The sequence below is a fragment of the Dromiciops gliroides genome, chromosome 1 (genome assembly GCF_019393635.1).
Source record: "Dromiciops gliroides isolate mDroGli1 chromosome 1, mDroGli1.pri, whole genome shotgun sequence".
NCBI classification, from domain to species: Eukaryota; Metazoa; Chordata; class Mammalia; order Microbiotheria; family Microbiotheriidae; genus Dromiciops; species Dromiciops gliroides.
Genome location: NC_057861.1, coordinates 301,636,487 through 301,708,575, shown reverse-complemented (window position 1 = coordinate 301,708,575; position 72,089 = coordinate 301,636,487). Strand labels below are relative to the sequence as shown.

General features: G+C 38.4%; 1 protein-coding gene and 1 non-coding gene across 2 annotated transcripts; both read right to left on the bottom strand.

Annotated features, from left to right (window-relative positions):
* Nucleotides 1–41,140: 41,140 nt before the first annotated feature.
* Nucleotides 41,141–66,342, bottom strand: LOC122736627 (carbonic anhydrase 2-like). Its single transcript, XM_043978967.1, has 7 exons — nt 66,147–66,342; nt 64,753–64,950; nt 52,436–52,554; nt 49,490–49,582; nt 46,033–46,095; nt 45,097–45,252; nt 41,141–41,945 (listed from the first exon to the last, which is right to left on the bottom strand). Exons 1-7 carry the CDS (start codon nt 66,184–66,186, stop codon nt 41,823–41,825), a joined length of 792 nt encoding a protein of 263 aa, XP_043834902.1. The 5' UTR covers nt 66,187–66,342; the 3' UTR covers nt 41,141–41,822.
* On the bottom strand, nt 52,721–52,831 carry LOC122737685. Its single transcript, XR_006354491.1, has one exon. It is a non-coding gene; the product is annotated as a U6 spliceosomal RNA (small nuclear RNA).
* Nucleotides 66,343–72,089: the final 5,747 nt, after the last annotated feature.

Here is a 72,089-nt window from a genome sequence, read left to right as displayed (position 1 = left end):
GAGAGGGCGGAACTCTAGTGGTGACCCACTGTATCCTCTGATTCCATCCTCATCTTCTACCAACAAACTCTGGGGCTCTTGGTTCTATAACACTCTCAACAACAACAACAACAACAACAACAACAACAACAACAAAACAAAAAAATGCCACTCTCTTCTAGTTTTCCATAGCTACCACTTTACCAGATTAGTTTTTGCCATTCATTAATACCTTCCCCTCAAAAAGTACCTTTGTATCTACTTACACATGTACAGGTCATCTTCCCTGATAGAAAGTAAGATCTTTGAAAATAGGGACTGTTTTATTTCTTTCTTTTTAATTTAATTAATTTTATTCCGAACTTAAGAAGTAAAACAATCATTCCATAACATAGTAGAATAGAAAAAAGATAGTACATGAAACTACAAAGCTATTATGTACAACCTGCTATTCCTTTTAAATATAAAATAAAGTTATCATGTAACTTTCTTTTTTTTTTCTCTCCCTCCTCCCTTCTGTAGAGATGGCTACCATTAGACACAAATATTTGTGTATGTATGTATGAAAAACTATTCTATACATACTTCTATTTATCACTTCTTTCCCTATATAGAGATAGCATCTTCCTTCAAAAGTTCTTTGTAGTTAATTCAGTTATTTACAATAGTCAAAATGACTTAGTCACTCAAAGTTGTTCTTAAAACAACATTGCCGTTATTGTACATATTCTGAGCAAGACTGTTTTGATTCTATCCCCAAATCCCCCATGCCCAGAACAATGCCTGGCCCATATCAGGTGCTTAATAAATGCTTATTGATTGATTGATTGATCCAGCTTTGCTTTGGAAAAGGATTCCCCCGCCTTCTTTTAATGTCCTGTTCGCATTCAGGCTGTACTCCCAATTCTTCAGATTTTCCCTATGATGACAGAGAAATCTTTTCACCTGGGAAATTCACTCCATTTCTTGGACTTCTCATATTGGAAGTGCCCTCCATCCTGTAGCCTCTCCCTCTGACTGCCTGGCTTCTCCCAGAATCTCCATTTTAAGGAAAACTTCTAGGCCAGTCTTAGTTGTTTTTTTGTTTGTTTGTTTGGTTGGTTGGTTTTTATCGTTTGGTTGGTTGGTTTTGTGGGGCAGTGAGGTTTAAGTGACTTGCCCAGAGTCACACAGGTAGTAAGTGTCAAGTGTCTGAGGTTGTATTTGAACTCAGGTCCTCCTGAATCCAAGGCCGGTGCTTTATCTACTGTGCCACCCAGCTGCCCCTGAATTGTTTTTGACATATAAGAGGTTTAAGTAACTACCACAGGAACAATGGACAGATGTAAAGGTTAATTTACAAGTTTAAACCAGACCACTTTGGTCCTACACGCATCCACCTTGGGAGTCAGGAAGCCCTTGCCTTCTAGAAGATGGGAACAGAATCTGTAATCCCTGCCTCTTCTCCTCACCCCCTCAGTCACACAAGAATATTTCAAATTCTACAATCTACTGGAAAGGAGATTTCAATGGAGTCTCTTCAGACTCAAGCAAAAATCTTTGTAATTCAGAGACTTTCAGTCAGACTGTCAAATTCGATATTAAGCCTTCCGGTCTTAAGGTCATTTTGAATCATTTCTCCAAAGCCCATTTCTATAAGCAAAATGGGGTGGGGGAAGGGGGTAGAGAAGCGGGCAAAAGCAACTTTCCCACCTTCACAGTTTTGCTCCCGGCCAGCCTGCCTGGTACTGCATATAACAATATAGAAATCCTACAACTCTTTATTCCCCCGACAGTTACATTTCTCCTGAGGCTATCACCTATCTTTTCTGTCTAAATTTTTGTCTTCCCTATATGTCAGGTCCAGTTAAAGTGCAAGTACTATACTATACCAAATGGACAAGTACTATACCCAATTGTACCAAATGTATAAAATGTGACACATTGTTAGGAGTCAATTAGGGTTATGTTTTACAGCTATGATAATTATAGATTCCCTGATGTTCCTGCAAGCCTGATCAGGTCATCATGGCTGCTGGTTTACTCTGCTAACCATACTAGAAAACACTTATTTTGGAGTTCTGGAACAGAACAGTTAAAACAAAATGGGGGGAAAAAATGCAAACATTTTTCTCCAAGGAATATTAAAGTCCTGGGTGATTTAATATAGAAAACATTGAAATGTAAGCTTTGAGCTGAAAATAATTATTTGAAAAGATGAATTCTCAGCTTTGGAGTGAGGTGAAGTGGGAGGGAAAAGGATTGGCATTACAGATTCATGCTTCAGGCTACTTTGGGAGGCCTTGAAGATTAGAAATTACATCACAGTGGGTTTGTTTGGTTTTTCCCCCAAGCCAATAGCCTAGCTCATATATGTGAAAACTGCAAAGCCAATGACATAAATAAAATTACTCTAATACACAAAAGAAATTACCTTTATGAAAACAGTATTTGTCATAACAATTCTTTTTTTTTCTTCCTTTCTTTGGCTTTTAAAATTGGTCAATTGATTAATTAGTATGTTGGGCCTCTCCAGACAAATGAATTGTTTATTTAACTATTAGTTAATGACTGCTATTTTTGTTTAGGGCTCTTAGCCTCTCATAAAGGTTATTTTAAAAGGCATCCTTTAGCCTTTCAAATAGTGTAAACTCAAGCACTTAAAAGACTCAGTAAATACTCCTGATGTGTGCCTAAGGATAGTAGCCACCATCTATTAGACAAGTACACCATCCAGTGAAGAACCGGATTTTCACTGAAGGCAAAATGAATTAATTTTCTAATTATGGTTGGAGGTTAGTTGGTTTATGTTCTTTAGCAAGCGGTATGGGTAGTGGGGCACTGTCAGTACCTTGACCTCTGACAAAGCATCATTCATGTATTTGCCTTTCAGATGGTTGGGAGATGGAAGACAGCACAAAAGGCTGGTGGGGACTTTTGAAGGTACTGAGAAGGGGGGAAATGGCAATGGCTATGCTAATCTCCCTGGCACCAGACTGGAGACTTCACTGTCCATTGGATTGTTTAGACTTGGAACATCTGCAAGAATAGATAAGTGCTCAGCACAAGGTAGGCACTTGAATGTTTGTTGAAGCAAAATTTTATAATTAGAGAAGGGCAATGAGTAGACCTCTCTCCTAGCAGAGTAAGCCTTCAGAGGCAAGTATCCCAAACAAATACTAGTAAGAGTTTAAAAGAGTCTACCAGACTTCTGGTCACTAAGCCTATTGTGACCTTAAATAATGTCTCCTATGGCCTAGACTTCATACCGGTAGGAGCTGGGATATTTATGACCAAAAATTGATATTCCTATATACTTGTGACCCAGACCTCAGCTAAGGGGCTGAGGCTGGTGTATGATGCCAATCTAAACAGAGTTTTCATGCCTATGAGGTTGGACCTGGGATCAAATGGGATGCAGAATCAATGTTAAATTTGTGGAATGATTTTACATTTTAATCTGAATGCAAGCATTTGATTAATATGAAAGAAAGACTCCATACTGATAAGGACCTAGCTTTTAAATGTGATTCACTTATAAGAGTCGGACATGACTGAAACAACTGAGCACCTTCTGAGAGCATGTAAGAAGGAAGAAAAGAGATTTTCCCCAGGGAGTAGAAAGGTCCTTTCCAGTTCTATATTCCATGACCTTATTCCATTAACAACTATGACAATACTTCCCCAAGCTGATGCAGTGTCCTCTGGGAACCAAGCAACATCTGCCAAGGTGGTGATTTGTGGCATCTGAAAGAATAGTCATATACATGACAAATGAGTGCCAGTCATTCCAGTGCCCCGACTACAACTTCTTTCATGTCATTCAACACGAAACTCTCAATTCTCATTCCTAAATCCTGTTGCTTCCTTCATTTAAAATGTTCTTCTTTAAATGGACTAAGAAAAACACATCCTTTTTCTCTAAGCATTTTTATTGTCCCCAACCATGCAGTGCATAGCAATCAGTTAACTTTTCCAGCTCATGATCATTTCTTTGACTACTTCTTACTGTAGCAGCCACTTAGGAGTATTTTCCCTAACTCCCACTCACATTGCCCAGCCAGGTATTTAGAAGTAATCCTGGGAGTCTAGGGTTTCTGGTACTGTCACTCATGAACCTCCATTTAGGGTATTTCCCAAGCATTATAAGCTAGGCTTAATTAGATTTTATAAAGGGTATTTATTAAGCAGGTATAGCAAGGATAGCTACAGAAACATCTATCCATGATGAGAGCACATTCTTCTTCCATTGTACAAGGTCCCTAATGATAGTGGCCTCAAATTCTGAGAGCACATGTGGCCAAAGAATAAATTCACAACTACTTTTTTTTTTTTACCCTTTTAGAAAATCCTTATGTACTACCTCAGAGTTGTTTTAATTTGTCTCTCAGATTATTAGTCTGAATAATTTTTCAAATAATTAACTATATGTGTATATGCACACACATATTTACTTATTTTTAAAATACCCTTCATTTCTTTTGGCCATTTGTCTGTTGAAGAATGGTTATCACTCATAAATTTGTCTCAGTTCCTCATGATATATTTATTTTTACAATAAACACAAATTAATATTAATTGTTTTGACAGTCTTCCTGTATTCCTTAATATAATTATAGATAAAAGAAGACTGTCAAAAAATGAAAGTTTTGAATCAGTGCTAAGTATTACCATACACGTAAAGACAATATGGTGTAATAGACTGCTGGACTTGGAGGCTGGAAGGACCTGTGTATGACTCTACACAACTGCTCTGAGACGTACGACCCATAGTACCTGCCTCATAAAAGGCAGCATGGTATCATGAATAGAAAAGACATCGGTTTAAGTTCATCTTCCAGTACTAGCTGCCTGACCGTGATGTAGGCAGGTCTGTCCATACCCCCAGGTAGCTTTCTCAAAGGAATTCCCATTGAAGAATCTGTGTGGAGAAACTGTCCCACAGGAAAATACCTGTACTCATGAAATGTACCTCAGAATTACTGTGAGAAGCAAACAAGGTAATAAATAATGTGTGTAAAGCTTTTTGTAGACCTTAAAGTGCTATTTAAATGTTAACTATTATAATTTTGAAGAAAGGAACCTACTGAAGTGCAGAATGTAAGTTCTTTGAGGGCAAGAAACTTTTAGTTTTTTATATTGCCAGAGCATGTAGAACAGTGATTAGTGCAGAAAAGGTTCTTAATAAATGCCTATTGAATTGAAAAAAAAAAAAGAAAATCTTTATGAATTTTCCCTTAGACATAGCTCTCTGCTGATCTCCAACAATCAATGACCTTGTAGAATTCTGAAGTTTCCTTTCTGTACTCTGTCAAGTTTGTCCTTGGTGCATATCTTAGATCCATCGCTGCCACTCAGGGACAGCACTGCCAAACACTAGCTTGCATTTCTGTGTTTCCTGTACAAGCCCAGTCCCATCTACGTAAGGATAGGCATTCAATAAATATTTTTAATTAGTTGACAACCTAGACTCTAGGTCTAGACCATTGTATATATACAAAGATTGTTAAAATGAATTTCAGGTGAATTTCATAAAGCATTTGTCCCCATATAATAACACTGTGAAGTAGGAAGTAGAAGTGTTATTATATCATTTTTACATATGAAGTTTTTGTAGTGGGAATTGCAACCCCAAGAAACCCAAAGACCTGACCCCCAAGGAATCCTTAAACTTTCCCAAGGGAAGAACAGCTCTGCCTCCACCCCAGGAACGTGATGTGACTGAGCACAAAGACCCTTGTCTGCAAGAAACAAAGATGATATATTGATATGAATGGGTGCTATTCAAATTTCAGGTACTCCTTCCCAGTTGTTTTTATTTTTTTCTGTGTGTTGTTTGTTTGTTTTTTTATTTGTGGGGCAATGAGGGTTAAGTGACTTCCCCAGGGTCACACAGCTAGTAAGTGGCAAGTGTCTGAAGCCAGATTTGAACTCAGGACCTTCTGAATCCAGGGCCAGTGCTTTATCCACTCTGCCACCAAGCTGCTCCCCTCCCAGTTGTTTTGACAACTATTATGTAAACATATAAAAAGACCAGCTCTTCTCATTCTCATCTAGACAGTCTCCATAGTGACTGTCTTCTGGCCATATATCCCCCTCTCCTAATAAATCTTTTTTGTTTTACAAGATTCACTATGATCCTCCAATTCTTTGGGTGAGTTAGCTCTCCCAAGCCAATTCGGAAGTTCTTCCCAACAACAGTTTTGATCTCAGGTCTACTGACTCTGTTCTTTCCACTATACCATGCTGTCTGTCACTTAATATCTTACTAAAGACAATGTGAGAAAGTCTAGAAAAGAGAAATGTGAAATTTTAAAAAAGGTAGGCTTAAAGAAAGGCTCTAGAATGCAAAGTCACAGCTAATGCTGAAAATAGTTATATGACAGGTTTTCTTTCTTTAAAAGAGATTCTTATATATTCCCAAAATAATCATGGAAGCACTTTTTTGTGGTATCAGAGAACTTGAGACATGTGTATTGCCAATCGATTGGAGAATAGCTAAATAAATTGTAATACTTGAATATAATGAAATGTTACTTGCTCATGAGAAATGATAAATATGAAGAATTTCAAGCAGCTGTAGAAGGTAAACATGGATTAATGCAGAGTGAGGTAAACAGAACAAGGAAACAATACTCACAAGGTCTATAGGGACTCACATCAACAACAACAACAATGAATTGAAACTGACTGTGATGTAATTAAAAGTGAACAAATCTGGCCCCAGAGAAGAGATAAGATATATTTCCCTTCTTGTCAGAGATAGGCAACAATGGATATGGAACATTGTAATTACTGTCATTGGTTGGATTTGTGGAATTTTCTTTATTCTTTGTTACAGGGGATAGCTTGCTATTTAAGGTCAGAATCAAACAACCACTCACAACCAATGTTTATGTGGGGGGTGGGGGGGCGGCAATTGGGGTTAAGTGACTTGCCCAGGGTCACACAGCTAGTAAGTGTTAAGTGTCTGAGGCTGGATTTGAACCCAGGTACTCCTGACTCCAGGGCCAGTGCTCTATCCACTGTGCCACCTAGCTGCCCCAATCATTTTTTTTTTTTTAGTGAGGCAATTGGGGCCAAGTGACTTGCCCAGGGTCACACAGCTAGTAAGTGTCAAGTGTCTGAGGCTGGATCTGAACCCAAGTACTCCCAACTCCAGGGCCGGCACTCCATCCACTGTACCACCCAGCTGCCCCGCGCCCCAATCATTTTTAAACAACAAATAAATACTGTGCACCAGGCACTTCCTTAAATAGTAGAGATTCAAAAAGAGTAAAATCAAAAATGAAATGTGAAGATGATATAAAAACAAAAGGCATTACTTTTTTTAGTGAGGGCCAAATACTGAATCTTTGTACTTGCATAGTATTTGTTGACTAAAATACAAAGTATAAATGCAAAGAAGCTATGGGAATAGATCCATAGTTAAAATGGTTGATTTACACCAAGATGAGATCTACACAGTCATAGACCATGTTCTTTCAATAATCATTCAATAAATATTGACTATCCATCCATCTAGCCCATTTTACAAACTAGGGCCAGCAAGAAATTAAATGACTTGACAAAGGTCATAATGTAGCAGAAGTTGTACCCAAGTCTAATGGTTCTACTTTTCCTATGTGTTCCCCAAAGTTCTTTTCACCATCTCAAGCTGTAACCGTGAACTCTGTGCAATGAACTCTAATAGGCACTAATTATTAAAAGGCCCTGTTATTGATTTAGGCCTGCCAAAGGACTTAGCAGATGTGAAAAGGAAATTTAAATGGCAAATAAATTGCATCAAAATTTTCATTGTCAAGCCCAAAGTGAGTAGAAATATAATCCATCAACTGTGTGAAGACAGAAGGGAGCTTGCAGGCAGGAAGGCCTAGGACCCTACCAATATAGAAGTTTCAAGTTCATTTCATTGGTTTATTATTTAAGCCACACCTTAAATAATGATATTCTTATTGAGAATTGTATAGCCTAGCATTCAGCAATGGTTTTTTAAAAAAGAATTCTTTAAAAAAGCAACAAATTGAATTCCTCAGTTGGTTAATCCTACTAGTCCAAGATGTAGTTCTTTTGTTCCAAAGAAGCCCCAGATCTGAGATGCTAGAAGAATGTCACTCAACAGCTCACCTTGACCAAACAAACATTGAAGCCATGAGAGATAGGGTTACAAACACCATCCCCAGCATTCAGTAGCTGTGTCACCACATAACCGAATTACATAACTTCTCAGGGTTAATCTCTTCATCTGCAAATGGGGACAATGATACCTCTAGAATCTAATTCACCAAACGATAGTATACTTAAAGCTTTTTGCAAACATGAGAACTATATAAAACTAATTATTGTTACTATGTGCTGGACTCTGGGGTTACAAAGACAAAACAAAACAGTCCATGGTTTTGACAAACACAATTTACCAAGAACCAGTCAGGTTCTTGCCTATTCTCCATTCCCATGCCAATGAATTGGGGCTGACCAAATTTTGTCAATTCTAGCTTCTGATTATTTGGTAGATATGCTAAACTCTTCCCTCCAGAAATTCCCAAGTTTTCTTTTTTGGGGGAGGTGGGGGGGTTGTGGGGCAATGGGGGTTAAGTGACTTGCCCAGGGTCACACAGCTAGTAAGTGTCAAGTGTCTGAGGCGAAATTTGAACTCAGGTCCTCCTGAATCCAGGGCCAGTGCTTTATCCACTGAACCACCTAGCTGCCCCCAAGCTTTCTTTATGTACTTTTACTTGTTATATAAAAAAACTTACCATGTGGAACTGTGAAAAATTTAACTCTTCCCAAGGGCAGCCTCTTAGCTCTCTCTATTACCCCATATAAACCCTGCCCCCAGTCTCCATCTTTGGGTATTCCTAGCAACTACTTTGTGATACTCTGAGTTACTGTTCTTCTGTCCCCATTGAAGACCTTAATTCTGTTATATTAATTGTTTCATTAATTTTTAGGTTGTTTCAAAGAATTTATAGTCGGGGCGGGGGGAGAGGTTGAAATAAAATATGCAGACAAGTAAATATAATGTAATTTGAAGAGAGACCATTTGTTTAATTTAAGTTCTGGCAGAACCCTATATTATAAGACAAGTAGAAATGTTATAAAAGGTTCACTATTACCCAAACATTACCCAACTTTTCCACTGGATTTGGACATAAGGCCATTTAGTTACCTCCATTCGATCTTTATAACTGCTAAATACTGGCCGGAAATAAGGATAAGCCTTTCTGAAAGAAAATATATCACTTCAGACATGTTTATGTTAGTATCATAATTAAATAAAGAGCTAAAATGTAACACCCAGAGTTTATATCATCACTGGTATGCTTGAGCAAAATTGTGTCTAAATATTATATAGCCACATGGAGGTATTGTTCATAAAATGAAACCAGTTCTCCAGTCTGGGGAATGGAATAATTACACAGAATCTTAGAGTTGGAATAGACTTCAGAAACCTCCTAATTCAACTTGAATAAGAATTCCTCTCTAGCATGTTCAACAATTGACCATCCAAGATTCAATCTTTACTTGAAGATTTTTAGTGAAAGGGAACTCACCACCTGCTAAAGGATCATCATTCTACTTTGGAAGAGCTCCAAATGTTAGGAAGTTTTTCCAAAATCCAAATTTGGGAGTCACCCCTTTGGTGTAATTTTCTAGACTGAGGAAACAATTGGTGTATCTCTCTGTCTTTTATAATCTTAAATAAGAACAATGGGACAAATTTTCTAAGCTTTCCTATTAATATTAAGTCAGCTTCGTATAGTGAATAGAGCACTGGATTTGGATCCAGGAAGACATGAATTCAATTTACCTCAGATACTTCCTTGTTGCACAATCCTGGGTAAATCACCTAATTTCTTTAAGTGTCAGTTTTTTCATCTATAAAATGGAGATAATAATAGCACCTACTATTGTGGGGACTTGTGACCTGGATGGGGGAGGAGGGCTCGTTCACCCAAAGAATTGGAGGTACTTCATGGATCTTGTAAAATAAAAAGATTTATTAGGAGAGAGGAATATATGGCCAGGGGACAGAATCACTATGAAACTGTCTCCCTGAGTAAGAGAAGAGTAGTCCTTTTGTATGTTTATAAAACAAAGAAAGCGAAACAACTGGGAATTACAAACCAACTCAGAGGGGATTTTTGAATAATGGGGCATCAGTAAGATAGGTAGCACCCATCCATATCTTTCATATCATCTTGCAAACTTTGGTATTGCTTATCAGTGTACATGGCTCATTCTCAATCACACCTTATTCCTGAGGTGGGAGGCAGAGCTGTTTTTCCCTTGGAAAAGTTTAAGGGTTCCTTGGGGGTTGCAATCTTCAGATTTCTTGGGTTCCCACTATACTATTTCAAGACAGGGTTGTTGTGAAGATCAAAAGATAAATTATTAGATAAAACGCTGTCAAAGGTAGTCAAAATTATTAATAGCTGACATTTGTATTGCACCTGACAGTTTGTAAAATGTACTTCTTACCACTACCCTGTAAACACATAGATGGTCCCATGCAGTTGTCTAGCCACTGCCTCTTGCTCTCCTATTTTTATTGGTCAGTCATTTTTATTCATGTCCAACTCTTTGTGACCCCGTTTGGGGATTTCTTAGTAAAAATATTGGAGTGGTTTGCCATTTCTTTCTCCAACTCATTTTGCAAATGAGAAAACTGAGGCAAACAAAGTCAAGTGACTTGCCCAGGGTCACACAGCTAGTAAGTGTCTGAGGCCAGATTTGAACTCAGGAAGATGAGTCTTCCTGACTTAAGTCCCAGCATTCTATCCATTATGATCTTCTAACTTCAATACAATTTTGCAGAGAAATCAATCATAATAAGCCCTCTAGCTGCCAGGTCCCTTTGCTTTGCTACCTGAGGATTATTGAGGCTGTTTTGCAGCACTAGTCTGTCAGGTCTTGGTGTTCTTTTACAGTTTTGACCACACTTTTCCTTTATATTTCTACACAATTGTTCCTGTTTCATTGTGGTCTTGAATTATCCTTGAAATGCCCGAGTTCCCCATACTAACAGCTACTCAAATATTAAGGGACCTTAGAGGGCATCTAGTCCAACCTACCAAATTGTGAGGAAACTGAGGCCCGGAAGGGAGAAATGATTTGTCCAAGGCCACACAGGTAGTAACTGGCAAAGCCAGAATTTGGACACCAGGCTTCTGACTCCAAATTTAGCACTCTTTCCATCGAGCTGGTGCTGTTCTGAAAGCTCTTTTAAATGTCACATAATGTTTTTTGGTTTTTTTTGCATGAGGCAATTGGGGTTAAGTGACTTGCCCAAGGTCACACAGCTAGTAAGTGTTAAGTGTCTGAGGCTGGATTTGAACTCAGGTACTACTGAATCCAGGGCCAGTGCTCTATCCACTGCGCAATCTAGCTGCCCCAAATGCCACACAATCTTGATGCCTTATTCTTCTGAGATTTTTAACTCCTAAGGGCTACAGATGGTTAAGGGGAGAAGAGCTGGCCTTCAAAAACAGACAGACAAGCCAGAAGGAGAGGATCATGAATTTTCTGCTCCATTCAACTAAACAAATGTTGACAGTTATTGAAGCTATGGGAGGCATAGAATAGAAACAGACTAGTTAAGGAGAACATATATATGGGGGAGGTGGGGAGCGGAGAGCACTAAAGAAAGCCTACTTACCTAAACACTCCAGTGGTTCCCTATGCCCTAGGATGAAATATTAAGTTCTTTCTTAGGTTGGCATGTAACACTCTTCCCAATGGATCCTATCATTTTAGGGTTTTTTTTACACAATCAATCCCCAACATTTGTATTGATTCATGTGATTTTATTAGTGACCTCATTTACACTTGCACGTTGGCAACCTCACATTCACAGATACGAAAAATGAGAGCCATGATGGGAGCAGATTTGTGGAGTGGCCAGCATCCTACTGTCTGTTTCACTCGTCTTGTACTCCCACCTTTGTAAAGAGCTCCCTGTGAATTTGTTGCATATTTTCATTTCCCTTAAAATTCAAGTTTGTGATGCAATTATGCCCCCTAAGCATAAGGCAAATCCTTTGGACTCTAAGTCTGAGTATGCCAAAGTCAGTGATGTGGGTTAGTGAGAAAATAAAGGCCTTAGATAAACTCTGTGCTAAAATGTCTGCAGCCACAGTCAGCCTAATTGACCAGCTGACTAGAGACATCCAGGATGCTGATCCCCGTCATTTATCACAACCTAAAGGTTAACTGTTAACTCCCCTGCTAAGCTCCCATGCTCCAGGAGCCGTAAGTATCTCAAACGGCACGGGAAGCCGCTGTGGCTGATGGATTATTTCAAGCTGACGTCCTTCATGATCTCCAATTCGATCTGCCAGCCATGAAGTACAGAGTGTAAAAGGCGATCTTAAGACCTTGCCAGTCTTGGTATCTTCTGACAGTAGCAACTAAGTCCCAGAAACCTTTCCCTTGGTTTTGAGAGGGAAGTAGAGAGGCTTTAAGGAAGTACAGCATACATTGCAAAACCCTCACACCACCATCTGGCACAGTAGAAGATAAGATTCAGGTTAAAAAATGTTTTGGTTTAAAGAATTTTTATTTACTCTACAGTATTTATGGTTTTGTAGATGTCATTCTGTAAAAGTGAATATGGTCTGAAATATTTTTTTTAATTGAGACATTAGCACAGAAGGTCACAGAATTCTAGGGAATTAGTAGTGAGAAAAACTATTTTGCATATTGCCAATTTTATTTTGTGTACTGCAATTTGTAGGTTATTTCTTGGCTGCTGTTATGAAAAGTGCATATTATCAGAATTAATGTTTTGTTATAAAGAATTGTATGCAGAAAGTGTCTTCTCAGCAACCTCTAGTGAAAGATTACAGCTTTTGGGGCTCAAGAACCTAGCCACCTATTTCCCATTGGTTCAGTGTATCAACATTTGTAATTTTAACTTTCTCCCCATTTTCCCATGAAAGTTGAAGATTGACTGTACATCATTCATCTGACACTCTGAGGTTCAGGTCTACTTGCTGTTCTTTACACATGATACTCCATGCTTTTGCACTGGCTGTTCCCCCTGGCTGGAATGTTCTCTCCTTCCTCACTTCTGCCTTTTGGAATCCCATCCTTCCTTCAAGATTCAGCTCAGAGGGCCACTTTCTATGGGGGACCTTTCCTCTCTCTGCCCCATATCATCCCACCCCAGTTTTTTGTTGGTTTTTTGTTGGTTTTTTTTTTTTTTTTTTGGTGAGGCAATTGGGGTTAAGTGACTTGCACAGGGTCACACAGCTAGTAAGTGTTAAGTGTCTGAGGTCAAATTTGAACTCAGGTCCTCTTGACTCCAGGGCCAGTGCTCTATCCACTGTGCCACCTAGCTGCCCCCCCCCATCCCAGTTTCTAATGCTTTCTCCTCTAAAGTTACATATTGTATCTACTTCACATGTATCTTGTACATAATCATCCCTTGACATTCATAGGAGTTAGGGGCACAAGATTTACTGTGAATAACTCTAGGCCCCACCCCAATCCTTTATTTTTAATATTTCTAATCATATTTATTTAACATAAAAAACAAGTAAACCAAGACACTGCACCCATTGAAAAAAATTCAGGGCTGAATGAAGTTCAGCTGGGAGTACAAAGGCTGAGTGCCCCTGGTGCCAGGGCTTCTGGCTTGAAAGTCACCAATCACACTCTAGTCTGAACCACATAAGCTACTATTTTTTTATTTTTAATTTTTCTCAATTGAATGTAAAGATATTTTTTTGAGTTCCAAATTTTGTCCCATCCTTACTTCCCTCCCCCTCCTGAGGCCAGCAAGCAATTTTATATAGATTATACATTAATATTATGTTAAACATATTTCCACATTAATCAGAACAAAAGGGAAAAAACACAAGAAAGAATAAACAAGAATCATAACAAAAAACAAGAACAAATGTTCTTTTTCTGAATATAGAGAGCATTTTCCACCATAAGTTGTTTGACATTTTCTTGGATCGTTGTATTTCTTTCTTTCTTTTTTTTCTTTTTTTTGGTGGGCAATGAGGGTTAAGTGACTTGCCCAGGGTCACACAGCTAGTAAGTGTTGAGTGTCTGAGGCTGGATTTGAACTCGGGTCCTTCTGAATCCAGGGCTGGTGCTTTGTCCACTGTGCCACCTACCTGCCCCTAGATCATTGTATTTCTGAGAAGAGTTAAGTCTATCACAGTTGATCATCACAAAATGTTGTTGATACTTTGTATAATGTTCTCTTGGTTCTGCTCTTCTCGCTCAGCATCAATTCATGTAAGTCCAGATTTTTTTCTAAAATATGCCTGTTTATCCTTTTAAAATTATTTTGTGAGGGGGATAATGAGGGTTAAGTGATTTGCCCAGGGTCACACAGCTAGTAAGTATACATTTTGACTGTATTTTAGTATAGTGTGAGATGTTGGTCTATACCTACTTTCTTCCATACTGTTTTTTAAATTTTTTTGTTTTCCCAGCAGTTTTTGTCAAATAAAGAGTTTTTGTTCCAAAAGCTCGAATCTTTGGATTTATCATATACTAGATTACTATAGTCATTTACCATAGTGTAATTCATACCTATTCTTTTCCACTGATCTACAGTCTATTTCTCAGCCAGTACCAGATTGTTTTGATTACTGCTTTATAATACAGTTTGAGATCTTGTACTGCTAGACTACCTTCTTTCACATTTTTTTTTCCACTGATTCCTTTGATATCCTTAAGCTTTTGTTCTTCCAGTGGAATTTTGTTATTTTTTTTTTAGCTCTATAAAATATTTTTGATACTTTGATTGCTATGACACTAAATAAGTAGATTAATTTAGGTAGGATTGTTATTTTTTATTATATTGGCAATTTCTGAACTCTTAATATAAAAAGAAAAGACAAAATGAAAAGAAAAACTTGAAAATTTATTTCCATGTGCTGTTGGACTGAAGTAATTTGGAGGGATTAATGAAATGAAGACTCATTAAATGAAACAATATTGGCATTATCTTTGAAATGTTTTCATCTCAACATTTATCATTTAAACAGTTGGTTTCTAGTGCAGAATGGAACAACTTCCAAGTCTGTATATTAATTAGAGTAAGCTTTTAAATATAGCTGCCTCCTGCTAATAAAATAACATCCATTTTTAGCAATAAAGTTTCAAAATATCTTTAAAACACATATATACAGGAGCAGCTAGGTGGTGCAGTGGATAAAGCACCAACCAGACCTGAAGTCAGTAGTACCTGAGTTCAAATCTGGCCTCAGACACAACATTTATTAGCTGTGTGATCCTAGGCAAGTCACTTAACCCTCACTGCCCCACAAAAAAAAAAAAAAGGAAAAAAAAGAAAAGAAAAACAGATATATACACATTTTTATTATCTTTTCATAAAACTTTATATATACCCTTCTGTATCCCCATTCAATGTGAAAAGAAGCAAATTCTAGCTTACCATGAATGTTCACATAAAATAGAGATTCTTTTAATAAAGAAATTTATAAAGAATTTTTAGGTATGTGATATTCCAGCACTATAACTTTGCTAAATGTTTATCAGAACACAGTTAAAGAAAGCAGTGAGTCTCTTAATTCTGTGTCTTGTCAACTAGCTGTTTTATTCTTGGTATAATTTCAATGTATATTGAATGAATGATTGAATGAAATAGTTCCCATATTAAGGACAAAGTCTCACAGTCAGATATGTTATTTAAATTTCTGGGTTTATGCAAATGCAGTCTAAAAGTGACAATTTATTTGGGTAAATAGACATAAAACCAACAACTCTAAATCAGGTCATCAGATTCAGGAAAAATAAATGATCCTCTTGCAATGATTTTGAGTTTAAGAAGTAACAGAGCCCCTAAAACCGAATTTTGCCACTTCTGACTGCAGCATATAGAGACCTCTCATTGTATACACCCCACCTCAGCATATAGCTCTGTCTTTAGCCTTACTTCAATTTTTCCTGTCCACTATCTCTTGGGGTTGTTAATGCCTCAGAATAAAACTAAATAACAAAATCATGTTGGTACAATGTCATTCTTGCTATAAAATATCACCACAGTAAAGACCATGAGATTTTATGGCAAGGCTAACGTATAAGCTATCATTAGATAGCAATCTCCATAAATTTCATTTTTTTCCTACAATAAAACCCTGACCAACATAAATCTTTCTCAGTTTGTTTTCTCATCTATAAAATAGGGAATATAACTAGATGCTCTTTAAAAAGTGAGCCATGGAAATGTAATCATGGGACCACAGATTTAGAGCTGTGAGGTAATTTAAAATGATTTAGTCCAACCCTCTTATGTTATAGATGAAGATATGTTGTGTGTCTTTCCCAAGATCACACATGTGATCCATAGCAGAACCAGGGATTTGAATCCAGCTGCTCAGATCCCAAATCCAGTAACTGTCTTTTCATCATACCACAGTGCCCTATCAAACTTAAAGAAATTGAAAATTTGAATATGACTTTTAAACATTTTAAAAATATTTTTACTAATTTGGGATATAATTTTGCTAAGTCAATAACATTAATATAATACTACCAGAACACTGAACTAGAGCAATCAACAAACCTCCTTCTACTTAATATTTTCATCACTTTACCTTTAAATAAAAACTTTCTACTAAAAAAGAACCAAAAATGATTAATAGAGTCTGACAGGCAAGAGGATATGTGTGAGCAAGGATAGAGATGGCATAGAGTCTGAGCCAAAAAGTTGTGGTCTCAGTGTAAAAATGAGGTTACTAGTGTAGTATAAAATGGTAGGAACTAGAGAGTCTATCACATAAAGAATTTCTATTTTTAGGATAGGATTTGATGAAATAACATGAAGGCCCTCATGTAGTAGGTTTTCTTTAAAATATTCTAAGTTGGGTCAGTGGCACTCATTACAAGAGGAAGTCCAATTCATTTTTCCAATCAATATAAATCTAAGGGGAGAAGCATGATAGAACATTTTGTAGGTGAGGACAAAATGAGAGTAATAGAGGTGACATTGATGTGAGAGTGTACTATACACTTCCCAACACAATGGAAGAAATAGCTAAATGAAATCCTGATACATATCACAAAAATACCACAAGACTAAAATGGGTGTGATGTTGAGTTCAATTATCCAGACATCTTCTGGGAAGATAATGCTTAAAGTAAAGCTTCTCGTACAAGGAAAAAAAACTGACTGTAGTCAGAGGGCTAGAGTTCAAATCCTGATTCTGTCACTGCCTACCTGGTTAACCCTGGGCAATTCATTTCAGTTTGTTTTCTTATCTGTAAAATAAAGTTGGACAAGATGACCTAAAAGGTCCCCTTTAGCTCTAAACCTACAATGCAATACAAAAGTATAAAGTGCTATAAAGCCAATGCTATAAGATTGAAATCAAACTAATAATATGAAATGTCTTAGGGATCAGTATAAAGTATTACACTTGGGTTCCAGAAATCATCTTTGCAAGTAAAAAATTGAGGAGGGTGCTTAGATTGTCATTTGTTTGAAAAAATTCTAGTGGGTTTAGCCACATTCAAGCTCAACATGAATTGCCAGTGAGATATGATAGCTGGAAGGAAGGAAGGAAGGAAGGAAGGAAGGAAGGAAGGAAGGAAGGAAGGAAGGAAGGAAGGAAGGAAGGAAGGAAGGAAGGAAGGAAGGAAGGAAGGAAGGAAGGAAGGAAGGAAGGAAGGAAGGAAGGAAGGAAGGAAGGAAGGAAGGAAGGAAGGAAGGAAGGAAGGAAGGAAGGAAGGAAGGAAGGAAGGAAGGAAGGAAGGAAGGAAGGAAGGAAGGAAGGAAGGAAGGAAGGAAGGAAGGAAGGAAGGAAGGAAGGAAGGAAGGAAGGAAGGAAGGAAGGAAGGAAGGAAGGAAGGAAGGGAGGAAGGAAGGAAGGGAGGAAGGAAGGAAGGGAGGGAGGGAGGGAGGGAGGGAGGGAGGGAGGGAGGGAGGGAGAGAGGGAGGGAGAGAGGGAGGGAGAGAGGGAGGGAGAGAGGGAGGGAAAAGTGTATGATATGCATTAAGAGAAGCATAATTTCTAGCACTAAAGAAGTTTTACTCCCAATGTACTCTGTCCTGATCAGAGAAGATTAGGACTACTATTTTCAATTCTGGGCCCCACAATTTAGGGGGGAAAAAACCACGTAGATAATCTCAAGAATATCCAGAGAAAAGGTCTTGAGTCTATGCCACATGAGGATAAATAGAAGGATCTGAGTATATTTAGCCTGGAGAAGAAAGTTCTCAGGGGGTATATGATAGCTGCCGTAAGTATTTGAAAGGCTGCCATGTGGAAAGTGGATTATATTTGTGTTGCTTAACCCCAGAGGTACAACTGGGAGCAATAGGAAGAAGCTGTGAAGGCAGATTTAAGCTTAATATAAAGAAAAAATTTCTAGGAATTAGAGCTATCCAAATATGAAAAGTATTTTGCCTTAGGTAGTAGGGGGTGGGGTCTCCTTCATTGCAGGGAGACTGTATGACCACTTGTCAGGTGTGTTGTGAAGGGATTCACTGTGGGATATATTTTGGACTGGATCATCTTAGGGTTTTTCTTAATCTGAAATTCTGTAATTTCATGCTTCAAAAGATAGATGAAACAGTCAGGTGAACTTCTAGCCAGAGCATAGTTTTTAGCAGCAGGGAAGGATTCATTAGTAAAGTTGGAAATGAGGGGAACCTTGGGAGAAAATAAGTCATCCTGAATTTGTAATAAGGAAGAACCCCTGTCAATAATTAGATATGTATCATAGGTTTTATCATAGCATTTTTTAAAAGTACAGGGTAAAAATAGCTATGATCTTATGGCCAGAGACTTTCAAAAATAAAATCTTGGTGGTCTAAGATAGAAGCATCTAAAGAGACTTATGGGACTTCACTGGCAACTCTGATGAGCCCAGGTTTTAAAAGAAAATGCGCAGAAGATTGAGGTAGAGGAGTCTCATAGGTCGATAAAAATAGTCTTAGTGTGGCTAAAGGTTATAATGAACTATGGTTAACAAAATATGTTAGGCAAAGCACAACAGACTTTCTTTTTGTTTTTTGTTTTTTTCCTTTTTATTTCTTTTTTTGCGGGGCAATAGGGGGTAAGTGACTCGCCCAGGGTCACACAGCTAGTAAGTGTCAAGTGTCTGAGGTCAGATTTGAACTCAGGTCCTCCTGAATCCAGGGCGGGTGATTTATCCACTGCACCACCTAGCTGCCCCCTCACAATAGACTTTTTAACCAATATTTAGGATCAAAAGATGAATAAGAAAGAAATATGCCTATTGCTTAAGGGCAGATAGTCTAATGCTAATAGCTCACTTTTATGTCAGGTTTAATGGTGATTCTGGAAAGTAGTTCAAGTATTATTCTCTCCATTTTATAGATAAGGAAACAGGTTCAGAGAGATTAAGACTTGCTAAAGGGGCAGCGAGGTGGTGCAGTAGATAGAGCACTGGCCCTGGATTTAGGAGGACCTGAGTTCCAATCTGGCCTCAGACACTTAACACTTACTAGCTGTTTGACCCTGGGCAAGTCACTTAACCCTCATTGCCCCACCCAAAAGAAAAAAAAAAACACTACACAGCTAGAAACTATCAGAGCCAAAATTTCAATTCGGGTCTCTTGTCCCTAAATGCAAAACTACCAGTCAGATTCCTTAACCATATCTAATGGTTCAAAGACTTGGACGTGGCCCTCCACCTTCCCTTTCTCTGAGGTATGTACACTCTGTCCCCTTTAAAACTTCTCCATTTTTTCATCTTGTCCTCGCTCACTCTTTTGGTGTGACTTGAAAAAATATAGCTAGATAGATCTTTGATCTGTCTTTGATGATAAAATTGTCCTTTCTACCCCTTCAATGGTGGGCACAGACCACATGAATTAACACCACAGGAGATACATTTTAGCCTGGGTAGCCACACCTTTGTTACATGACTTTTGTTTGTTTGTTTGTTTGTTTGTTTTTAATTTTTGCAGGGCAATGGGGGTTAAGTGACTTGTCCAGGGTCACACAGCTAGTTAAGTGTCAAGTGTCAGAGGCTGGATTTGAACTCAGGTACTCCTGAATCCAAGGCCAGTGCTTTATCCACTGCGCCACCTAGCTGCCCCCTGTTACATGACTTTTTGACCGAGGGCAATTTACCATCCAGTTTTGAAGCTGAGCTGTTAGTTAGGCCTACCTATAGTATCCACATGAGATAAACTCAGCTGAAAGACACACCTAAGGGCCAGAGGCTAGAGGTTTTTGATTTTTTTTCTTCTGCTAGGAATCCAAATACTTCCCCAACTTAGGAGCTAGTTCTTTTCATTCCACCTCTTCTTCTGCCTTGCAACCCCATACCCTGCCCTCCATCTACACTGTGACCTCCAATCCCTTCACCCTTCAGTTACTTCTCAGGCCATTACCCCTGCATTAACAATACTCTAGGGTTATTTGCCAAGGAGGCCATTCATTGATAAGAAGGAAGTCCTGATATATACCAAAATATTTATAGCAACATTTTTATGATAGCAAAGAATCAACTATGAAATTGATATCCAATGATTAGGGAATGACTAAACTGATTGTGATATGTGAATGGAATGGAATATTACTGTGTTGGAAGAAATGATGAATATAATGAAAAGAGAAAAGCATGGAAAGACTTTCATGATCTGGCTCACAGTAAAGTAAGCAGAACCAAGAAAACAATGTACACGATGACTTCAACAAGGTAAATGGAAAGAACAACCAAAAAAGTCAAAAGTGAATATTACATAATCATAAAAACAAGAATGGCTCCAAAGAAGAGATCTAAGAAGACACTTCCAACCCACCTATTTGCAAAGGTGGGAGCTCTCAAGTGTGATTTTTTTCAATGTAATGATGATTTGTGCTGATTTTTTTCTTCTTTTTTCATCATTATTTGTTATTTGGGATGACTTTTTGGGATGGGGAGGAGGAGTACTGGGAGGAAACATGGTGATGTAAAATTCTTTAAAAAAAATAGAAGGGGACAGCTAGGTGGCGCAGTGGATAAAGCACTGGCCTTGGATTCAGGAGGACCTGAGTTCAAATCCAGCCTCATACACTTGACACTTACTAGCTGTGTGACCTTGGGCAAGTCATTTAACCCTCATTGCCCCACAAAATAAAAAATAGAAGATATCAATAGAAACTTATTTAAAAAATTAACTGGATCAGTACAGAATGGTGATGTCTGTCTAGACAGTTATTTATGTCCAAAGAACATAGTGGGCTACATCAATATGAATGGACTGATCAATGTGAGTCAACAATCTGAAATTGCTGTACAAACCACTAACACAACCTTACACAGCAAGAATAAAAACAGAGCGACTAGAACAAGAGATAATCATAGCTCTATACCTGAGGTGGGCAGACCATATCTCTTACCTTGTTCTGAGCATTTCATTTTAACAAGGCCTTTGAGAGAGGGGGACAAACAGAACGGTGAAGGGTAGAGGTCTTGTGAGGCTTCAAGGAGATCAAGGACTTATAGCATGAAGAAAACCTTCAAATTCCATACAAATACCAGTTGTTACTATTAGCCTTCAGTCTGGTGATGACATCATTCCCTGACACCTCTCCTCCTACTACACTCCTGATAAACTCAAGCAATGTTTACTGAGCAAGAAAAGAGTGCTGGCAAAAGTTTAACTACCAGGCTCCACTGGAGAAATGTATGTGCATCCGCCCTCAGGTTTAATTTGCACAAATAACACACTCCAAAGTCTACACTATCAATAAAACAACAAACCAAACCTTGATTTTTAGCCAGTTGCTGATATCTGAGGTGGAAATATTCACAATGAAAAAATTTAATAATCCCTCCAGCAGAGCCCTGGTGAACAGACTCGAAACTATTTTCTGTGAGAAACAGTGGAAGAAACTAGGGATATTTTCTAGCATAAGCATGTTCATTGAATCAGACCTTGACTTTGATCAGTCATTTTTCAGCCATATGTGATTCTTTGTTACCCCAAATGGGATTTTCTTGACAAAGATATTGGAGTTGTTCGGCATTTCCTTTTCTGTTGTTTAAAATCTAAATGTGGGTTCTAATCTGCCCCCCCCCCCCAGTTTTGGGGGGAAACTGGCTAAAATCACTGATAAATTCAGCAAGAGTTTAGGTTTTTAAGGGTTTATTAAAAGATATAAGATAGCGAAGAGAGAGAAAGATTGAGAACAGATTCCTTATAGCATGGAAAATCCTAGCTTTCCTAACAGCCCACATGAAGTCCCACCACCAAGCCAATGTCTCTAACCAAAAAAAGCCAGCTCCAATGCGCTGGCCTCAGCTTCCTACTTCCTGCCCTCCTCCCCGAAATAGGAGGTTCTTCAAGTTGATTGGTGGAGAGTAGTCTTCTGTTGATCTTGCAGTCCACAGCCTCTGAGAACATTCTATTCAGGGTTGGCCACATGTGATCTCAATTTAATAAACCTTAACTAGGTTCAACTTCTGAGAACATCACCCTACTCAGGGCCAGCCAGGTAAATTTAATCATCACAAGTAGGTACTTAGTCTCTCAGTCTCACACAATTCAATCAATTCCAAATCAAACTTCAGGTGGGGACTCCTGGATGTCTGCCAAGTCCCATTAGTTTATCATACTTCTCTACCTCATTTTACAGATGAGGAAACTGAAGCAAACAGGGTTAAACAACTTGCCCAAGGTCACCCAGCTAGTAAATGTCTGAGGCAACATATGAACCCCAGGAAAATAAGTCTCCCTGATTCCAGGCCCAGTGCCCTATCAAATGCACCACTTAGCTGCCCATTGACCTTGGATATACTTGTTCAAATTTTGAAAATTCAGAAAACATTTCTTGAGCATGTATATCCAATAAGCTGTCAGGGAAGCTGGGGATAAAAATATTTAAAAACCCCAGCTGTTGCTGTCGAGGAATTTAATGTAATGAAGGATAAAGCATGAATATGGATAAGTATGATATGAGGGCAAAGGGTAATTACACTGTAAGAAATATAAGAAAGGAGAAGGTGGCTTTTTTCAACAAAAAAAGTGGAAAAATAGTTGGACTTGAAATTAGGAAGACCTGAGTTTGAATTTCCACCTCAAACATTTACTATCTGGGCAAGATACTTAACTTTGCCCAGTCTCAGCTCCCTCAGCCATAACAAAGGGATTGGAATCACACCTACCTCACAGGGTTGTTGTGAGGATCAAATAAGGTAATATATGTAAAGCACCTTTAAAATCTTAGAGCATTCTATAAATGTTACCTATCGAGGATGAGGTAGCTTTAAAAAAAAATAATTTCTATTGTTAGAGATGTAGGGGAAATAGATTCTGTTGTGGTAGAAGGTCGAGGTGGAAGAGCATAAGAAAAGATGAAAGAATGGCATGACATAGTTCAGTCTTCATAGTAGAACTTTCACATTTCTAAAATGAGAATTATTATTACAAACTCTTGCATAACTCCTGGGAGGGGGGGTTGAAACAATGAAATGTCAGTAAAGCATATCAAACAAATTTGGAAGAAGGCAAAGTTGCTAACTTCACTATATTTCAAATACTTCACACAGAATTGTTTTTTTCTTTTTCTTTTTTGGTGAGGCAGTTGAGGTTAAGTGACTTGCCCAGGGTCACACAGCTAGTAAGTGTCAAGGATCTGAGGCCGAATTTGAACTCAGGTCATCCTGACTCCAGAGCTGGTGCTCTATCCACTGTGCCACCTAGCTGCCCCCAGAATTTTTATAGAATCAAAGATTCAAAACTAAAAGGGACCTTAGTTCAAACCCTTCATTTTATAGATGATGAGACTAACGGCAGAGAGAAGTTTCCTGTCACACAACTTTGTGTTGTTTTCTTGAAGAGGACCAATAATCATGACTTGCATGTGAATTGGATTTAAGTAAGGCTGAGCTATGCAAAACCATCAGCCTCACTCTCTCCTCCACAGTTATCAGAGTCCAGTGGCAAGACAAATGTAAAGATAACTAGGGATGGCCCAAAATGAATGGCCCTTTGGATACTTAAATCATAGGAAAAGTTTTGAATTTGGGTTACAATGCAAAATTGTGAACCAAAGGCCCAAGGTGCATATTATGCCTTAAAAAGATCACACAGCTGGTAAATGGCAGGAGGAGAATTCAAACCCACATCCTCTGAATCCACATCTAGCACTTTTTCCACTAAACAGTGCTGGTACAAGAACTCCCATTGTACTTTTTGAAAAGAGTAAGTTATTAAAGACGGTAACTTGTGCCCTGGCTATCTTCCCAGAAACTTGTAGACTAACGTTATTATGAAGGAACAATTAAGACTTGCTTAATGTTTGCTGCCTCTCCTTATAAATAACTTATTGAACAAATGGCTTAGAGAACATGGTTCCAAGAAAACCAGCTGCAAATGCATCCACAATAAAACACTGTCTTTTTTCTTTGGGAGTGAACATCTACCTGCCAGTGATTCAAATGACCATAGGCAGCTAGGTCCCATAGTGAATAGAATGCTGAATTTGGAGTCAAGAAGAGCAGAATTCAAATTCTGTCACAGATACTTACCAGCTGTCTGGACTAAGACAGGTCACATCACTTCTCTCAGCCTCAGTTTCTTCATCTGTAAAATGAGGATAATAAGAGCACCTACTTCACGGGGTTGTTGTATAGATCCAATTCGATCATATAGGTAAAAAGATACATTGCAAACTTGAGTGCTGTGTTTGCGTTAGCTTTCATCAATGATGTTTTAAGTCTCTTCCTACTCCAAACCATAGTCTACTTATCTGTCAAATTGATCTTCCTAAAGCTCAGGTCTAACCATGTTCCTTTTCTAATTTCTTATTACCTCCAAGATCCAATCTAAAATCTTCTGCTTGGTTTTTTTTGTTTTGTTTTGTTTTGTTTGTTTTTTTGTTTTTCTTTTTTTTGGGGGTGGGGCAATGAGGGTTAAGTGACTTGCCCAGGGTCACACAGCTGGTGTCAAATGTCTGAGGCTGGATTTGAACTCAGGTCCTTCTGAATTCAGGGCCGGTGCTTTATCCACTGCTCCAACTAGCTGCCCTCTCTGCTTGGTTTTTAAATCTTTTCATAACCTGTCCCCTTCTTACCCCTCTAGTCTTCTTACACCTTTCTTCTATGTATTCTGTGATCCAATGATATTGGTCTCCTTGCTCTTCCTCTAATAAACTACTCCACAAATTTTCTTTTCTTTTTTTTTTGGGGGGGGGGAGGCAATTGGAGTTAAGTGACTTGCCCAAGGTCACACAGCTAGTAAGCGTCAAGTGTCTGAGTCCGGATTTGAACTCAGGTCTTCCTGAATCCAGGCCTGGTGCTCTATCCACTGTGCCACCTAGCTGCCCCCTACTCCATAAATTTTCACTGGCTATCCCTAACACTTGGAATTCTCTGTATTCTGGCTTTCTTGGCTTCCTTCTACACAAATCCTTCCCAATCCCCTTAATTCCAGTGCCTTTCAAATTCAAGTATTTCCAATTTATCCTCTGTATATCTTCTTTGTACATAGTTGTTTGCATGTTGTCTCCCCTATTAGATTGAATCCCTTAAGAACAGGAACTGTCTTTTGCCTCTCTTTGCATCCCCAAGGCCCAGCATAGTGGTGACAAATAGCAGGTTCATAATAAATGTTTATTGGCCGGGCTCCATTTGGCCTAACCTTGGGAAAGGGGGTACAAAGCTGAAATTGCTTACCAGATTAATTCAAAAGCTTTTGCTAAGTAAGCTGATTTGATACTAGGGTTCATGGTAACAATAACTGGTAAATATTTAGCATTTTACATGCTTCTTCATATTCATTATTACATATGATCCTCACAACAACCCTACAAGGTAGATAAGTAAGGTGTGATGATCCTCATTTTATAACTTAGTTTATTTTATTTACTATTTATTAAGTAAATCAGACTGTGCAAGGTACGAGGATAGATATAAAGATAAATAAGAAATGAACCCTATATGAACAGAAATTACAATATGATAGAGAAAATAAAATGTACACAAAGACCTATAGTGTAAAATAGCATGTCATCAAGCCAGAAGGGAAGTAAATAGTGCTATGAGAACTCCAAGGGAGGGATGCCCACTTCTTATCAGAGAAGACTTCATGAAGGAGATGCCCTTCACACTGTGTATACAATGATGGGTAGGATTTCACTAAATGTGGATGGTTAAGGTGAATATAATATATACCATAGGTACTGTGACAGAACATAGAGAAATAGAGAAATGAGGGACCGGTACTTAAAGTGGTGGGCTTCATTTTAACCAGATCATGGAACTGACAAAGGGAGATAGTGAAGTGTTAAGATGATAGAAAGCAAGAAAGCAGGACATTTGAAGAAAAGATGGGTAGAAGAAGGACTGAAAAGGCCAAATGCTATGGAGTATCAAGAAAATTGAGCAGTGGGAAAAATCCATTCCATTTGTCAATGGTAAGCTTTGAGAGGGCTGATTCAGTGAGGCTGTAGAGAATGGTTACAGATTACAATAATATGTAGTGAGTGGGTGGTAAAGAAATAGGACTATTGAGTCTAAATTATTCTTTCAAAACCTTTGACAGGGAAATAGAGGAGAGGAATAGGCTAGTATCACGAATAGATAGAAGAACCAATGAGTTATTTTTAGGATGGGGAGAGTAAAACACTTTGCAAACAAAAGGGAAAGAGCCAAGAGTAACAGAGAAGGACTGGAGATTATTGAGAGAATAAGCAAGGGCCTAAAAGAGATAGGAGATCAAATAATCAGTCAATAAAGCCTTTGTAAGTTCCTATTATATGCTAGAGGGCAGGTAGAAGACAGTGTTGATAGAGTGTCAGGCCTGAAATCAGGAAGACTCATCTTCCAGAGTTCAAATATGACCTCAGACACCTGTGTGACCCTGGGCAAGTCACTTAACACTGTTTGCCTCAGTTTCCTCATCTGTAAAATGAACAGTAGAAGGAAATGGAAAGCCACTCTAGCATCTTTGTCAGGAAAACCCCAAATGAGGTCACAGAGTCAGAAATAACTGAAAGTAAATGAATAACAACACATTAAATGCTAGTCATGCAGGGAATTCAAATACAAAAATGAAACAACGCCTGCCCTCCAGAAACTTACAAGAAGGATTATTATGAGAAAGGAGTAAAGTCATCTCTTTATCTGAGATAGGAGGAAGGGAAGGATGGGTGAAAGCCGAGAAATTTTGAGAATGTGGGATTGGGGGAGGAATTTGAGTGAGTTTATGTCAGTTGGTCTCAATCTCCTCACTGAAGTAAGAGGCAAGATCATCTGATATGAGTTTAAGCATTGAAGGATGGGAGCTTGAGGAGAAAGGAGTAGAGACTTATAGGATCACAGATCTATAGCTGAGAAAGACCTTACAAATCAACAATTCCAATACCTTACTTTTACAGATAAGTAAATGAAAACCAGAGAGGTACAGCACATAGGGAGTGACAGAACTGGGGTGGGGGGAGGAATTGAAACTATGGTTGTAGAAAATGTAAAAGAAAGTCAATTAAATATGAATAAATGGATTGGTAAGCAGCACTCAGGGCCCAGCTGAGGTTAGAAAGCATTAATTTATAATTGAATTAATTCATCAAAATTTCATTAATTCTTCTAGCAATGTTTAGCAGCCTAAAAGCAAGAATGAGAGCTAAGAAATTGGATGGTGGGGATTACTACAGGTTGGGAAATAGTGGGATAGTGATGTTGAAAGGTCAAAAGTGGCAAGGGATCATAAAGTGATAGTTATCAATCAAGTAACTATAAGGTACAAGTTTGGTAGGGAAACAAGTAAAGCCAAAAAGGAAGGGAAGGGAGGAAAGAAGGGGATAAGTATTTATATATGTACCAATCAAGAAGAAGAAGAAGAAAGTTAAAAAAAGTGAAAAATTCAAGGAAAACAAAACAAAAAACTCCTGTGTGTGTGTGTATGTGCGTGTGTGCGCATGCCCGTGAGACAATCACAGTGTGAGGAGTTTTGAAAATATTAGTTTCTTTCATCTTTACAAAGCCCCTTTGAGATAGGTGATGTTATTATTTCCATTGTACAAGGTTTTTTTGTTTTTTGTTTTTTGTTTTCTCTGCGGGGCAATGGGGGTTAAGTGACTTGCCCAGGGTCACACGGTTAGTAAGTGTCAAGTGTCTGAGGCCGGATTTGAACTCAGGTACTCCTGAATCCAGGGCCGGTGCTTTATCCACTGTGCCACCTAGCCGCCCCCTCCATTTTACAGTTGAGAAGTGAGGCAAACAGGTTTAGAAACTTGCCCAGGGTCACATAGTCAGTAAGTATCCGAAGCTAGATTTAAATTCAGGTGTTCCAGCCTCCAGGACCAGCACTCTACCTACTGCACTGCCTACCTATCTCTAAATATAATGAATTGGCAAAATAGGGAGGAGTTGAGGAACCAGAGGACATGATGATGACTTAAGGAAGTGAGGGAGCAAAAGAGGTAAGAGGATAGAAGGCTGTGAAAATATAAGTCAAGATCTTAGGAGGTGTACAGTGCCAAGTGAGGAATAAGGTCCAGGACATAGGCAAGATGGTGAGTGCCTGAAGTGGGATGGAAATGGAAGTTATTGCAATTCAAAAGATTTAGAAACTGAAAGGTCAGGATGATAAAAAGGTCATTAACATTCTAGGCTTGGAGAATGAGGTCAGGGGTAGAAATAGAAAGGAAGTCTATGGACCAGGGGCTACAATTTGTGTTGATCCCAGCTAAGATTTTGTCTCATTATATGTGCTGTGAAATTCTTCTATTAACAATAAGAAGCTACAGAATCTTAGCTAAAATACCTTCATTATGGATCATTTGTTTTCTTTCTGTTTCTGGTGGGGGGACAGGGAACAGAGAGAAATGGCTTGACAATGTTATCATCTGGCATTTTTTTTAGCTATGTGAATGTAAACTTTATTTACAAAATTACTAGAACAATTGTATTTCTAAAATTTTTAATAATATATTCAACAATCTATTAGGATAACCTGGAGAAGTTGTTTATCATGATGATGAGTGTTAGTCTGAGCTAGGGCACTAATTCACTTGTGCCTGAAGTCACTTGTTTCACTCTTGATAGCAGAGCCAAGGGGAAGTGGCTACTCAGTCATATTTATATAGAAAAGACAAAAAGACCCAGGATAGTAACAAACATCTCGATGGCCACAGGAGCAAATAAACTCCATGTTTAAAGTACTGAATTGCCCTAGTCTCTTGAAATTTCTTTTTTTTTTTTTTTTTTTTTGGAAAGGCAATTGGGATTAAGTTGCCCAGGGTCACACAGCTAGTAAGTGTTAAGCGTCTGAGGCGGGATTTGAACTCAGGTACTCCTGACTCCAGGGCCGGTGCTCTATCCACTGCGCCACCTAGCTGCCCCTAGCTTTATCATTTATGAGATGCCTGCCTGCCAGAAGGCAGATATGGTTCCACATCTTCAAAAAATTACTGAATTGGAAGGGACTTCAGAGGTCTTTTAGTCCAACCTGTCCCTGGACATGAATACCCTGTACAATGTTCTTGGCAAGTCACTTACCTAGGCCAGTAGAGACCCCCTGGGGATCTGTGGCATGACCACAAGGGAGACATGGCATTATCCCAAAGGGTCAGAGGGTGGAAAGTCAGGTCACAACTTATTTTTTACAAAATAGCAAATATTGGGTTCATTTCCAAGACCACCCCCTTTACACTTTTTAATTTAATACTCTTCCACTCAGCTTCCCCCTCATGGCTGGTTTTCCATGGCCACCATCTACTGCTTGGAGAAGTTACCAAACCATCCCTCATGCATTAATAGCAGCCGTGTAGGTAAAATTCCTTGCCCTTCCTCCAGCATTCCCCTTTACTCAGATCACCTTAGGGATGTCACAATTGCTCCTTAGTAATTGGGTTCTAGGTTCTGGGAGAGTGACCAGTAAGAGACCTGCCTCTCCTCTTTTTGTTTTGGGTGAAAAAGAGTCAGTCAAGTAGTGGGTTATGATCTTTATTGAAGAACTCATTACATTATCTTTCCCCAAAAATTCACCTTCTCTCCTAAACTTTCTTTCTTTTTTTTTAAAGTAATAAACATTTTTTTTTATAGTTTTGAGTTCCAATTTTTATTCCTCCTTCCCTCCCTCCTTTCCCCCCTCCCTGAGGAGGCAAACAATCAGATATGGGTTATAGATGTAAGATTATGTAAAACATTACCATATTAGTCATTTTGTACAAGAAAACTTGAATAAAAGGGAAAAAATGAAAGAAAGTGAAAAATAGCATGCTTCAGTCTGTGTTCCATCAATATCAGTTTTTTCTTTGGAGGTGGATAGTATGTTTCATTGATAATCCTTTGGGGATGTCTTGCATCATTGTATTGTTGAGAATAATTAAGTCATTCACAGTTCTTCATTGAACAATATTGCTGTCTCTCTATACAATCTAAAATTCCTATCATTGTTGAAAGATGAATTCCTGGAAGAAGCCTGTTTGCCTTTATATCTTCAGTCAGTCACCTTAACAATTGATTTGGATCTTTATACGATCAATTAAACCCAATATGGACAATCAGTGATTAATATTACTGAAAATTTTGAATCAATTACCCAGACCAATTTTTTTTCTAACATAATTGTTTCCATTGATAGAGATTTCTGAAGGTTTGCTAAATATTGTCGATATATTATCTTATGGGATCCTCACAATAAGCCTATAAGGAAGATATTATTACCCATTTCACCAATGAGAAAACTGAGGTTTGACTGGGGTCATATTAAAAACAGCTAGGATGTGTCTGCGGAGGCATTCAAATCCGGGTCTTTTTGACCTCAGGTATAATGCTACACTTCTTTCATCAGGTGAGGCCTCAGTGTTGCTGAGTAATGGAAAAGAAATCTAGGTTTTATTGAACAGACTCATTGAATCCATCTTTGTTGTTGTTTTCAGTGTTATAGGGTATAGAGCTAAAGGTGAACTTAGAGATCATTTAGTCCAGCCAACTTAATTTACTGATGAAAAAACTGGGGCCCAGAGAAGTTGTGACTTGTCCAGCATAGGAATGAGCAGAGCTAGGCTTTATAACCAAGTCATTTAACTCCAAATCAACAAATCAATAAGCATTTATAGAGTGCTTACTAGGTTCTATGAACTGTGCTAAGTAAGAGAGACATAAATACGAGCCAAGAGAAAGTCCCTGCCGACAAATAACTTACATTCTGATGGGGAAAAGAGAATATATAAAAGAGAGCTGAAGGTGGGGGCAGGGTAGTGGGGCGAAGTCCAGTACCTTTTCATGGTGGTGAAGTCCTAAGAATGAAGAGTGACTTACCTAGGTTCTTCCTCAAAATGGAGGTTCTGAAAAGTCGTCAGTAATGAAAGAAGGGGGCCAAAGAGGTTGAAGGAAGAAAGTAGCTGAATCAGGGTGGTAAAGTCCTCTTTCCTTTCTAACACAGAACTTTGCCTGCCTTCCACTTCAATGCTTTCCCCCCAGTACTCTAAGCCTCTAATAAGTAGCAACCATCTGTGAAACTTTTTTTTTTTTCAGTGAGGCAATTGGGGTTAAGTGACTTGCCCAGGGTCACACAGCTGGTAAGTGTTAAGTGTCTGAGGCCGGATTTGAACTCAGGTACTCCTGACTCCAGGGCCAGTGCTCTATCCACTGTGCCACCTAGCTGCCCCTGTGAAACTTTTTAAGTGTAATTTGATTTAACCTTCAGTGGCTCCTCATTGAACCTAGAATAAGATAAAAATTCTTTAATCTGACATTTCTAACACTTAGAAGTCAAAAGAACCTAAGAGATCCAATAATTTCTTCATTTTTCAAAGGAAGAAACCGAAGACTAAAGAGTTTAAAGTGACTTGCCCATGGTCTTATGGGTAGTAAGGGACAGAACGGGGACTAGAACCCTGATGCTAATCTAAGTCCAAATCCATACTTCATTCATACAACTTCAGGTCCTTTTGTCCCTACCTATATTTCTAATCTTATTTCTTACTAGTCCCCTTCACCCCACTCAGGCTGATAACTAGTGTGTTGTGATAACCCTCTTTGTGGGACATTCCTCGGTCACTTTGGGACAATGCCACTAGGCCCCAGGTGAAAGTCTTTTTTATCTCCTTACTAATCTAAGGTTTTTATACTTCCTATAAGCTACTTCCCAGTCCTTATTAGTGCATATTGTTTCAACTGGCCTTTCCTTGGACCAACTTAGGATGAGAAAGTTGTTCTCTGGGGTAAATTATTTCCAAAAAATAATCAGTTAAAAAAATAAGCCTGAATACCAGTCTGCTCAGGGATTATCCCCAATGTGAACTCTCCAAAGAGTGGTTGAAGAACTGAAAAAGCCCTCTGTACGGTTCGCTGAAAAGGAATGAGCACTCTCTGACTTCCTCTAAAAAAAAATGCCTCACCCCAAACACCATTCAAAATCTGTTTATTTTGCAGAGAAGGAATTGCAACAGAGAAAGATTGAGTTTCATTTTCAAGTTATCTCTGGATTGGTTGACTCTGAAGTGACAAACAAGGTCTTTATGGGAAGGTAAGACAGGTGTTTGCCAGGAAAAAAAATGCTGAAAATGTCTGTTTTGCCTCTTGCTAGTTTTAACTGCTTTATTCATAGCCTTTAGTGAAGAAATAAAGTAGAGGTTGAGAAAGGAGGGTTATAGTTCATTCGATAAAGTGCTGGACATGAAAGAAAAGACTTGGATTTAAATCTTTACTTTTTATTGCCTTTAATAGCCAGGAGCAATTTACATATACTCTTTGGGCCTCAGGTTCCTTATCTGTAAAATGAGAAGATTCCACTTCATGATCTGTTAGATTCTTTCCATAATTAAATGCCATTATCTGATGGGTGGTCCAAATGCCATATCATACACATGATAACCAGAATAAGCATGTTTTGCTTGGCATGTCACCATAGACAGTGGTACAGACACTGTCCTGGATACAGTGGAGGAAGAAAGGAATTAAGTAAATCACAGCTGTTTCAGAGCACTGATCTGAAAATGATTAATAATAAGTATTTCCATTTTTAGTTTTTCTAAAGTCTGTGGTCTATTTTGGATCTTGACTCTATCATTCAATATGTTAACCCTCTCTCCCAGCTTTATGCCATCTGTAAATTTGGTAAGTGTTTTATCTATGCCTTCATCTAAGTCATTGATTTAAAGTATTGATTTAGGTTGTTGTTGTTGTTCCACCTTCATTCTTGAAGAGGTCCAATGATATCACAAGTGTGATATCTTGACTTGATTGCAAATTGGATTTAAGTGAGGCAGAGCTGAGCAAAATTGTCAGCCTCACTCTCTCCTCCAGAGTCACCAAAGTCCAAATTTAGAAAGGCCAAGGTCACTCACTGCATCAAACCAGCTATAGAGCCAAGGACAGATCCCTAGGGCAGGCACTCCACTAGAGAGTTCTATATAGTTGACATTGACCTCTTGGGTCTGGCCATTACACTAGATTTGAATCTACTTAAATGTATTGTAACCTTACCCACATCTCCATTTGGTTTTTAAGGATGGCATGAGAGATTCTGTTAAATGTTCTGCTGAAATCTCTAGTCACTGTTTTCGCAACATTGCCCTGATCTACCAGTCTATCTACCCTGACAAAAACAAATGACATTAACTTGGCATGGCCCATTTTTGATGAAGCAATACTGGCTCTTAGTGATCACTCCTTTACTTTTTGAATCATCACAAATCACTCATTTTATAATAATACATTCTACAATTTTGCTATGACTTATTTTGTAGGATCTACCCTCCTATTTTTTCCCCTAAAAATGATTTTTCCCCTGTCTTCAGTCTTGTGGCATTTCTTCCATTCTCTACAAGCTTTCAAAGATCACAGGCTATCATATCTGCCAGTCTTTTCAATACCCAGATTTGCGGTTAGCTTGTCCAGTCCTGATGACTTGAACTCATCAAAAATAGTTAGGTACTTATCATCTTTTCCTTTATTTTGCTAACTAGTTTTCTCTGTTCATAACATGATAATAGCAGCTCACATTTATATATTGCTTTGAGGTTTTCAAAATGCTTTACAAATTTTATCTCCTTTGATTCTCACAACAACCCTGGGAGGTAGGTGTCATTATCAACTTTTCAGCGAATCATACAGAGGGGCTTTTTTAGTTCTTCAACCACTCTTTAGAGAGTTCACATTGGGGATAATCCCTGAGCAGACTGGTATTCAGGCTTATTTTTTTAACCTAAGAGAGTGAAGCAAATAGAGGTTAGATGACTTGACCAGGGTCACACAGCTAGTGAGTCTCTGAGGCTGGATTTGAGCTTGGATCTTCCCTATTCTAAGTCCAGCACTGTATCCACTGCACCACATAGATGCCCTTGTGAATTACTGTTATTTTATCCTGTTTATTCACCTGGAAAAAGGAAAACAGAAACAAAATCAGAGGGGGATAGTCCTGCCTTGGCACTCTCTTCCATACCGTTCACGGTGTATTTCCTAGGCTCTCCCTTCTTTGTTATTCCTTTTGCCCCTATGTATTTTTTAAATCTTTTTTTGTCCTATTTAGCAGGAATTACTCACTTCAGATCATTTGGGGCTGCAGGGCTCCTGAAATTAATTATTTTGGACTCAACCCATGCTTTCATTTCTATATAGAAGTCCTGATAGGAACCTGCTTGCACCAATGCAGTGACAAGGGCTGTGCAGCCTCAGCAAGTTGCCCGGGGGCAGTTAGAGGTTAAGTAGACTGCTAAGGGTCACACAGCCAATATGTGACAGGGGCAGGATTTTAATCTAGATTTTCCTGACTCCAGAAAATTATGCCAGGCTGCTGCTCACTATTTGTATTACTTTTATATTTGTTTGGTTTTGTCTTCAATAATTTGGCCTTGCTGCTACCCTCATATATGGCATTTTAAAATATGAGTTGATCAGTGAGTTCCCTATAGAGCCACATTAGTCTACAAAGCCATTTTTTAAAACCCGCATGCTCTCAGTGATTTGACACCAGGATAGCATAGAAGAACAGGTCTGGAGTCAGGAAAACCTAAGTTCAAATGTGACTTGAGACATTCACTAACTGACCCTGGGCAAGTCACATAATCCCCTCAATTTCCTCACCTGTAAAGCGGGGATGATAGCACCTACCTCCCAGGGTTGGTGTGAGGATTCCATGAGATAATGATTGTGAAGTGCTTAGCATAGTATCTGGCACATAGTATACAGAAATAATTATTATTATTATTATTATTATTATTCCACATACAAAAAATTTCTGTTTGTCTTCAGAATTTCATTCTTGGTACTTTCCTATCCTTCTTGGGTCTTCTATCCATCCAACATTGCAAGGCAGTCTATTCTACCTATTCTTTCTCTGAACACATATGATAGTTACTCTCTCAAAATGAAGGCCAAATGTCCTACCACTCAAGATCTTCTTCTACTCTCTAACATACTACAAGATGGAATGGCCACTTCCCCCAACCCCATAGTGTCTCATCATTTCTAATTCTTCAACCAGCTGTTCCTCATAAGCAGAAGATCTGTTGTCCTTGTTGGTGATTTCATTTTTTTTTTTTTTTTGAGGAATGGAAGGATCATTAGAGCAGGGCAAGAATTTCTTATTTGCCCTGCTTTCAGTGGCTTCTTTCCTTTTCTGCATGTTGGCTGATCTCACTCAGACCCAATTAGCACATTCCTGCCAAGCATTAATGGACAAAGAAGCTGTCCTCTAGGAATTCAATTACCATCAAAGTTTGAATTAACTCTAATTACCCACCTTTTTTTTTTTTTCCTTCTGCTCCTTTTCCCACTGAAGGTCAGTTACCTCCTTGGCTTTTCTGAATTTTTAAACTGGGGATGAAGCTGAATTTATGTATTGCACACTTCCTATCTTTTCTCAGATATGTCGAGCCTATTTTATTCTGCTACCTTGACCCAACTTAGCCCTCATTTCCTCCTAGTCTACCATCAGTGGCATGGAACCTAGAGTAAGTGAAAGACTATGGAGCATAAAGCAAATACTCCATTCACAAATAATAAAGAATTTATTGCATTATTTTAAATATTTCACATGATTATTGGAATTAGAAATCTACATGGGTAGAAAGGACAGTCCATATTGCTAGAAGATTGTACGTTTCAATCCTCCAGGCTAGAAGCTGCCAGGTAGACTGAGATTTTTTTTTTTTAAAGGAAAGAGTGAGGGGTATATAAAAATGTCAAGAGGATATTGGGGACTCCCTCTTCCTAGAGCTGGGCCTGTTAGGTGGAGAGCAACATGTTCTCAAAAGCTTCCAATATTGCAAGACCCAACAGCTAATCTAACCTTGGGTCAACTTCATAGAAATAATATCATAGAGCACAAGGGAAGTGATCATCCCACAGTATTGCACCCTAACCAGTTGTTTCAGTCATGTCTGACTCTTCCTGACCCGATTTGGGTCTTTTTTTTTTTTTGGCAAAGATACTGGAGTGCTGTGTCATTTCCTTCTCCAGTCCATTTTACAGATGAGGAAGCTAAAGAAAACAGGGTTAAGTAACTTGCCTATTAGGGTCACACAACTTAGTGTTTTGTTTTGGTTTGGTTTTGGCAGGGCAATGAGGGTTAAGTGACTTGCCCAGGATCACACAGCTCATAAGTGTCAAGTGTCTGAGGCTGGATTTGAACTCAGGTCCTCCTGAATCCAGTGACAGTGCTTTATCCACTGGGCCACCTAACTGCCCCCAAAAGGGTCACACAACTTAGTAAGTGTCTGAGGCTGGATTTGAACTCAGGTCCTCCTGACTCCAGGTTCTATTTACTGTGACACCTCGCTGCCCCACCCTAACAAGAAAATATGTGTCCAGTTATGGCCACTGCATTTTAGAAATTACAAACTGTAGAGCTTTCAGAATGGGGTGAGCAGGATAACAAGAGGACTTAAAACCATTCCATACAAGGAAGAGTAGAAGGAACTGCAAGAAGAGGGGTACAGTGAAGCTGGAGAGGACTTAAGACAGCATAATTGCTATCTGCAAGTATGGAAGGAGTGGTACTTGCTCTGTAAGCTGAACTGGTATTTTTTGTTTTATTTGTTTGTTTTTATAAATGTATTCATTTATTAGAATTTCCCCCCAGTTACATGTAAAAACAAAAACAAAAACAAATTATTTCACATTGATTTTTCAAACTTTGTGTTCCAAATTTTCTACCTTCCTCCTTCCTCATCCCTCCCTAAGAAATCAAGCAATTCAATATAAGTCATATGTGTGTAGTCATAGCCAGGTTGTGAAAGAAAACAGACAAAATACCTTTAGAAAGAGAAACCAACACATAAAATTATACTTCAACCATCAGTTCTTTCTCTGTTGATGGTTTGCATTTTTCATATATCCTTCTGACAGCATCCTGCTCATCATTTCTTTCACAGTTACTATTGCTAACTGTATTATACTCCAAACTATTTCCTTCCCTTGATATTTACTATATTTTCTATCTTCTTTCACCCTATCCCTCCTCAAAAGTGTTTTGCTTTTCACTGTCCCCTACCCCAATCTGTCCTCCCTTCCTTTGCCTCTCCCCGCTTATCCCCTTCCCCTTTCACTTTCCTTCAGGGCAAAATATATTACTATACCCACTTGAGTGTGTAGATTATTCCCTCTTTGAGCCAATTTTGATGAGAGTAAGGCTCACTCACTCCCCTGCTCCTTCTCCATCTTCCCCTCCACTCCATAAGCTTTTTCTTTTTTTTTTTATGTGAGCTACTTTACCACATTCCACCTCTCCCTTTCCCTTTCTTCCAATGCATTCCTCTCACCCCTTAACTTTATTTTAAAGATGTCATCATAGGCCAGCTAGGTGACACAGTGGACAAAGCACCGGCCCTGGACCCAGGAGGCCCTGAGCCCAAATACAGCCCCAGACATAAGCCACCCCACCCTACCCTGCCTGGCCCACAAAAAAGGATAAACAAAAAAGAAGTTTTACAAATATTATCCCTTCATATTAAATTCACACCTATGCCCTCTAAGTAAATTCCTTTCAGCTGCCCTAATACTGAGAAAATTCTTATGAGTTAGAAGTATTATCTTCCCATGTAGGAATATAAACAGTTTAACCTTTTAATACCCCCCCCACCATGGTTTATTTTTCTTTTCTTTTTTTTTTAAGTGAGGCAATTGGGGTTGTGACTTGCCCAGGGTCACACACAGCTAGTAAGTATTAAGTGTCTGAGGCCAGATTTGAACTCAGGTACTCCTAACTCCAGGCCCAGTGATCTATCCACTGTGCCACCTAGCTGCCCCTCCATGGTTTCTTTTTCATGTTTACCTTTTTATGCTTCTCTATGGTCTTGTATTTGAAAGTCAAATTTTCTATTTAGTTCGTGTCTTTTTATCATGAATGCCTGAAAGTCCTCTTTTTCATTAAAGTCCTATTTTTTCCCCTGAAAGATAACATTCAGTTTTGCTGTGTAGGTGATTTTTGGTTGTAATCCCAATTCCTTTGCCCTCCCAAATATCATATTCTATGCCCTCTGGTCCTTAAATGGAGAAGCTGCTAGATCTTGTGTTATCCTGACTGCAGCTCCACAGTATTTGAATTCCTTTTTTTCTAGCTGCTTGCTATATTTTCTCCTTGACCTGGGATCTCTGAAATTTGGCTATAATATTCCTGGAAATTTTCCTTTTGGGATCTCTTTCTGGAGGTGATCAGTGGATTCTTTCAATTTCTATTTTATCTTCTGCTTCTAGAATATCAGGGCAATTTTCCCTAACAATTTTTAGAAGATGATGTTTAAGCTCTTATTTTGATCATGGTTATCAGGTAGTCCAATGATTTTCAAATTATCTTTCCTTGATCTATTTTACAAGTCAACTGTTTTTCCAAGAAGATATTTCATATTGCCCTCTATTTTTTTTTATTCATTTGGATTTGCTTTATTGAGTCTTGATTTCTCATAAAGTTGTTAGCTTCTATTTGCTCTATCCTAATTCTTTTCTCTTTTCTCTTTTTTGGTGGGGCAATGAGGGTTAAGTGACTTGCCCAGGGTCACAGCTATACTCTATCCTAATTCTTAAGCAATGATTTTCTTCAGAGAGTTTATGAATTCCTTTTCCGTTTGGCCAATTTGGATTTTCAAGCTGTTGACTTTTTTTTCATAACCCCCCTGCCCCTCTCTCATTTCTCTTTCCATTTTTTCCTCTACCTCTATTACTTTTCCTTCTACCTCTCTTACTTTATCTTCAAAGTCCTCTTTGAGCCCTTCCATGGCCTGAGACCAATTCATATTTTTCTTGGAAGCTTTGGATGTAGGAGCTTTGACTTTGTTATTATCTTCTTTTGAGGGTGTGTTTTAATCTACCTTGCCACCAAAGAAACTTTCTATGGTCTGCTGCTTTCTCTGTCTTCTTATCTTGTCCACCTATTTCTTGGCTTTTAACTCTTAGTGTGGAGCATTGCTTCCAGGATGTACCATCCCAAGCTACAGGGGGTCCCAGGTGGTATGATTAGGTTTGTTCTCAGCCCACCTAGGCTTGTAAGTAACCACAAGCCCACTTTCGCTTTAGCCCAGAAGCAGAAATCTGATTGAAATCTGATTCTCTATGGTCAAAAGCTTGCCATGCCTGTGTCTCTCCCCCACTGGGCCTCTACCACTCGATTTCATTTGTTGGGCAATGTGCTCCACCTCTGCTCCCACAGAGATACACCTACTATGGACCCTCTCATCAGTCTATGAGTCAAGTTCAGGAGAAGCTACTGATACTGAAGATTACAAGGCTCTGGAGGCACAGCCTGCCTGGGGCTGGACTTGAGCTGAGCTCCTCTCTCACTCTACAGCAGATGATCCCTGCTGCCTATTTAGGCTGTCTTTGGAGGGAGAATAGCCTCAGTCTGTTCTTTTGTGAGGCTTGCTGCCCCAGAAGTTGTCTTATGGCATTTTTTTTTTGGAGGTATGTGGACGGATTTGTTGGGAGCACGAAGAGTCACAGTCTTTCCTTCACCATCTTGGCTCTGCCCCTCCCTGAACTGGTCCTTTAAAGGGATGGGGAGGTCATTTGGCTTCTTTACTACGTGATGCTTAGAAGGCCCAGCCTATAGGTAATTAGGGGAGTTATCGGAGGTTTTAGCTGAATTCCCACTGCCCCAGAGACTATCTTAATGACCCAATGTGGCTGGTTGTTATGTGAAAGATGAAGCAGAGGGCAAAAGCTTTTTTATCTAATTTGTTATCTTTTGAACCTTACAAATAGCATCCTATTTTATTTTTTATGTATACATATATAATTTATTATTATCCATTATCTTAGTAAAGCCATTTCTATTGCATTATGATTCCTGAATGTCTCACTACACTCAAACCCTGAATGTGAACTCAGAGTTAAGCTTAGCCCAGGATATCAAATACCAGAAGGGTAGAAAAGAGATCATATTTATTTTGCCTGCGCTCAGAAGGAAGAAATAGATCTAAGCTAACAGCTAGGGATTTTGAAATTTGCTGTAAGGAATAACTTCTTAATAATTAGAATTGTTCAAAAGTAGAATGGGCTTCCTTGAGAGGTGGTGAGGTCTGCATTACTGGAAGTCTTCAAGTGGGAGCAAGGTGACCCCTTATCACAGATCTTGTCAAAAGGAATCCTGCTCAAATATAAGTCAGGCTAAAGTTTAGAATCCCAGGCTTTAGAACTGGAAGGAATCTTAGAAATCACCAAGTGTCTAAACCCTCATTTTATAGACAAGACAACTGAAGCCCAGAGATATTAAGTAAATTGTCTGAACTTATATAAATAGGAAATAGCAGAACTAGGATTTGAATCCAGGCCCTTGGATTACTTGACCTATGAGATCTTTTCCAACTCTGAGATCTTTCAATTATCAGAGAATTACCATGTCATGTTTCTAGAATGAACATCTTTGAAAATGTCCTCTAAGGACAAGGACCATGACTCTGTACATCACTGTCACCTAGGAAACATAAGCACTCAATATTTAAATAATTGTTGTTCCATCATCACTGTGTTTATGATAATTTTTTTTGCTTTCCAGAATCATAACATTATAACTTCCTTCCCAAGCAAATGTATTGACCTATTCCACTCTCATGAACCTGTTGATTGGACGTGAAGCTATTTTGGTCCTCCTTCTCTCCCTGGCTGCTTTTGTCATAGTCACCTCTTCTTTTTCTGTGATTATTTTGTGCTTCCATTCAGGGATAATAGCTACAGTTCTTAGTGTACCATATAAACAATTTACTTTATTGTAACACGTAAGTTGCAAGGAAAAAAAAGTTCTCCTTTTTTACCCATCTGCTGAAAGCATAAAGAAGATTATAAGCCAAAATATAATTATTTATTTTATTAGCCAACATATATCTAAAATACAATATTTTTTCTTTAAGTTATGGTATATATTCTCTGAATGGAAATATAATCTGTATTATAACTATAATTAAAATGTTTTATAGATAATACTTAATTCAAAATTCACAAAAACATCATCCCTGTTTAAAGATCACATGGCTACAAACATAAGAATTTTTAAAAATTATATTTCAGTATCTTCAATGCAACTTTTCTTGGAATCACTATTATTAGCTCTGCCTTCTTACAGTTTATATTGATGCAGTTTAATCAGTTATTGGAGGTTTGTCTTCAACTCTTCTGCTTTGCTATATTTTAAAAACAGCTTTAGGGTTTACAGCTCTGGGCACTTGTGTGCCCTATCACACGGGGAGGAAGGAGCGATTCTACTATTCCTTATCATTGGTTCCTTGTCACAGAAAAAGCATTGCTATCACCAAAGCACCAGGTCAATGTCACCTTGCCAAGCACTGCACGTGGGTCTGCACTTGTAGGTTATTGGGTTCACAGATTAAGAACATTTTAACTTGGTCTATAACCTTTTTACATTTTATGAGGAAGAATATCAGGTACAAATACAAAAGGACTGAGACTAGTAGAGATGCTGCCAGTGTACGGACTGGTTTGTGCTTAGCTAGAGGCTCATTTTTCTTTAAAAATCATCATTCAAAAGATCTTCTAATAGTCCTGCCACAGAGGGGCTGAACAGGCCGCCAATTGGACACCATGTGTTTCGCAGGACTTTCACCCGCAGAAGTGAAATAAAGGCTGTAGAATTTCTCCATCTGGAAAACAAAAAGGAAGCATTCATATTAACTTTCACCTAGGTATTCATGATATAACTCAAGAATAGAAGACCTGAGTTCAAATCTGGTCTCAAACACTTGATACTTACTAGCTGTGTGACCTTGAGCAAGTCACTTAACCCTCATTGCCCTCCCCCCCCCCCAAAAAAAAGGAATAAACTGGGCTACCAGTAGCTGTAGGCTCCAATTTCCACAGGCTTCAGAACCTTTTCTGGTAACTGCACAATCTCCAGTAACTTGTACTTAATGGCTACTTAATAAATATAAGGTTTTTAAAATTAAATTTTGTATTGTGGACTTAATCAGAGAGCAGTAAAAAGACTCGTATAAGAAATGTGAAACTTTTTAGTTTGCTTTTAAACAAATATATATATACATATGTATGTACAAGTAAACAAAACTTTATTATATATTTAAAATGAATATCAAGTTGTACATAATAGATTTTCAATGTCATATACAATCTTTTTAATATGCTAATGTTTTGAAAATGCTTGTTTTATTCCATAAATTAAAAACAAAAGAAATTTTTTAAAAAAGAAATTGAATATCTCATAGCAACTAGTATGCACTTTCAAATACTGCTGCTAAGAGAGAAGTGTGAAAGACCTAGGTCCAAACTAAAGGTCAGTTTCTGGTGGGTTCAGACAAGTCACAACTTTCATTCCACAAGGCAGCTGTGATTAGGTCTAGTCTAGCTTTCTGTTTGGAGCACAGGCTTCTGACGTTGCCAGTGACTATTTGGGGTTCACATATAAACTTGCTTCAGTTCACTGATCACAAACATCTACAACAAAAAAGCCATATCCAAACAGAGGGCTTCCTCAGCTATCACCATTCTTCATAAAAAAAACTTTCCATTTTTCACCACCCAAAGTATAAAATCTATCACAACAGGGACTGGGGGCAGTGGAAGGGCTATCTTGACTCCAAAGACAATGTTCCTGAGATTCACACCCTTTCCCCCCTTCCTCATTGTGGGTAACACCCTTCCACAACAACGTCAACTATGATGAATTTCATGTTGGTGGCCCCTGGAAAGTCGTAAAAATTTCTGCTATAGTAGAGAAAAAAAATAACCAGCACAGAAATTATATAAAACTTTGGTGAGTTATTATTACACCATCTCATATCATTCTATTAGTTTGATACAAGTTTAGAATATAAATATTTTTCTAGGCTGTCCATATATTCACAGAGCAATGGAGGAGTGGGGGAGAAAGACCTGGCATTGGAGTCAGAGGCCTTGGAAACTGCTACTTCCTACCTGCCTGACATTGCTTGGCATCCATTTTTCTAGTCTTCAGTTTCCTGACCAGTAAAATGAAGGCATCCATCAGACTAGATGACCTTTAAGGTTCCCTTGTAGCTCTGAACCAATAATTCTGTGATTTTCTATTTCCAAATGCATTTATACCAGGAATATGAGGACATTTATTAAAAGGAAAACTATTAACATAATTTATTGTATTAATAATAAAAGTTTAAAAAAATCATATGATTATATCAATAGATGCATAAAAAGCTTTTGATAAAACAACACTCATTTCTATTAAAAACAATTGAAAATATAGGTATAAATGGATTTTTCCTTAAATTGATAAAAAAGTATTCACTAGGCTTTCTTGCCATTTCACCCTCCTTTCACAACCAGGTTCAGGTTGAGCTCACAAAAACCCCTAGAGAACCAGGATCCTTTTCTGTATGGGTCCCAGTCCCACTCTCAACTTCAGGTTTAAACTTCTCTCACAGCAATCACATAGTTTGATCCAAACCTGTGATTTCAATGGTAAAGGAAGAGAACTTCCTGTGAGGAAATCCTCTTGATGGGGGGGGGGGGAAGGGGGGAATGCAAAGTGACACCTGTTATATAACTTAGTGTTGGCTAATATCTCTTTGTCTCTGCTCACAGAAATTCATGACTGGCCCTTACTTTTCCCCCAGCCATTGACCCCAATTTCCCTGAACTCACCCATTTAAGTAATTCCCCAAGTTCTTTTGTCTTTTTTGCCTAACTTTATGTTTAATAAATTTCTAACCAACTGGGTACCACTTGATTTCTACCCAGATCATTCTGGGGTTACTTTTTTTTAATAAACTCCATTTTTTCTAATAGATCTAAGTTTCTGCTTATCATACCCCTTGCATGGGCTACCACATGTAGACATTAGGATCATTACTGAAGCTACATGAGCTGACATATGGGGAACTTCCTTCCTATAGAAAGAGAAGCAAAGTCCTAGTGACCATCAAAGCAAGCGTAAAGGCCAGGACAGGTCAGAAACCTCCATTTCTCTGGAACATCAAAATCGAAGGAACTGAGACAGACCAGGAATCCGGATGTAAGAAATCCAAGCAGGAAAGATCAGTACCAGATCAAGCAGGACAAAGGAAGTATCAGCAAGCTGACTCTTTTTCTGATTCAATCTGTGTCACCGAAGCTTTGGCCCTTTATAGCAGCTGCATTCCCTTCCTATTCCTCCCATCCTAAACTCTGCTTCCTGTCGGTGTTTTAATGGCCATGATGCAGCTCCACCCTCTTACTTGACCATGGTTACGAACTCAGACACCATCTTTCCTGTCAAATGACTTCACGGGGTTATGTTGGTAGAAAGCACCTTTGAATTCTGGGAATGGCAATTGAGTCCTACCTTCCCCTCAATGATCTCTCCTCAGTATTTATACATTTACAGTCATGCATTTAATTGAAAGATGCAGAGAATACAAGATCCCACTGTGCTTTTTTGTTGACTACCAAATAGCATTCTGTTTTGGTGGAACAAAATGTGGTCTTAAAGGTCCTCCTCCCACAATGCTCTCAGGCTTATGTCAAAATCATCTACAAAATGAGTGATTTTGTATCTTCTACACTCTGATTATATGCTCTGGCCTTAAAATATATTTATGCTTCCAAGCTTATCTTAAAATATGTATCAGTCTTTTGTAAAGTTACCAATTATAACATATCAAGTTACCAACATAACATATATTTTCGATTCTTTTTGTAAGATGCTCCTCTAGATCGAAACTACAAACTTTCTTCAGATTCAGAGATAGCTGTTTGTTATTTATCAACAAAACTATAGTTAACTTGTGTTATATAAGCAGATTTTATCAATAAGAAGCATACCTGTTCATTGCTCACAGAAATGGGCTTTTGTAAGACAATCCAGGTCACACATTCCAAGAGAGGAGGGGTGGTCAGTGAGCCATTGTAAGTATAAAATTCCATGCTTTCAGGTAGAAGACATATTGGGTCAAAGTCAGTGAAGACTGCATCTTTACCCTTAAACAAAAGAAAACAAAATATTTAAAATATCATAGACGGAGCATATTCATAGATACATAGCTCTCCTTTGGCAATGATGCTTATTAAGGGAAGGTCCACTTTTACTGGGAAACTTAAAATTAAGAAAGTGAACAGTACATTAAAATATGGACTGATTTCATTTAGAGAGCATGATTTTTATTTGAGATGTCTGTTTCCTATCTTGTCCTCTAAAATAACCTTTTATCTTTCCCACTGGGTCATCAAATAGACTTTATCCAGTACCTACACCTTAAGACATAGGAGACTAAAGTAATAGGGAAGGAAATAGTTGCATATGTCTTGAAGGCAATATCAAGAAAGAATGGATCATAGTGGTAGAAAGGAAACCTAAATACTTATTCAACCCTTCCACAGATTAGAATCACTCTAGGACCTTGAGATAAAGGAAAGTTGGTCTGTGAATCCTGGGAACTAAAGTTTTTAAGCAAAGTCTTCACCTTTATTGTAACTGATCAAAACCCTGCAGGTCATATCTAAAACAGATGGCTAATTTGGGAATTTTTCTGAAACCAGATAAAGCAGAAAAAAAATCTAATGGAGGGCAGCTAGGTGGTGCAGTGGATAAAGCACTGGCCTTGGATTCAGGAGAACCTGAGTTCAAATCCAGCCTCAGACACTTGACACTAGCTGTGTGACCCTGGGCAAGTCACTTAACACTCATTGCCCCACCAAAAAAAAAAAAATCTAATGGAGTACCAACAAATATTAATGTGGCACCAAAAGATCTCATCTTACCTTTGTTTCAATTTTACTGAGAACATTGACGACTTTCTCAAGTCCTGAGTTAGCACTTCCCACCTGTAATATGATACATACAAGAGAATATGGTTTGTACTATTCCAGCTTCAACTTACCAGCCCAATGTAATGGAGAGAAAAAAATTAGATTCATAGAACACCAGACCTGATTGTTTAACAGGAGTTTCTTGTTGCCTTTTATGAACAAACAATTTTGGCAGGTGTTTATATAGCCCAAAGTGAAATGGAGACTGGCCAATTATACAATTAAATCTAAACATTTACTTTCCATCTTGAATCGTCCACTGTGATGGTATATACTAATCAAATTATCCTGTGAATTTGACAAAAACTTTTTCTACTTTTTGAACTGTTTGGATATAAAGAAGATAATTGGGGTGAGGGGCATACAATGTCTCAATACAACTATGACAAGAGAAGAGACCCTTGAATGCAGTCAAGGATGAGAAAACTCCCTCTACCAATCTAGGCCTAGCCCATCTCTGCAAATCTTAGAGAGATCCCAAGATACCAAGAGGTTATGTAACTTGCCCTCTGTCCCAGAGCCAATATTTGGCAGAGGGAGGAACTGAACCCAGGTCTTCCTGGCTCCAAGACCAAACTCTCTATTGTCTATGGCACTGAGCCAACTGCATGATTCCAAACATCAGCAAAATATGAAAGAGATCCCATGGCATGACTGCTATTTTAAAGTCAAACTGTGTAATTATTGAGAGAATTTACATGTAAACTTCTGATGGAATCCAAGCAGTAGATTGTGAGAAAATAATTATTAATAATGGATTTCTAGGAGAAACCCAGACATTAATTTTAGCTACTCTCCCCCTCCCCCATACCGGAAACCTACCTGGGCACCTTAACAAAAGGAATGCAGAGGGGCAGCTAGGTGGCGCAGTGGATAAAGCACTGGCCCTAGATTCAGGAGGACCTGATTTCAAATTCAGCCTGAGACACTTGACACTTACTAGCTGTGTGACTCTGGGCAAGTCACTTAACCCTCACTGCCCCGCAAAAAAAAAGAAAAAAAAAAGAAAAGGAATACAGATTGATTCTTCTGATTAGCTAGGGGAAGAAGCACATCTAAATGGTTGGAATTTGATCTCTAGATCATGTCAATCAATGGAGCTGAATGATGCTAACCAATTAGCTTAGATCAATGTAGCTTAGAGCAGCCTCTACCAAGAAGAGGATAAAAAGACTGGACCATGGGGGCTTGCTCTCTTCTTCCATGGACTCTTTTTTACTTTCCATGAGCCCTCTACTCACCCTCTTGGCTCAATATGCTGGGCCTGTAAGCCTGTGACTAGTGGGGAAGTCAGGAAGATACATGGTCAATACTTTAATAACATGCAATATTAATTAATAATAAATGTTTACTGCCCAAACTGGTACACTAGCCATTAATATATACTTTAGTAATATTTTAGAAAATCCAGTCTAGTACCCCAATAATTTAAATAGCACAAGGTGATAGCAGAAGGAGCACTGGATCTGAATGAGAAGACCTGTGACTTACTCCATCAGTGTGACTTCCAGAAAAAGAGTGCCTTAACCTAGGGGGCATTTAGGTGGCACAGTGGATAGAGCACTGCCCCTGAAGTTGGGAGGATCACAGTTCAAATCTCACCTTGGACACTTTCTATCTGTGTGACCCTGGGCAAGTCACTTAACCCCCAACTGCCTTAAACATCTGAGGCCATCTCCAGTCGTCTTGATAAGTATCTTGCCCCTGGACTCAGATGGCTCTGGAGGAGAGAGTGAAGTTGGTAACCTTGCACAGCCCTCCCTTACTTTAAAAAATTCAATTCAGGGCAGCTAGGTGGTGCAGTGGATAGAGCACCGGCCCTGGAGTCAGGAGTACCTAAGTTCAAATCCGGCCTCAGACGCTTAACACTTACTAGCTGTGTGACCCTGGGCAAGTCACTTAACCCCAATTGCCTCACCCAAAATAAATAAATAAACAAACAAACAAACAAATAAATAAATAAAATTAATGAAATTCAGTGCAAGTCATGATATCACCCCAATGTCATGGTCCTCTTCGGGAACAAAGGACGAAACAAAACAACAACAGCCCTTAACCTAGATAATCTCTCAACTCTAAATGCTATTAATATGTTTCATAGAGAAAATGCTCAATCCAAAGGCAGTCCTGGATCTGACCATAAATTCAGACATTAAAAAGAATCTGAAAGGAGGGCAAAAGATTTCTCACTTATGGACTTGTTTCCTTTCCATTCAAGTCCTACTTTGATGCACCATGCTGTGGAGGTGACACTGAACTTTTGAAGGTTATGCCTAGATAGAACAGGCTCTCCCTAAGCATATATGGAGAGTCAGACAGCCAATAAGCACTTACTGAGCCTTTACTATGTACATTGCTCTGTGCTAAGCACCAAGGATACAAAAAGGGGTGAAAGACAATCCCTGCCCTCAAGAAGCTCACAGTCCAATGGGGGAAGACTAGAATTAAACAAACATGTACGGACTATTAACAGGATAAACAGAAATGAATTAACAGAGGGGAGGCACTAGAACTGAGGGATTGGGAAAGGCTTCCTGAAGAAGATGGAGTTTTAGTTGGGACTTGAAGGAAGTCAGGGAATCTGAAAAAGGTATAGTGAAGAGGGAGACCATGCAGTATGGAAAAACGTGTTACATAGCAGCATATGTATAATCTATATCAAAGTACTTGCCTTCTCAAAGAGGGTGGAAGAGAGGGAGGGACAAAGGGAGAGAATTTGTAACTGAAAAATGATGAAAAGTGAAAGTTAAAAATGTTTTACATGTAATTGATAAATATAATACATTCTTTAGAAGAAGGATGAAGAGGATGAAGAGGAGGAGGAGGAGAAGGAGGAGAAGGAGGAGGAGGAGGAAGAGGAGGAGGAGGAGGAGGGAGAGCATTCTAGGTGTGAGAACAGCCAAAGAAAATAACCAAAGCCAAGAGATGGAATGCCCTGTTCATGGAATAGCAAGGAGGCTAGGGTCATTGTACTGGAGGTGGGACAGGAGAAAGGGGTAGATTAAAAAGGACTTTGAATGCCAAAGGGGATTTTGTATTTAATCCTGGAGGCCATAAGGAAGCCACCAGAGTTTATTGATTGGGTGGTGCTCCTTCTAGGAATGGCTTATCATCAAAACTGCTCTCCAGATATTTCCAGCCACAGCAACTAGTGAAGATTAACTTTTAGGGCAAAAGGGGACAGGTTGTAATACACCTCAGTAGAGGGAGTACCTTACACTGATGAAATCATAGATCTTTTGAGGTATTTGAAGGAAAGAATTGGGTACAAAAGCTTTTAACATTTCAAGCATTTATTAAGCATTTTCATTAAATCCTCTAACTCATGGGAGGTAGATCAGGGGAGCCTGCCCCTCCATAACACTACAGTGATCAATATATTTCAAGAACATTAAACAAAACAACTAACCTCTAAAAGGATCCCAATAACAGCCAGTCCATCATCCTTGGTCACAGCAACCTTGAAACTCTCATATTTTGTATTCCAATGAACCAAGTGAAGCTAAAACCATCCAAGTATAAAAACACAAGAGAGTTAGCAAAATGAAAGTTTAAGGTGATTTTATTTAATAGCATCTTTCTTTATGAGAGGATTTTTAGGCTATATGTAAAACAATATTTAAAGAAAAGAATGGTGCAGGTAACAGATACTTTTATCCTATAAAATTATGTTCCTTGGTTGTTATTTAGTAATTCATTAATTTATTCAATAATTTAATAATTTCCTAATGTAATAGCACATGTTATGCATCAGGCCCTATATTAGGTACTGGGAATTCAAAGACAAAAACTTAACAGTTCTTGCCCACAAGGCACACAGGTACTGCAAGTGATGAGGGAGATAATTTAATTTAAAACATAGACTAAATAAATACAAAGTAATTCCAAGGAAGAGAGCACAAATAATTGGGAGAACAAGGAAAGGATTTATATACACTTATTCTTTTATAAACATACATCTTATCAACAGTAATGATGAAGAGAAAAATCACATTTTGGATATAAATTAGACTACTTATTTCTCTTTGAAAATCAAGAGCTGGACAGAATATTTAATCAATCACTCAACATTTATTAATGGTCTACTATGTGCTAAGTGCTAGAGATATGAGACAGTCCCTGACTTCAAGGAGCTTACAATCTAACAAGGGGGATAATATGCAAACACATATGTAAAGCATATCATATTTAGGATAAATAGGAAAAAAAATTAGTAGAGGGAAGGCACTAGAATTAAGAGGTGTTGGAGAAGGGATTTACAAGAAACTAGGGAAGTCAAGCGGGTGGAGCAGGAGGGAGTATTCCAGACATTGGGAACAGGCAGAGAAAATGCCCAGAGCTGAAAGTGTTTTGTTCATGGAACAGCTAGGAGGCCTGTGTCACTGGGTAGAAGAGTATATGTCAGTGAGTAAAGAGTATGGAAATTGGCTAGGTTATGAAGAACTTCGAATGCCAAACAGAGCATTTCATAGACTCAGTACTGGAGACAATAGGAAGCCGCCCGATTAAGTAGGAGGGTGACATGGTCAGACCTCTGCTTTAGGAGAATCACTTTTGTGGCTGCTTGAAGGATGGAGTAGAGTGGGGAGACACTTGAGGTGGACCGACCCAAGAGCAGCTATTACAATAGTCCAGGAGTGAAGTGATGAGGCCCTGCCCTTAAGTGGTGGGAGTATCAAAGGAGAGATGGAGTCGTTTTTGAGAGATGTTTCAAAAGTAAAATCAACAGACCTTGGCAAAAGATTGGATGTGGGGGAGGGGTGAGAAAGAGTGAGGCATCCAGGATAATTCTTAGTTTTAATCCTGAGGACGGTGTTGCCCTCTGTAATAAGGGGGGAGTGGTGGGGCAGGAGGGTTTAGAAGAAAAAATAATGAATCCAATCTTGGACATCTTGAGTTTAAGATGACTCCAGGACATCCAGTTCAAGATAGCTAAAGGGCCTTTTATAGATGAATTCACCAAGGGCCAGAGAGATGAGCAGTTTCCCATAGTCACAGAGATAGTAAATAGCAAAGCGAGGATTCAAACCCAGGTCATCTGTTTGCCAATAATAGCTAAAATTTATATGGTGCTTTAAGATTTACAAAGCACTTTACAAATATTATTTGGCTCAGTCCTCCTAACAACCCTATGAGGTAGGTGGCACCATATTGCTATTTTATAGATGACAAAATTTAGGCTAAGAGGAGTTGTGATCGCTCAGAATCACAGTTGGTGAATGTCTGTGTGAGAAATAAATATTTCTCTCATGTTTAATAACTAATTACTGAACGAGGACCATGGTTTTCCCCCTTTTTGACTAATCTAATCAGAAGGGAGAAATCCCGCTCATAGTGTCTGCTCAGACAGGTCTGGGAAGAGTTGATTTTCCTTTTTGTCAAAAGGGGTGATAGGGAAATCGATGTCTCTCCTTAAGTCAAGATTTGGGTGATCCAAAGTCCCATACCCAAAGACTACCATCTTAATATAACCCACCTTCTATTATGATGTTCATTCTCTTGCTGACCAATCAGAATTGATTTTCACCCTCTGATGCACCCCCTTTTCAAAAGATTTTATAAAGACCAAAGGTTCAAAAGGTTCAGACTCTTTGGCTTGGGAGGTGACAGTGAGTCTGTTATCATTGACTGCCTTCTAGATACAGTCAATAAGCCTAATTTTAATTTATCCAGAAACTCAGTCTCTAGGAATTTTTTAATCATCATATCTGAGGCCGGATCTGGACTCAGGTCTTCCTGACTGTATGTGAAGGTAGCCCTTATGTACTGTGCTCCTGGCTGCTTCAGTCCAGCCAACCTCGTTTCAGGCTTCCTCCCCCAACCTTTGTGAAGTAATTAAAAGTAATACAGCTTTTCATTGTGATGTCACAAACTTTTTTTTTTTTAATTTTGATTTATTTCTTAATAAGGAAGAAGTCTTACTCTTCTAATGCGAAGGTCTTTTGTAAGAGATTTGGAAGGGCAGGGTTGGAATAATTTATGAAATTAAGTGAACTAAACAGTCATGTAGTGAGAATGAAAGATAACGAACACAGATGAACAGTGGGTGCTGCACTGCTTCCTCCACAGTGTCAAAAGATTTAGAGGAATGCCCCGTCTCCTTCCATCCTCCAACTCCCCCAGGACAGCTGGTAGATTTGGGGAGGGGGAAGGTGTAATTCACAGGAGGATACCAATAAGAGCTATACAGGTGGAGGAAGCACAAATGACTTTCAGCATAAACCACTGGAGGCAGTAAACATACCAAAGAAATCACAGATGCACTGAAGTATGGAAGTTTAAAATGTTTTAATAAGATTTTTAAAAAAAGCTGTTTCTTTAATATGCATTGATTAAAAGAAAAATACTTTCCTACCTCAGCTGCATATTGCTTTCCATCCACAATGTGCTCAGAGCCCTGGCTCCCACTGCAGCCCCAATGAAAATGAAATTGGATCAACCTGTAGTTCTCAGTCAAGGGTCCTCCACTTAGCACTGAAATTCAAAAGAATCATGTTACCACCCATAATAAAATCCCCATGCCCAGACTGTAGTTATAGTGCAAGGCTGACTTTGTTGTTTGTGATGCTTCTATTTAATGAACAAGAAATTCAGACTCAGATTAGTTCTACTATGCTGAATTCATGTTTGTGTTTGTTGTGTTGGGTTTTTTTTTTTTATGAATTTGCGTGTCATCCTTGCACAGGGGCCATACTAATCTTCTCTGTATCATTCCAATTTTTTTTTTAGTATATGTGCGACTGAAGCAAGCATTTTGTTTGTTTGTTTGTTTGTTTCTGGGCAATGAGGGTTGGGTAACTTGCCCATGATCACACAGCTAGTAAGTGTCAAGTGTCTGAGGCGGGATTTGAACTCAGATCCTCCTGAATCCAGGGCCAGTGCTTTATCCACCGTGCTACCTAGCTGCCCCTTGTTGTATTATTTTTAAAAAGAAATCACTCAAAATTCATTTATATGGGATACTTAAAGGCACAACTTAACTCATAAAATAATATTTAGTTTATCCTGTACTAAAAATGGAGCCGGTTAACCATGTTTTCCCCTACTTAATTGCTATATTAGTAAATCAAGTCAATTATACTAATTTTGCATTCACCTCATTCTCATTTTTGTTTTGTTTTATAGATCTTTGGGAGGAATTTCATTGATTCCTCAAGGAGAGTGGTAACAGAAAGAAGGGGATAGAAAGTGTTTGATCAATTCTGGAATGTTAACCCAGGCTACATTTTAAGATATCTTTTCCTTGTTCAATATTACTATGAGTATTACCTGAAATTGTCATATCAGAGGGCATCTGGGACAGATTGGGGAGGGGTATTCCAGTTTGGACTTCTCTCTCCAAGCTAGAAAACCACTTCAACTATAGATTTAATGTCAAATTAAATAAAACTGTTTCTGACAAACTGGTCCCTAAACACAGAATATTATATTAGCATTAATATTTTTAATATCTTTTTTCATCAAATGTAAGGATTCTTCTTTGCCCAGAATTCATTGAAGTGATATCAATAAGGCACTAAGCCTTCACACACTGAAAATAACTAAGATAGAACACTTTTTTGTCATTGTTATCTACTTTAATGGAATTTAGGTATAAATTTCCATTCGTAGGAGAGCTTCTTGCTTGATCTGAATTGCTACTGAATAATACTTCAATCCCTAAGAAGGACTGGAATTTAAGAATACCTTGAAAGATCAGGCTTTATCAATTGAGAAGTACTTTTTAAAAAAATACATAAGGCAAAGAAAATACATCTCAGATGAAAAATTTTATATATATTTTTGTATCAAGTGATATTCCTGGTCCTTGTACTGTTAAAGGATCAATGATTTTTATGGCTACTCTTCACAGATGAAGATCCCAAACTAGCTTTAACAGCAGCTGTGACTGGAAAATTCATCCCTGTGAAGTCAATCTAATGATGGGTCTTTCCAAACATGGTGAAGTTGTGTCTTGTGTCATTGGTCCCTGATACTGTAAAAAAAAAACCATGAAAATATAAAACACTGTGGCTGTGAATGAGGGTTAAATGACTTGCCCAGGGTCACACAGCTGATAAGGGTCAAGTGTCTGAGGACAGATCTGAATTCAGGTCCTCCTGAATTCAGGGCTGGTGCTCTATCCACTGTGCCACCTAGCTGCCCCTTGTGGTTCAGAATCTTAAAGTGGTCTTGCAAAACAAGAGAAAAAAAAATGTATTAACAGGGCCACCTTTGGGGTCACTCTAGTACTGCCAATCCCTGCCCCCCCCCCATGGGAAAAGATGAACATTTAGGCCTTTAAGATAGATCATGAGGAGCTCAGTGTAGCCTGGTGCACAGTTCACCTTCAATGACACTTGTTAAGAATAAATCTTACAAAGGAAGAAATTCGAAAGAAAGTAAACCCCAAGTAATGAAATTCTTTGAAAAATATCCTAGAGGCAATTGAAAGTGGGTCTGGAGAATGTGAAGAGGGGTAATTCCTGGAAATAAAGTTTAAGGAATCCACAGCATAGAGGTAATAAGGAGCTGAAGCCTGGAGGGTGAATAAGAGGTAAGAGAAGAGGATGTTGGGGAATACCCTTTTTGAAAGGGCAGGGAAGGGGACAAAGTCAGCGAAGGAAGCAGAGAAAGCAGTTGGAGGAAGAAGTAAAACCAGAAAAGTATACATCTGAAACTAAGGGAAGATCCTATGTCCACCTGCAGGGAGGTCTGGGAAGATGAGGACTGAAAAAAAAAAAAAAGCCATTGCCTTTGGCAGTTGGGAAGGTCACTAGAAGGGAGGGAAAGGGGATACATGTTTTTTAAGTACCTACTTTGTGTGGACACTGTGCTAAGTCCTTTAGAAATATTATCTCATTTCTTATCACAAATGTCTCATTGGAGACATTTCAAAGGGGGTTTCAATCAAGTAATTAGAATATCAAGAGGCTGAGAAGATGACACAGAGGTAGAAACACAGGATTGACTTTTTCCCCAAAAAATAATTTGGCAGGAAAAAAGAGAGAAAAGGGATAGAGTAGGAGAAGAAGATAAAAAGAAAGCTAATTTGGATTTGGGAGGTCTAACTAAACATGTTTTCTGGAAGGTTATTGAAAGAGCCAGGGCAGTAGGATTGAAAATGCAAAAGAGAAATTTCCTCTTGGAGGATGAAGGTCCTAGAGAAGTGATGTGGAACACAGGTGGAGGGATTGGCCGGAGGGACCTCTGTGACCAGAGGAAAGGAGCACACATAGTAGTGATTTTAAGGAACTGACTGGAATCTCTGAGGATTTATCAAAACAGGGCCAGGGCAGCTAGGTGGCTTAGTGGATACAGCACTGGCCCTGGATTCAGGAGGACCGGAGTTCAAATTCGGCCTCAGACACTTAACACTTACTAGCTGTGTGACCCTGGACAAGTCACTTAACCCCAATTGCCTCACCAAAACCAAAACCAAAACCACAACAAAAACAAACAAACAAACAAAAACCAGGGCCAGCCCAGAGCTAAATTGTTAAGTAGATACAATTCTGTCTTCTAAACCCTCCCACCTCTTCTGAGCCTCCCCTCCCTACCCAACCCTCTTCCCCCTTACTTTCAGGCCTCTCTGTTTCTGTTTCTCTTTCTGGTCCTAGACTTAGGAGGAAGACCTGTGTTCATGTATCACCCCATCCTCTCTCAACATTCTCTCCCATGTCAAGATTTCCATGAACAATGTCTCATTTGTCTGGGAACCACTATCAGTTAGCTGTCAATTATACATTATCAGAAAAATTATCACTATTCTTGGATGACAAAACTTTAGGGATCCTTTGCTTTTCTTTGTATACCCCGGGCTTAGCACAGGTCCTGGCTATAATAGTTTCTTAATAAATGCTAGTTAACTGACGGAAGTATTGGACTCCATCCCCTCTCCCAGGAAAATATGCATTTTAACTGAGACAATTTATTCATAATTCAAAGGAATTTTCCCACAAGGCTTTCTCCGGTACTCTCCAAATGACCCTACTAGCCAATCTACTCTGTTTACAATGGGGGCCTTTGAATTATTAAAAAAATAAAAAAACCTATAGGAGAAAGGGAGTGAGATGCAGTAGACTAAGGGCTATAGCTTTAGAGTCTGCCAGTCCAGGGCTCAAGTCTTATCTCCAATACCTACTAGCGAGCAGGCGCGCGCGCGCGCGCGCGCGCGCACACACACACACACACACACACACACACACACACACACACCACTCTCTAGCCACTCTCTAAATCAGGAAATTGTCATTGTGACGTACAGAAAGTTTTTGAGATGCTGATATCCTACAAGAATGAAATCTCCAATTCTGACAATCCTGGCCCTCCCCTCTTAGCCACTGCTGGGAAGAAAGGTATCCTGATCCAGCTGGGGTTAACATGATTCTTTATAAACATGAGTGTGGATATGTTCTCTTTCAAACTCTATCTCTCCAAACAAAACAACTACAGATAACAAAAATCTATTATAATCGGATTGGCCTATAAAGGAGACATTATGCCTTTTCCTCAGCATCAGTTATTCTTCAAACTAATATATATATATTTCATAAAATGCAATATAGTTTTAAAAATTACTTAAAGGTTAGCTTTCTGAAACATACAATATAATAATTTGTTTGTTCTTAAACTGATGGATTAACTGGTCATTATATGGGAATTCTGTTTATAAATATCATGATGTTACCCCCCATGAAACTAACACACTTAGATGGCATACTGACATGTCAAAATTAATTAAATGAGACCATGTTAAGCAGCTGACTCAATCAATCTTCCTTAATTCATCTAAGCCTTATCCCCCCACCCCACCCCCCACCCCAATCCTGTCAGTCTTTGCAGTCTTTGGTTCTAAGTTGAATAAGCCTTGTTGCTGGGTTTTTTGTTTTTGTTTTTAACCTGTGTGTGATTTTCAAATCCTTGTCCATTTTTTTTAATTTAAAAAATCAGTAAATTAAAAGGTAGTGAGTATCATATCAATTCAGAGTTGACTACATTAATGTCCTAAGCCAATCAGGTTCAATAATTAGACACTTTTCTGTGCCTATCTGTTGTAACCAGGAATCATTTTCAGAACAAGATGCTCTGGGTTAGAAAATTCCCTCCTGTCTTAAGGACTTTTTGCAACTAAGAAAGACCCACAAACAAATGCTTATAATTTAATTGATATAAGTTCTACTTTTGCTTTTAATTCAATTGATTGTTTCTTAGAAACTGTTCTTAAATTTGAAGCTGAATTAACAGCAGCTGGGGTAGCCAAATCGTGCCATGAATTTTTCTAAAGGTAAATTAACATAAATTCTGAAACTCACTTTAAAATTACTGCTGGTCCTTTCATTTAAAAAGAAAAGAAAAGAGGGTATTTGGGTTAAAGGCAACAGAGCACAAAGCACATGCTTCTTTGTTTTTCTGACCAAAAAATACTATTCTGGCTACTTGATGAACATTTTCTAAACTCTTTGTCATTTCAGAGAAGAAATATTTCCTGGGGACAGGAAGAAAGGGAAGAGAAAGAGACTCTATTTAAAAATAAAATCCAAGAGGCATAGTTAAAAACAATCAGCAAATCAAGACAGGAATACATACAAATGAGCTCCCTAGGAGGGATGTTGAACAGAGGATGTGACTTTCTACCTTACAAAGGAATGAGATACCTCAAAACTTAATGCAAATTAAAACATCAGCACCAAAAACTCCAGCTTGACCCTAAGGGTGACATGTAATTTTAGTGTTTTAAGTATTTGGTAAGTCCAAGAATACTGCTGAGTAATTCCTACATATGAAAGATCTAGTGTAGTAGATAGTATATAAGGAAATTATATACAATCACATACCAACAATACAAATTAATGTCTGATTAGTAGAGTATCTGAATTCTAAAAAATAATAATAATAAAGCTGTCCATAAATAAAAAGTAAAAAGTAGAGTTTTGTTTGTTTCCCTTCATTTTTTTCTCCAGTTTTCTGGTACATAAAAATAAACAAACAAAAAAATACATTCTGATACATTCATCTAAGGAGGTGAGAAAAAATTTTAGAGGGGAAAAAAATTTACGGTTTGAGAATGTTTATTAGGTTATTATTTAATTTTAATTTCTAAGGAATGATAAGGCAGAAGAGCACTGAATTTACAGTAAAAGAATTCAGCCTCAATTCTGGGTTCTACTAATAACTGTGGACAAATCCCTTTAGCCTCTGTGTACCTCAGTTTCTTCATCTTTAAAATGATGAAATATAAATAGAAATTACCTCCAACTGAGGTCTCTTCCAGCTTTTAATATAATACCCATTTATCTATCTAATAATGAGATTCTAAAAGTAAAATTGGCTTCAAAAAAGGCAGAGGGAAGCCATTATTATTATACCCCAAAAGGCTGAGCTGAATTTTCTTTTCTCTATAGGAGCCAATATATATGCAAGCACACACATAGCCTGTAGTATTCTTGTGGTCTTTCTAATTTCTGCTCAAAGCACAGTACTATGAAAAATATAAAGTTGTACTTAAATTGTTCACCAAAACAATGGGTTATTGTTTTGGATTTGGGCAGCAATCTTTAGGATTTTTTTTTTTTAATAGGAAATGCTTTCTGGATGGTAAGGGCAACTTTGTAAAAACGAAAATGTCAAAATAGAAGTCCTGTCTCAAGTGTCCTACTAGATAACATCAAGAAGGTGGACTAGCGTTTGGTATAGATATGTCTTTGACATTATAGATATGGTGTTGTATAGTGGTTAGGTGCTTAACATAGGTTTGTTGAAAACCACTAACCTCCAGACAGAAAGCAGGAGATATGTGTGTGTATATGTATATTTGTATATGTGTGTGTGTGTGTGTGTGTGTGTGTGTGTGTGTGTGTGTGGCTAATGTGGAGTTTTGTTTTGCCAGACTGTAAATATATAGAGTGATTTTTTTTTAAATTAAATTATTCAAAATAGATAATGGGAGGAACAGGCTATTTTTTAAAAAATACTTATTTGTAAAATGAAAATAATAAACTTTTAAAAGTATGTTAAATTGAATTGAACTGAATTCTTTATAGCAGTGAGTGATTAGCCTGTCAATCTCACTATAAGAAAAATGGTCATAATTTTAAAAAACAAGAAAAACTGATCAACAGAAATGAAGTCTTTGATATGGGCATAATGAACTAAATGATTAGTGCATTATGATTAATAAGACAAATTACTGTGTAGTACTATGTGTCCCATATTAATGTCTGTACCACAGGTTTAAGATCTTCCAGAACCTTCTTTATCTTCCTTATTAAGGCTGAATGATTCAATGAGATATTTGGAAGGAAACAATCAACAATTCAGAACAAGTTTATGAGTATACAATGCTAACTTGGCACATTCACTAGTGCCTGATCTAAGCAGTCTAATATGGTTTCTTTATAATGACTAATGTAAAAATTGCTTAATTTTACTTTTTTTTCTCTTGCTCTTGAAAACCACAGGTTACCTGGCTCAAATAATTAAAGTTTCTATCCAAAGGCATTCACTAACAGAAATTCATATTTTGATTCAACAATGTGGACAAAATCATTTTACAAGATTAGCACTTGGCTTTCAATTAACATGTGCTTTTTTACATTATTAATAAACTACGTGCAAAATGTCCTCGAAATAAAACTTTTAACAAAAGATCTCAAATTGGATGGAATCATTTTCAAGAGTTTTTTTTAAATGGTCATTATAACTGGATTAGTAATTTTTCATTAACTTGTTTTTTAAAGGAGTTTATAAGATTACTGAATAATAGTTTTAACCAGAACTTCTGATTAAAGCTTATTAATTCCAGTTAAAAAGAAACATAGCAAGCTAAACCACCATAATAAAAGTGATTAAGAATTAAATTTTGTTTCAACCCTCAGTCACATTAGTTATTTTTAACCTCTGGTTTTTCTGTATGCAGTGTTTAGAGAATAGTGAAAAATTGGAATCACTGAAAAGTTCTCTTAAGTTCGAAATGTTACTGTGAGAATGAAGTGTGAAGGTAACATGATAAAGGAAGCAAATGAAGTAGAGTTTCTAAATGCAGGAAATGAAGACGTACAGGAAATCTAAAAATGTTCACACACCATTTAAAAAATGCCTCTTAACAAAAGGGATGTTTATAATGAGTTGTGGTATTTAAAAAACTCATATCTGGTCGAAACAAAAAAAAATTATTCAACTACTTTAAAACTTGGAAGTCTTTTTTTAATCACTCAATTGACTAAGCATACGCCAAGTAAAGCAATATTTTTTTTCTGATAATTTAGACATTTGGGCATACACGCAACACATAAATAATTATTTTAATAATTTTAAGGAAGATTTAAGAGACAAATACAAACTATATTATGATTCAGATGAATCTATGCAACATCATCTTCACAATACCAGTCCTCAATGCAATAATCTATTGCTGGTACAGGAATTTCCTAGAGAATTCCAGACGTGACACCCTCTGAATTGTGCCTAAAACAGAATAGATTCTCAGTTCCATACAAGGTCTACCTTATATCTAAGAAACCACTCCTCTTGTTGGCATGATTGACTTTTACTTTGATGGCCCTCAATTTCTCCTTTTGCTCCTGATGCTCAGATACATCTACCTATTGTGTTTCCTTATATATGTTTTAGTGACATTTCTTCTTAATGGGATGGACAGTCCATATATAACCATATGGCCCTTAATACACCCGGTCTCATCTTCTAAATGGCATAGTTACCCTAATAAGTACCACCAATGAGTTATTAGCTTTATAATAGAGTAAAATAGTTTATTTGCCAACATGTTACATTTATTTAAAAATATTCATGAGTTCTAAATTACAGTTATGTAAGATGTTTATATAGATCACTGGCAGATACATAATCTTAGCAGAATGTTCTTGATCTTACTGCTAATGTCTATTAGTTATTATTGCTTTTTTAGCATGAATCCCTTAAGATACCCAATGAGTCTAGCGCTGGATCAATTATTATTGTTGTTGTTATTATTATTATTATCAACAACGACAACAACAAAAGTTGTGATTTCATTAGTGTAGTATAATGCTGGTAAGAAATTAATGTGGGTCAGCAACTTTTTGTTTTGCAATTTAAAGAATTATTGTTGCCTGGGCAATTGATAAGTTAAGTGACTTTCCCAGGGTCCTAAATATATTACATAAAGGCAGATGCTACAGTGAAAAGAGGGCCAATCTTTGAGTCAGAAAGAACTTGACTCAAGTCCTATTTCGGACACATATTAACTATATGACACATAGATAAGCCAGTTAACTTCTCAGTGCCCCAAGATAACTTTGTAAGAGTATAAATTACTGTATACACAAAGTTGGGGGCAGCTAGGTAGCACAGTGGATAGAGTCAGGAGAACCTGAGTTGGAATCTGGCCTCAGACACTTACCGTCTTAGCTGTGTGACCCTGGGCAAGTCACTTAACTTTGTTTGCCTTGGTTCTGAAGAAAGAAGTAGCAGGATCTTACTCAGGGTCCCACAGCTAGGAAAGTGCCTAAGGCCAGATGTGAACTCAGGAAGATGAGTCTTCCTGACTCCAAGCCCAGCACTCTATCTACTGTGCCAAACAGTGGGAGTCATTAAGCAGCCACCATTTATTGAATATGTATAAAAGGTTAAAAAAATAGCATAAAAAATTTGCCAGGCTTCACTGCAGTGCACTAAATGTGCTATTTTAACCTACCATAATCCTAAAACAATTAATAATTAACAGAGTAGATGTTCAAAGGAAAAGACCAATGGAAAAAACCAGAACATACGAAGGGACAAGTCATCTAAAAGCTAGATACCTTAAAAATTGTATTTGTAGATTTGTAGACAAAATATTAAAAGTATTAAAGAAGCATTTCATTTTAGCATTATAAATATTTTATAATTTATTGACTATTGTAAAATGTAAAAACCTACTATGAAACATTCTTATTACCTTATGTTCGAAAAAATGGTCACTATCAAACGGACTCCAAAGAGAAAAGAAGTCTATGATTTTAATTTACCACCTGTCTGGAAATAAATATAAGAAAATGATTTGGGTAATCAGAAGCCTGATATTCCTTAACTGCTCAATACATGACAACACATCTCACAAAAATATAAACTTTTAGTCATTAAAATTTGAATGTGTATGAACAGTTAAATAACTTCCTACTCTGATCTTCAAGTAGCTGTCAAATTTGGCCAGGCATCTTTCAGTAAAGTGTGCTTTACACATGTATCATATGGATTACTAGACAATACGTGCTATTATCTAGAAGGTTAATAGCGTGTTCAAATTTGACAGCTGTTTGGAGAACACAGTAAGGAATTAACTTATCTAATTCAGTATACCTAGATATACCTAGGATCTATGGCTGAAAAGGATCTGAGAGGTTATCTAGAGACTATCAAATGAGATAACATGTACAGCAACTGAGGCAATATAAATGCTAGCTATGATTAGGGTTGAAATACTTCATTTAACAAAAACTCAGAAAACTAAAGTGACCTTCTAATGTCAAACAAGTAGTAAGAATTAGAACTGCAATTTGAACCCACAGATTGTGGTTCCAAATCGAATGGTCTTTTCTATCAAACTACTCTAGTATATCATAGAAAAACACAATGAATATGTGTGAGGAGTGTGTATGTGTGCGTGTGTAACATTTCTATCTGACAACCAAAGAGCTTTACCGAGTTTTAGTGAATACTTCTGTACTTATCCCTTGCCCTTCTACCTTTGAGCAACTCAACAGCTTCCACACTTTAGGAGCTTATTTCAGTGCTATTTTTTTTTTTAGGCACTTTCTCTCAAAAGGATACTTTTGAGATTATACAACAGTGCTTAAATGCAGCATTCTCAGACAACTTCATCATGAAATTTCATAGTATGCTTTCTATATCTACACTATTCCCCAGGCCTCTGGCCCTGATATAGACTTTCATATTCTATGATAATTGCAAAGACATTCTTTGCCTGGTAATAAAAATAGTCTTCTCTATTCAAAATTCCTCAATTTTAATTGAAATCCTAATTTACCAACCAACTAAATGCAAAATATCTAAAGACTCCTGAAAAAAAGATTTTTTTTTAAAAAAAGATTTTTTTTAAAAAAATCAAAGAGTTTCCTATAGTTTATAAATGCTACTGAATATAAAATATACCTATTAAAATAAAGTCTTGTCATTAAACAGACTGTTAAAGTACTGGCTAAAATCATTGGGTAGGTAGCGGAAGGGGGGAAATATGTCTTTTCCCAATCTTCCTCCTTTCTCCTTCCCCTTTCTCCACCCCATCCACTTTAAAAAAAAAAATGATTTAAGGTACAGATAATTTGTTTCCCGAAGCATTTGCTACATGACAACACAAAAGAACTTAGGAAAATAGGGCACTGACAAGTTAAAACAGCCAGTATCCAAATAAGAGTGCTACTGTCTCTAAATTGGATTGTTTCCCTGTTGAGAGAGAGAGAGAGAGAGAGAGAGAGAGAGAGGGGGGGGGGGGGGGGGGAGGGGGGAGAAGGGAAGGAGACTAAGAGAGAGAGGAGGAAGAAAGAAGGGGAGAGTAAAAAGGAGGAAAGAGGAGGTGAGATAAGAGAGAAGGGAAAGAAGAAAAGGAGAGGAGGAAAAGAGGAAGGGGGAGAGGGAGAAGGAGGAGAAGCAGGAAAGAGAAAGAGAATATTCCATTTAGCAGAACAACTGTCAATTCAAGAGTAAACAAACATTTATCAAACACCTATGTTTGTGCATTGCTCTATGCTGGAAACTGTAAGAAATACAAATTATAAATTAAAACTATTCATTTCTTATAAACAAATACCTACACCACAAAGGAAATGCAGTAACTATTTTGTCAGGAATATCCAATATGTGGCATGTTCCCATATATAAAAAATATCTAAGTTTAGGTGCAAGTGATCTGCATATATGATAGGTGTACTGCTACTTTTTATCAACCAAGACCAGAACCCAGACATATTGACAAATGATAATGTTTCCAAGAATTCTGAAATTTGCTAGATTGCCATTTGCCCTTCTCACTGCTGGTTTGATAAGATTACCACGCGTTCTCAAAGTACTTTAGGCAAGATTATAGAATTTTTTAAAGTCCAATATTTCTAAATCTAAATCTTATACATTATATATACAATGCCATTAATTTCTATTTTGCGGTTATTTAGAAGGAAAATAAGTTAGCCATTTTACTTTGGGAGGAAAATATGCCAGAGGCCACAATTATCCAATCTAAAGCAGCAAGTATTTATCAATCCACTATTATGCTTAAGTCCAGCTTTGGTAGTTGGTGGAGACACAAAGACAAAACAAACAAACAAAACCAACCAATAAACCAATAGCCTGGGGGGAGACAACATGTAAAGAGGTATGTATAAGCATACTAATTTAAGAATGAGAGTATTAACTACTAAGGGGATCAACCAAACAATAGATAGAGCAGCATTTATTGAGTACTTTTTTGGTGGCCAGAGCTTTGCTGGAACTGTTAAAGGCTTCCCTTAGGAAGCCTTTTAACATAAGCTTACTTCGAGGGACTTTTCAGTAGGCTATTTTATTTTGTTTTTTAAACTGTCTTGGATTTCTTTTGATTGAAAGGACTGAGATATCAGAAGCTCTCGCCTCTCTCCATTCCCCACTTACTCTTCTAAACTGAAGCTACTCTTATAGACAGTGCACATTTCAAAAACTAACCTGATCTATCAGTGGAATCATCAAACTCAACGTTGAAAGAGTGACCATTGTTGACGATCCTCTTAGCTGCACCAGGGTCATAGGATAATTTCAGAGGTTTCAGAGAACTGTCATACTCCGACTGACTGAACGTAATTTCCACAGGAGACTGTCGTGATCCACGGGCAATAGGAAAAGCCTTATACCAGAATTCTGGCCCTATGATGAGAGAAGAGGCACGTGTATCTGTTAAGAGAAGAAAGTACAAAGGCCAAACCCACCCGAGGAGAACAGAATGTGCAACTGACAACAGGTCACTGGAACAAGGTAGACCAGCTGACTGAGGGGCTGGAAGGCAGATCTGTAGATCAGCTATCTGCACTGCCTTTACCTTTTGCAAACCTTAGAGACTACTTATTTAATTTGGTAATAGCAGTAATTACATTTGCCTGCACCTCTAAAAAAAAAGCATTTTCATATAGTATCTCAAAGTGTTTTCAAATGCATTATCTCTTTTGATTATGAATGAAAGGGCATGGTTACTGAATCCAAATGCCGGGCTTTGGTTCCTTTACGGGTCTGGAGACAAATTGCCTACCCCCTCTATAACTCCACACCGCTCTCTTCCCCCTTCAAAGCTTCAGAAAACCTAAAGTCATGCACCAGTTCATTTGGATCCCTAATGAACCCTTAAATTACAAAGTGGTAGACAAGAAAGGAAAACTCTCAGAAACACACCATAACGGAAATAAACCAGCCAGTAGGAAGCTCTCCTCCTACACAGAGCAATGGGACAGTCCTTGGGAAAAGATCTGTGAGTCACAGACAGCGTGGAGGACGTGCCGGCTGTCTCTTTGCCTCCCGGGTGAAAACAACGCCCGGCGTTCCTTCAGATTACTATGTTGGGGCTCAAATTCACTGAAGGAACTTTCACCCATCCATCGCTATTTTACAAGGAAAGGGGTGGTGTAGAAGACGGAGCAGGGTTTTAGGGAGATCTCCTTGTCCCACCTCCCTCTGTCTCTGCTTGCCAAAGGCAGGGCGGCAGGATCATTTGGTTCTCGACAGTACCCGCCGGTTGCCCAGCGACCCAAAGGGAAACGTGATAGTGGATAGGGGACTAAGTCCCGTGCCTCAGCTGGGAACCCAAGGCAGGAGGGAGGCTTGGAAAGCGGGGCGCGCCCGGGAGAATCCCCATGTGCATCCTAGCCTCGAGCATTGCAAGCTGAAACCTGCCCGTAAACAGCAGGTGCAGTGCGAGGAGCCCAGCTGCTCCAGCCCATCATTCATCCTCTCAGGATCGTGATGGGCAAAAAACCCTTTGGGGGTTTTGGGGCAGAGGAGGGGTTTTTTGAAGGGGAAGGAAAAGGGCAAGGAAGTCGATCCTTCCCTTCTACGAGAACGCTTTCACTCCACGTTCAAGTCTGGCTCATATCCCATATGCTGTTGGGACATGGTCTTGCAAGCTGCCTCAGGGTTTAGGAATTAGCTCTTGGGTTGCACCTCTGCACTGCTTACAGCAAGCCTGTCCCCGGCTCTTTCTGTGATGGACTTTTATAGGCTCCCGCCAACTCCAAGTCCCTTTGCGACCGGGGAGGGGGGGGGTTTGAGAGGGAGAAGGGAGGAGATGGTTGTGAAGGTGGGGGGTAGGGGACACCGGTTGACTTGGGGGAGGGGGAGGAGGGGGCAGTAGTTGGGATGGTTATCTCCGGGGGCTAAGAGCCTGGTCGGGGCGGCTAGAGGGAAGGCGTGGAAAGCTCCCCCTATATAATCTCTGACCCGCTCTCCCGTCTCTTCCTCTCCTTGCTGGCCGGCTCCCTAGTTCTTTTGGTGCGCTGAGATCTCCCTCGCACCGAGCAGCAGGTCCGGGCTAAGGATGGAGAAAATAGAGCCAGGATTCCCCGGCCTTGCCTCAAGCACCCGAAGCGCTGCTGCAAAGGCAGCCGGGGAGGATAGCAGGAAAGCGTTTACATGCACCCCATCCCCCTCCCTGCGGTGGTTCTCTCCGCTCCAGACCCGGTGCACCCTATGCTTTAATTTTCCCCCATTTAGAAACCCCTTGTGACATGGTCCTGCGTCAGGGAGCTTCTTGGCCTAGACCTGCTACTTCGTTCTGTCCGGGGGGCCACAGCCGGGAGGGTAGAAGCATTATTTCGGTGGCCCCGGGGCTGTAGAGCTGTTAGGAGCAGTGTGACCTTGGGGCATGTGGGGATACAGTTCTTACTGCCTTAAGAAGTGCTGCGCTGCCTGGGGCCGGAGCAATGTAAGTTGGCGCTGCCCCCTGCTGGGTGATCCCGGAATCCTGAGGGGGAAAGGGCGACATTTCTGAGCACTGCACACATTCCATAGCCGCTAAGGAGATGAATTTTTCGGTATTTGAATCCAACAGGATTTCACACAATCTCTCATCCCAGCTTCTTTTTAAAAATTTGTTGAAATCACTCGTCACTTTCTTTGGCGCCCCCCTCCTTCAGTTTGACCTTGCCTATATTCTCATGATATTACAGCACTTGTATGATAAATAACTTTATGCCCTCCTTCCCACCACCAATACTACATTGTAAACTCCTTGATAGCAGGATCTTTTTGTTTTTGCCTCTTTTACTCAGACCAGTAATTTCTTAATTCTTTCTTCCTTCCTTTCTTCCTTCTTCTTCCTTCCATTCCTTCCTTCCCTTCCTTCCTTCCTTCTTCCTTCTTCCTTCCTTCCTTTCTTTCTTTCTTTCTTTTCTTTCTTTCTTTCTTTCTTTCTTTCTTTCTTTCTTTCTTTCTTTCTTTCTTTCTTTCTTTCTTTCTCTCTTTCTTTCTCTCTTTCTTCCTCTCTTTCTTCTTCTTCTTGTTGGGCACTGAGGGTTAAGTGGCTTGCCCAGCGGTCACAGGGCTAATAAGTGTCAAGTATCTGAGGCCGGATTTGAACTCAGGTACTCCTGGGTCCAGGGCCGCTGCTTATCCACTGCGCCACCTAGCTGCCCCCTAGACCTGTAATTTCATAGGTGGTAAGATGCTGCCAAAGGAATTACCTTTACATCTTTGCCATGGCCCCTGAGAGATTGACTTGCCCAGGATCACACAGCCAATAGGTGTCAGAGACATTATGTCTTTCTCACTCCCAGAAACATTTCCTTATAATATTCAATGTGATTTGCAAATAGTAGTTATTTAATAGTTTTTTGTGGCACTGAGGGAAAGGCATTGACTGTTGACAGAGATATTATTTTGACCCCTTGCTTTGAATGGTTAAAAACAGATTCCTACAAATAAAAAGCAAGAATCTAAATTAATTTCCCAGATCAGGCTAAAAATGAGACACTCTTGAAAAGAGAGAATAGATGTTTCCCTTCTTTAAAAGAGAATTTTCATAAATGGGTCCCAATACAAAAAACATGTAAGTGGCATAAGATTAAAAAACAGTACAAGAAAGAAAAAGTTTTCTTAGAGTTTGAATGTGGTTTCATATTTGCTTCTGAAAAGTGTAGTTTAAAACAATCATTTATGTCATAATTTTTTAATGTTGAATGTACTTCCTAATGTTAACTACATAAAGAAGTATAAGAATGATATAGCATTAATATATCAATTTGATCTAAAGCTATGCAACCTTGGCATAGTAAAGCAACTTAGTTTATCAAAACAAGTCACAACTTATTTAGGCCTCAATTCCTCATCTATAAAAAAGGGAATAAAATAGCCTGGGAGACCCCTTTAAAATTATACATAGATGATTTCATCAATTTTGTTCTGTCCACTTAAATGATTCATATGATTTAAGGTCATTTTTGTTTTTATTTTTTTGTTCTACTTTCTATGCCTTTCCAGAAAAGTATGTTTCTTGCTATATTATGAATGCATTATATTTTCTGATATCACAATGAAGCAGTGATCAATAATTACACACTTATTATATGCCTATCATGTGTTCAGCACTGAGTTAGGAGAGGAAAGGTTGAAGGATGAGGAACCTGGGAAGAAAACATTAGGTAATTATTCCTGCCCTTTTGGAGTTTATGGTCTAGTAGGGTGCCCAGAGGAATAAGTGAAATGATTTACATTTATATAATTTAAAAATCATCCTGAAGTCATGAATCAATAACATTTACTCACCCTTAACCAAGCTCAAGATATTATGTTGTTTTGCTGTGTGCTTTTTTTAAAAGGTATGCTTTTTACATTTTTAGTATTTTATCTACCTCCCCCAAATTTTATGTATACTTTTCATAATACCCATAGAGTGTTCTATACTTCCTTTTCTGTGGAACTGGATAGTAGACTGTTTACTAAAGAATATTAAGCTTAAAAAACTCTTCATCCTCATCCATTAATATTCATTCACTGAAAATTCAAAGAAGTGCCTACCAAAGCATTTCCCACATTAAATCTCTGCAAGGTAGTTTCCCCAGACTGCTGAAAAAGTAGTTCCCCAATTGAATATTCTAATCTGATAAATGTTTTCACTTGCTTCCCTAATTATGGTATCCTCTCAACTTCTTTGAACTAAATTCTAGATATATGTAGATTCCCTCCAGAAGCAAGATGTCAATAGGAGTCACATGCTTTTAGCAGAGGTGAAATTTGGCTCAAGTCTGGGTGTTCCAGGAGGGATGCAATGAGTGCACAATGGTTTTTTTTTTTTTTTAATCTCAGACTTCACCTTGGAATTTTCCCTGTGTCTGGTTTTCATAGTGCTGTTTGCATAATGCCCACACATACATCAGATTAGAACTAATTTTATTTTACCAGAAGCATATTAAGAAAGATTCTTTCACAATTAATGGGTTCTAAGAAACTTCATTAATATTTCCGAAGCATAGAGAAATGTCTTTCCTTTGTTTCTTTTAGAAGAGGGGGCTCTTAACTTTTTTGTGTGTCATGTCAGAAAGAAGCACACTGTGAAATTAAAAAAAAAAATTTCCATTCCACAAAGCCCTGCTCCTATGCCCCCCACTGCTGTATGGTTACCCTGAGTTCAAATGGTTTGTCATCTGAACACTAGTTTTACCAGATTCTACCAAGCTGGAAAGACTGAATATGGCTTGGTAACAAGACAATTTAAATTCAGAGAGGTTCATCACCTGCAGGTTGTCCACAAGATTATGAAGTCTTTAACTGTGGTAATCCATGAAGGAAATTGTAATAGAAAATGATCCTCAATGCTGTGTGTTCCCTTCCTCTTCGATAATGAGAGTATTGGAGTGGTATGGGAAGAAGAACACCTTAGAGAGCTAACATTTTAGACCACCTACAAACATGAGATTAACTGTTGTTCCTTTGATTATGAGAGCTATTTGTATCCAATGTCAGTTGGCGCTCTGCTGGCCCAACTAAATTACATCCATAAAGACCATTTCACAATAAATGAAATCAAAAGGCATAAGGATATTGCAGTCAAATGGAAGGATTGGCCACAAGTTCTGGGAGTTGGGAACAAATGAATTGGTTTCATTATATATACTCTCGAGTTCAACAAATAACATCATTTTGTGAAGGAACAATGAACTATCTCATCTTGATGCCAAGGGGATCACCATGCAACTGCTTTTTCCAAGAATAAATAAGTATAAAGGTATAAACTAATCTGCAAAATATTATGGGGAGAAGGGCAGATTATTGCTAATAGTACCTTACAGATCAGTTAAAAAAAACAATGGCAGGAAAACAAATTTATAAGATCATTTGAAGAGCACTTGTAGATGAAATTAGAAGGACTGGGTACATAAATAAGATATATAAAAATGTTTATATGTATTTGATTGGTAAATCGGATATGTAAAATAATTATTTTTAAAGGAAGAAAAAGAACAACACTATAAAATAGCTTAAAGTTAGAAGGGGCCTCAGAGACCATTTTTCCTCCAAGCACATCATATTAGAGATCAGGAAATGTAAGTGCAGAGAAGTTTAAATGATTTTCCCAAAATGCAAGACAGAGATAGGATTTCTCTCTACGTTCTCCTTACTTCCACTGCATAGGGTTTTAGAAATGACTTTCCTAATCACGCCATGATACATTTGGTTATTAAAGAAAGTGGATGAGGTCAAGATTGTTCCAGTATTGCAAGAGTGGGGAGTGAAAGTCTCCCTACTGTGGTAAAAAAATATGAAAGTTTTTTAACAGTCGGTTAGGATAACTGAAAGACACCAGTTTTTCTTTAAGGACCACCCTTTCTGGGAGGAGACCAATGGCATGAGCTACGCACGCCAGTGCACCTGCTGCGCATGTCAGACTGCCTGCTATGCACTCGACTTCCGGGGTGCGAGCTGAAAAGGCAAGGAGAGAACGGAAGTGGGGCTTTTTTCTGCTCCGCTGGTCTCCTGGCTGTGCTGCACAGACAGACGCGGACTGGAGTTTGACTTGGCCCGGCTCTCGGTTAACAGCACGCGCTTGACTCGGTCTCTCTCCCCAAAAGTGGCCTTCGGTTTTGGTGAGTTTTATACCGAATATAGACTAAGCCTAGACTTAAGACGATTTGTATTGTATTTCTATTTTCCTATCCTTCTAATCAACATCACCTTGTGACTACCATACAATAAAGGCTCTATCTAGAAAACCAGAAGCTTCTTCCATTTACTAGTCTGGGAGATAAATTAAGGGAAAGGTTAAGTAGGGGAGATTTATGATCTAATATCCAATTTTAATCTCACACTACCCAAGATGATTTGTGCTTTTAGCTATACGAGGAGTAGGATATGCAAGAAAACATTCAAGTTGAATGAAACTCAGTTGGCTGGGTTGCCCATCATTTTCACCAAACAACATCAACAAGTACCTGGAGCAACTCATGGCTTTTTACTAAAGTGACCAGGAAATGATGGCAACAGCCCTCTGAGGCTTTAGTCCCCTAATAATCAAGATTCAAGGATACTTGAAATATATTTTAAGGAAACCAGACTACTTTGTATGAGAAAGGGGTTAGTAGATGGCTTCCCCTACATGAACTGACAAATATGGGTGTGAATCTTACAATAGCCCATTAAAGAACATGAGTAATGCCTAGATGCTATTATGTAACAAAACTATGTACCTGTACTTTATCTAATATCTATTGAGCTGAGAGATCCATATATTACAGCCAAGTGGTTTTTCACTGACCCACAGAGCAAGAGTTGTGTTGAAAGGACACAAGTGGAAGAAAGCTACACTGAAAAGAAGAAGAAAAAGGAGATTTGTGATGCCAAGGTTAAAGTCTGGAGGTAGTCCTGTCTCTTCAACCAATTCTTTTGTACATTTGTGGCAGAAAATGTTCTATTAAATGAAAAACTCCCAGGGTACCTTCTCTTTAAGGTTGTTTTTTGGTGGCAGAAAGTGTTCTATTAACTGAAAAGTCACAGGGTGCCTTCTCTTTGGGGGTTTCCTGGGCATA

Coding starts and splice junctions, on each gene's coding strand:
- LOC122736627 (XM_043978967.1), bottom strand. CDS start 66,186: ATGTCCCAACAGCATATGGGATATGAGCCAGACTTGAACG. Junction 52,555..64,752: donor TGATTCCACTGATAGATCAG/GTTAGTTTTTGA, acceptor TTTGAATTTCAG/TGCTAAGTGGAGGACCCTTG. Junction 49,583..52,435: donor GAAAGCAATATGCAGCTGAG/GTAGGAAAGTAT, acceptor GGATGGTTTTAG/CTTCACTTGGTTCATTGGAA.